Source organism: Rhinoderma darwinii, chromosome 4 (genome assembly GCF_050947455.1).
Source record: "Rhinoderma darwinii isolate aRhiDar2 chromosome 4, aRhiDar2.hap1, whole genome shotgun sequence".
Taxonomy (NCBI): domain Eukaryota; kingdom Metazoa; phylum Chordata; class Amphibia; order Anura; family Rhinodermatidae; genus Rhinoderma; species Rhinoderma darwinii.
Genome location: NC_134690.1, coordinates 355,857,874 through 355,929,962, shown reverse-complemented (window position 1 = coordinate 355,929,962; position 72,089 = coordinate 355,857,874). Strand labels below are relative to the sequence as shown.

At 41.7% G+C, this 72,089-nt stretch overlaps 1 long non-coding RNA gene across 1 annotated transcript; it reads right to left on the bottom strand.

Annotated features, from left to right (window-relative positions):
* Positions 1–16,740: 16,740 nt before the first annotated feature.
* Positions 16,741–48,367, bottom strand: LOC142761318 (uncharacterized). The gene is made up of 3 exons (XR_012883608.1): positions 48,272–48,367; positions 38,023–38,195; positions 16,741–18,117 (listed from the first exon to the last, which is right to left on the bottom strand). It is a non-coding gene; the product is annotated as an uncharacterized LOC142761318 (long non-coding RNA).
* Positions 48,368–72,089: the final 23,722 nt, after the last annotated feature.

The window sequence follows — 72,089 nt, the reverse complement described above, 5'->3', positions numbered from 1 at the left end:
ATGGGGTGCCGCGAGAACCGTACTGGGGTGCCGCGACACTCTGCTCGTCCACTGCAAAAAAAAAATATATATATTTTTTGCTACAAGCTCCGCCGCCGACGTTGTAGCAGACGTGACGCGTGCACGTGTTACGAGTACGGCCCACCGCTTCCCACTAGAAGCCTGATGGAGGGAAAGGAGCCATGCTGTGCAGGGTAAGTCTTTTTTTATCTTTAGTTTGTCACCAATTGTGTGAGAAATGGAGCATGGGGAATTACGGAAGTTGTAGTTCTCTCCTCTTATACCTCCTCCCTGTAATGTCCTCTGATATCAGATAATAACAGCCTGGACATGCTGGGAGTTGTAGTTCTCTGCTCTTATACCTCCTCCCTGTAATGTCCTCTGATATCACATAACAGTCTGGACAAGCTGGGAGTTGTAGTTCTCTCCGCTTATACCCCCTCCCTGTAATGTCCTCTTATATCCCTTAATAACAGCCTGGACATGCTGGGAGTTGTTTATCTTATACCTCCTCCTGTAAACTTTCTCTGATATCACATAACATCCTGGACATGCTGGGAGTTGTAGTTCTCTCCTCTTCTACCTCCTCCTCCTGTAAACTTTCTCTGATATCACATAACATCCTGGACATGCTGGGAGTTGTAGTTCTCCTCCTCTTATAACCCTTCCCTGTAATGTCCTCTTATATCCCTTAATAACAGCTTGGACATGCTGGGAGTTGTAGTTGTCTCCTCTTCTACCTCCTCCTCCTCCTGTAAACTTTCGCTGATATCACATAGCATCCTGTACATGCTGGAAGTTGTAGTTCTCTCCTCTTCTACCTCCTCCTCCTCCTGTAAACTTTCTCTGATATCACATAACATCCTGGACATGCTGGGAGTTGTAGTTCTCTCCTCTTCTACCTCCTCCTCCTGTAAACTTTCTCTGATATCACATAACATCCTGGACATGCTGGGAGTTGTAGTTCTCTCCTCATACCCCCTCTCTGTAATGTCCTCTTATATCCCTTAATAACAGCCTGGACATGCTAGGAGTTGTTGTTCTGAGGCTGATGGTGGCTTTACTGGAGGGGCTGATGGTCATTTTACTGGGGGGGGGGGCTGAGGCTGATGGCCACTTTACTGGGGTGGCTGAGGCTGATGGTCACTTTACTGGAGGGGGCTTATGGTCTCTTTACTGAGGGGCCATAATACAGGGAATGGGGGGCTGATGGGCATTACTGTGAGTGGGGGGCTGATGGTCATTTTACTGTGAGTGGGGGGCTGATGGTCATTTTACTGTGAGTGGGGGGGCTGATGGTCATTACTGTGAGTGGGGGGCTGATGGTCATTTTACTGTGAGTGGGGGGCTGATGGTCATTTTACTGTGAGTGGGGGGCTGATGGTCATTTTACTGTGATTGGGGGGCTGATGGTTATTTTACTGTGAGTGGGGGGCTGATGGTTATTTTACTGTGAGTTGGGGGCTGGTGGTCATTTTACTGTGACTTTTTTTTTTTTGCTGTGTTTTTTGCCCACATTTTTTTAAGCCGTTGAAGCGAATGCAAAAACCGCAGACAAAAAAAATCACATGTCCATGCATGTGCATAGTGAGTGTGCACATATGACACTCATGTGGAAGTGTATGTATGTAGTGAGCATGTGTCTGTCTATATTTAGTCATTATTCATATATGTATTGAGTGTGCATATGTAAGTTGTGACTACTTTTGCGTATGCTTATATGTAGCGGACTTGTGTATATGTACTAATTTTATGTTTGTGTTCTGTTTCTTTTACTAGGGCATTGTATAGTAATATTATTTGAGCATTGTGTTGAAATATTATATGCAGAATGGCAGAGGTTACCGTAACTCAATAATTGATAGTCGGAAATCAGATGTGTGAATGTCTACATTACACAGGCACATTACAATTCATCATTGTATGATGAATAAGGTGCTTTGTCATTTAGCTGCGGGACAGCATATAGAGTATATATAAAACGTTCTGCATAGTGTATGTACAAAGTCATGACAATAGTGTGATTTTGTGCAGTGTAGAATCTATATATATTAATTATCATAATTTATTGTCTTGTTTCCATTTTTTTTATGTTGACAATAATAACAATGAAATTCAAAATTAATATTCCGGAAATTAAATACAGTACAGTAAGTTTTTGAAAAATTTGGAATCCTACCACAAGTATCATAATTAACTTTAATAATTATAAATGTAAATGCGGACAAGCCACAAGGTTTTAATGGTGTGCCACATGCTTCTGCTAATTATTTTAGAGTTTGAACACATTCAGTGCCAGCTAATTATAAACCCCGCTATGGAAATCATCTGTTTATATTAGACTTATTGATCTCTAGTGCTTAAGCAATATGAAAAGGGAAATCTACAATGCTGGACCATCTGCTTTGTATTCTTAATTGTTTTCAAAGAATGAAATATTTAAAAAGTCAGCTACTGTATTCAAATTGTTTAGTTGCGAACTTTTCAAGTGGCAGGCAAATGTTTATTAAAAAAAAAGTATTATTATGTTCTATTCTTTTTCAGAGCGTCTCATTGAGCTGCAACATATTAATCTAAAAGGACCATAGAACTTCAAATATCTGACTTTTCACAAGATTTGCGTTTCCTTCACGCCAGAGCAGCTTAATAGGCTTTGCATTTACATTTTACCATTTACAGCTTTTAATTGCACATTTTCTTTTACCTGCTTAGCGCTTTCTACACCGTCAAATATATAACACCGTGTGACTATGTACTTATTATGTGACATAAAAATATAAACAGGAATGTGGAAAGACAAGCATTGGACCTTTTTCATTATCACTTCAGTTAGGCTTTCTTGTTTCTAGCTTGATTAAAAAGAATGTCAACCAAAAGTGATTCTGTAATGGTTTATTTTATATTAATAATTTTTTTTATTATCTTCATGTATTAAAAAATTATGATAAATATATATTTTTTCTAGCTGGGCACATAAAAGATTGTTTGAACCTGTTCCCCAATAGAATGTTCCCTAGAAGGTCAAACTGTTGGTACTCAAAATACTCACCAAACTGTGGGATAATCTTTCACAGGGTCAGCAGAGGGTGGTGTCCTCAAGGGAATTGAAATAGGGCTAAGGGAACCCCTGCTATTCACCCTTTAACCCCTATACAGGTATCTGGACTTCGCTGCAGGGGAACCCCAGGTCACTAGCCCTAGAGTAGTCTTCCTTGGTGATGGCCAACATTACAGGTGAAGTGCAACTCAAGTACAGAAGCGGGCTCAGGTGTAGAAAAAAGGTCAGGGCGGTAGGCAAGTTTAGTTCAGATTACTTAGCAGGAGGTCAGGGCAGATGGCAGGAAAAGATGGTCAAAGGATACAGGCAGAGGTCAAACACAGCAATTCTAACAAAGATATAACAGATAAAGGCTAGCTTGGGTGAACCAAAGTGCTCTGGCAAAGAGTACATGAAGATGAGGACCCTTCATAACCAGTGAAAGCTGGGTGGAATAATTTGGCGTACGCTGGCCCTTTTATGGAAAAGAGAGTCAACAGATGCACTAGGACCCAGATCAGAGCATGGGCGGTTGCCAGACACTGACCTGGGAGAAGAGGATCAGCCTGGCCAGGTGGGAGAAGATTCCGGGGGCAAGTAGCCATCTTTATCTTGACTTTTAACGCATTAAATACGCAGTATCAAGAAACTTTAACTTGACTTTTTCAATGACTTTTCAATGGCTTTTGTTCTGTGATATTATGCTGCAGCAAGTTATCAGAGTCAAGATAAACTTTACTACATCTGTAAGTATATGGCTGGGAGCAAAGAGCAGGCGGGGAGCGCAGGACATTACAGGGTACCTTCCATGACATATCAGATATTTTCATCAGTGGGGGTTTAGGTTGTGAGACCCCCACTGATCACTGAATGAAACGGAAGAAGCGCTTAGCTATGACATGTGAGAAGTTTATCAAAATGAAAGTGACATTTTAATATTTTCTGCCACTTCTCTATTTTGAGGAAAATTAGGGTTCCTGATGGTAACTTTTGTACTTTGGAGTATACCAGCAAACCTATCTCATTAGGTTTTAAGACCACTTTTGTCATTTGCTAACTATCAATGCTTATCTTCATGCTGTTATGCTGCCCGCTCCTCTTACCTCCTCCAGGCGTCGACGCTGCCGCTCAGTTCTCCACTGGGTCATAGCGCATATAAGAGCTGACCCTTGCATTCTAAGAGAGCTAGCGTGCTCCTTAATTCTATTTTTCCCAGACTTCCTCCTGCTCTGGAACACATTTCTAGAGCAATGTGGTTCCTTTGAGCTCCCTGTGTTCCAAAGTGTTCCCTGCTGTAGAGTGTTTGAATTCCTGTGTACCGACCTTAGCCTGTTTCTGACCATCCATGCCTGATCTTCATCTACCTTTACCGTGACAAATCTCTGCTGCCTGCCCTGACCTATAGCTAAATTTTCCTTGACAAACCTTCACACGTAGAAAGGTTCATGAAAGTGGTGAAGGTCAGATTTATTTAATTCAAGTACAGAATGACAATTGGGGTCTTCATCCTTCTTTGAGGATTTGGCTGCCTGCAATCAACTCAAGCTCACCGGCAGCCGAGCTGGCATCAGCACAAACCCAACTGGGCCCTACCTAAACACAACTGGTTCATCCTTTGGGATTGCAATCAGTCCATATGACTGACACTTTATTGCTACCCAGGCCAGCCACTGAGGGAGCTTGAGCCACACAGCGGGCTCCATTGCTATCGATCAGACAAATCCTGCCACACAGAAAAGGGCAATTAGTATTCAGCCCCTGACATTTTATGAAAAGTTGTCTGCTTGATGTGTTGTTTTTTTTTTATACATTTAAAATATATTTATATTGCAAACTCCTACATCTGCAAGGTATAAAAAACAACAACAATAAATTATACACTGTGGTTGCAAATATCTTACATGGGCACATCTTTTCGACATACTACCATGTAATATTTTTTTAATGGTATCATAGCAAGTCAAAGATAAAGTTTACTACCAATGTCTTTGCTCTAACCTTGATTAATAATGAATCTATTTCATATGGTCCATTTGTAAATCACTTTACTGAACTCTTCTGGGAATGCATTTATGCAAATACTGCAAAAGGAATATTAGACAAATGTAATGTAGTGGGACAGCCTTAACTACATCAATATCTCTATAAATCAATAATATTTCTTCTGCATAACACAATTATGTCACTTGGTATAGCGCTTCATAACTAGTTAATGCTATTAGAACATTCGTTTCTTAAGGAGGTCTGTAAATGAGAAATGTACATTGCAATTCTTGCATTTCACAGGTTCCAAAGAATTCTTTATATTTTCCAATTCATACAATGAAATGTGATATTTGGGCAATAGAAAAAAAACTAAATTTTCATTGGCAAAAAAGAAAATTAATTTGTGAAATTGTATTAAATAATGGTAATCATCACATTGATCTTTACAGACTGTAAGGGGGGATTCACACGAGCGTGATTTGGCAGCGTGTAGACCGCGTGGTTTTCGCGCGGCACGCAATGCCCTATAGAAGTCTATGGGGCAGTACACACAGTCCGTGTATTTTGCGCAGCGTTTGTTCGCTGCGCAAAATACGCGACAGGTTCAATAACTCTGCGTATTTCACGCATCACGCACCCATTGAAGTCAATGGGTGCGTGAAAACCAGGCAGTTCGCACGGAAGCTCTTCCGTGCGAACTGCGTGTTTGCGCAACAGCTGTCAAAAGGATGAATGGAAACAGAAAAGCACCACGTGCTTTTCTGTTTCCAAGCATCCAAACGGAGTGTCTTTGCGAGGAGCGAACCCCGAAAACCGAGGCAAACTTCACCGGGTTCGGCCAAACTCGTTTTGGCCGAACCCGGCAAAAAAATTTCCGGTCCGCGACGTTGGGAGAGATTCACTGTGCATGGTGCTGAAAGAGTTAAACTGTTTCAGCACCATGGACAGTGACTTGCGATCCCAAAATACATGAACCTGTAAAAAAAACCGAAGTTCTAACTTAACGATTACTCCTGTCTCCTTCCTGCAGTCCGACCTCCCGGGATGACACTTCAGTTCAAGTGACAGCTCCAGCCAATCACAGGCCAAGCACAGGCTGCAGCCAATCACAGGCTGCAGCGGTCACTTGGACTGCCGCGTCATCCAGGGAGGTGGGGCCCGATGTCAAGAGAGGCGCGTCACCAAGGACGCGTCACCAAGGCAACGGCCGGGAAGTTCTCGGTAAGTAGGAACTTTATCTTTTTTTTTACAGGTTTTTCGCTGTTGTGTTCGGCATTCACTGTCGAGGGTGCTGAAAGATTTAGCTCTTTCAGCACCTTGGACAGTGACGGGCGTCGACAAGCCTCATCTCTATGATGCCGGCTGCGCGAAAATCACGCAGCCGCGCATCAGACACGCATGACACACGCAGCTGTCAAATGGTTTTTGCGCTCGCAAAACGCCGCGTTGTTTGCGCGCGCAAAAACGCAACGCTCGTGTGAATCTGCCCTAAGGCTGAGTGCACACCTGGGTTTGCATTTCCGTTTTTCTTTTCCGTCATAGGAACAGAAAAACTAAAATAACGGCAGTGGCTAATCCATCACATGACGCACACCAATGGTGTCCGACGGACCCCATTGACTCCACCTTCGAGTAACCGTCATGGTGTCCACATATTATCGTAAATAACAGCACTACATGCTGCACTAATTTTTTTCTGCATTTTTGATAGAATCTGCAACTGAGGAGACCCCTAACAGAGCATCCAATGCCAGAAACATTTTGTGTGTGAAGTAGGCCTTATGTTGTTTGTTACATGTGTTTTTAGTGGCATTTTTTAATTGCCTGATAAAATGCCATAGCAAGAGCATGCTATGTTTTTATAAGAACACCACAAAAAAAATTAACAGACCAAAATGCTGTGTGTGTAAACATTTTCATATAGACATTTAACTAACACATGGCCACAGTGTTTTAGCCTCCCCCATAAATACGAGCAAAAAAAATAAAAACGCAAACCCCCCAAAGAAAAAAAAATGCCGTATGTCAAATAGGGTGGGTGCAAAAACGGCTGGAAAAAAGAAAACCCCCTCCCTTTATTTAAGAACAATAAAGGCCATCTCTCCCTGCGTGCCAGAGAGGCAAGTGTTGTGAGAATAGAAGACATTTTTAAAGGTGAGAATATAATAAAGCTTATTTTTTTTTTTATAGCTACGCAGCTTTAACAGGAAAACACTATTTCAATATAGTCTGTGACAACCCTATTATTAGGGGCATTCAAATTACTAGTAAATATATATCAACAAGTATGAATCAAAAATGTATTTGACTTATATGATGTCTTCTGGAAATATTCAACATTTACTCAAATGGAAGCGCCACCTCCAGATGTAAACACATAGGGGCAGATTTAATTACACTAGCTTTTCATAATCCAAACTTTTCTCGAGTTAAATGCGCCAAATCTATTACGAGGCAAAGACATCTTAATAAATTTTGCACATCTTTAGCTGTCCATGCGCCAATTTCTGGTGTCAATTATAGTAACTCTGTCGGTGTGTTGGTGGCCCTGCTCCTGCTGGCTAACTCCACTTTTCTAGCAACTTTGAAAAGTTTTAGTGCACATATGGTGCGGGAATAAGATTGCAACTTTTTAAGGTGCTTAATAAATTCCTTCATAATGTCTGCATTAGTTCCATACATAGATATGAATAGCAATTGATTAAACATGTGAGTATAAATCAAGGTATTAAATCAGAAGCAGTGTACTGGGAAACCCCTGTAAAGATTCCAGCAGTCGGACCCTCACAGATTAGACATTTCTGGCATATTCAATTGATTTGCCATGAATGGGAAATCCCCCTTTAAAGTGACAAGCTTCTGCACATTTTACTATGCTGTATAATAGGTGCCTTCATACTTACCTCATGGACATCATGAAGAAACTGTTGTAGACTTTAATAAATGCACTTTATGCCCTAAAATGACTGCACTTTTTATGTTGTAAAGGAAGCTTGGACGAAAAAGCTGAGGGTTCTGCAACTTGACTTCTCTCTGGCATCCATAGTCTCTAGGCGGAGGATTCAAGCACACATTGAGAAAGAGTCCCTAAGTCCGAGAAACGCTGGATACGTCAGCCTGGTGGAAGGGCTGGTCCTGTGTCAAAAGAGGATACAAAGAACTGATACTACGAAAGCGTGAGATAGAATTCTGCTTCTCACCAGAAGAAAAATATTGTATGTAGAGATAATCTCCTGGACAATCGTATTATTATTTTGTGCTATTGTTCACTGGTGTAATTGGGAACCAGTAGTCCCATAGTGGCTTTCAGTAGTCAATGTGCATTCCGTCTTTGTATTTTTTATTCATACATACCTATGCACTTGTCAAAAGCTCCAAGGTTCTTAGAGAAACCAGAATCTAAACTGTATTATATTTAGATACTGTATTGTATAGCTCCCATATTCTACTCTAAGGGTATGTGCACACGAGAAGTGCCTTTTACGTCTGAAAAGACAGACTGTTTTCAGGAGAAAACAGCTGCCTCGTTTCAGACGTAAATGCTCCTCCTCGCATTTTGCGAGGCTTCTCTGACAGCCGTAAATTTTGAGCTGTACTTCATTGAGTTCAATGAAGAACGGCTCAAATTACGTCTGAAAGAAGTGTCCTGCACTTCTTTTGACGACGCGTAAATGACAGGTCGTCTACACAGTACGTCGGCAAACCCATTCAAATGAATGGGCAGATATTTGCCGACGTATTGTAGCCGTATTTTCAGACGTAAAACGAGGCATAATACGCCTCGTTTACGTCTGAAAATAGGTCGTGTGAACCCAGCCTTATTCTAAAAGTTATTCAATAGAATGTGTGAAGCCTTCTCTGAAGCTTTTGGCCACAAGTGCCCCATCTAGCTATGTTATATACTGTACATGAAAATGTAATTGTATTCCACGTTTACTTTTCAATGTTATTTTTATTGCGCTTTAAAGAACACAAACATGTAATAAATGCAATTATAATATTCCCATTGCTTACAATAAAGCGGCCTTCCACAATTGTAAAGTCAAATACAGTATTTCATGTTACCATATGTTAGTCTTTCTTAAAACGAAGGCGAAATTATGCTTTTAACCTAAGAAATGTTTTAGAATAAATGCAACCATATTAAAAAGAAACACTCCTATGCAAAAACTCTGATATATAAAATAACTTTGATTCATCATTCATTTAATTTGTCTGATCCATTTGCAAATCATTTTCAGCAAGACATTATTTTAATAAATTTATGCAAATGTTGAAAAACGAAGTTGAGACAAATGTAATTCTAGTGACTAATATAAGTGCATCTCTATCTATAAATCAATCATATTCCTTCTAAATAACATAATTATATCACTACGACACCTCATGACAAGTTAATGTTATCAGATTGCCTTTATTGAGAACTAGCCTTTGAAAGCTAAATTGTTTGTGTGATAATGCTACAGTTGTGGTTGTAAGCATTCATGGAGAAAGTATAGTGTATATATTCAAATACATCCAAAATAATATATCTACAGTAACAATATCATTGCTTGATAATACATCATCAACACAAAATAGTTTCATTAATTGTATATGGTGTACATAGAGGGAAATAGACCTCCATTCTGGTTCTGGTTAACACTACCACATCCATAACCCCCCGGGACACTTTTTCCTTGTTTGCCTTCTTCCCCCATCTTCATTCCATCATCTTTGGGTTGGCTAGTTAGCTTAAAAACAATAATACAGGTACAACATTGGTATCACTAATGAAATTATAACACAGGATGTTGGTCTCCTGTCGATCGATAGCAGAAACAGTGATTGCAATTATGGCAATGTCCCGGAGCTCCATTTGTCTATGGTACAGATAATATACAATTGCATCTCACCACTAGATGCTGGTTTCTACCATATGGATCTCTTCGTCTCTTCAACTCAGTTTTCCTTGGATATGACACGAGCCCCCTTGCTCACTCTCCCACTGATCGGACACTACCAGAGCTGCTGTATGGACAAACCTCGATGGACCCGTCATGTCGTCTCCAACAACACCTATTCCCGTGTCTTGTAATCTCCTGGGAGTACAGTAGTCTTCGGACATACACCATTATCGATTCAACAGAGAAGAAACACACCACTGCATAGAACCTTATGGTACAAAAAGACGCACATTTTAAAGTGACCCTCCGGTCTCAGAACAAAATGATAAATTTGATGGGGTATATGGAGTAATATTACTTAGTGTGGTGTGCTGTGGATCCGCCATTTTAGGATCCCATCTGTGATGTCTCAAAATGGCCACAGCGCTCCTCAGACTGAGTCTAAGACAATCCCTCTGTTCACGGATACTGGCTGGTGACCGGCTCATGCAGCTTTATGTTACCACCGCATGTGTATAAAAATGGCCGGACCATTGTACAGAACAAACACTATTACACTTTGTGTCTCCCTTATGTCCTCATAGATTGTAAGCTCTTGCGAGCAGGGTCCTTACTCCCCAGGTTTGAATTGTAAATGAACTTTGTCACTATGTAATGTCTGATATTGTTTGTTTCATGTTCCCTCTAAATTGTAAAGTGCTGCGTAATATGTTGGCGCTATATAAATAAAGATTATTATTATTATTATTATTATTATTAACTGCTCACATGAGCAGCTCTGGCCAATACGAGAACAGTGGGAGTGTCTGAGACTTGTAGTCTAAGAAGCACTATTTTGGGATAGCACAGAGGGGACTACAGCACCACAGATCCACATACATTATTATATTTAAAACGTTGTCCCGGAACTGTAGGGTTGCTTTAATGGATACCTACAGGATGAAATAGCCTAAATATCTTGTAGGCATAACAGCATAGATAATCAATAAATAGCAGCATTCCATGAAATACTCGACCGATTTTGCCATTCCTCATTGGTCATTAGCACGGAATGTTAGTTGTTCAAGCTCCTATCCACCACACAGAGGAGCTGGGCACTGCTTGCATATGTCAAAGGTTTTCTGTAGTCCACGTGTGGGTATATCGGCCTTGCCACACCTGTCTTCTATTCTACTTATCTAATCAGACACCTTTTGCACTCAAGCAGATAATGACGCAGGCGGGAGCATGTTGTTATGGCAACACATTTTCGCTGCATCTTAATGTGCTTGCTGCTAAAGCAATAGAACAAGCAGTTTTTCTGTTGAGCTTAAAGAGGCTTTGTCACCAGATTATCAAATCCCTATCTCCTATTGCATGTGATCGGCACTGCAATGTAGATAACAGTAACATGTTTTTTTTATAAAAACTATCATTTTTGGCCAAGTTATGAGCAATTTTATATTTATGCATATGAGCCTTTCTAATGGACAACTGGTAGTGTTTTCTCTTATTTCCAACTGGGCGTGTATTGTGTTTGTAACATCTGGGCGTGTTTACTTGTTTTACTAGCTGGGCGTTGTGAATAGAAGTGTATGATGCTGACAAACACTTCTATTCACAACTATTTTGGTATACTAATTAAACTCCACCCACTTGTGTATTAAAGGTATTGTCTAGTCATAAGAAATTGATGGCCTATCCTCAAGATCGCGGCACACCCACCGATCAGCTGTTTTCAAGGGACAAGGAATTGGGGCGCACGTACAGTGAATCGTCGACACACTTGCATCGGCATTTCACATTTGCAGCTTTTTTCGTTCACGTAAATGGGAGAAGGCTGTAGTACTGTGAACCGCCGCTAAAAGTGTGTTGGTGATTCACAGTGCAAGCAGATAAGGAAAGAAGGGGCCGTGGTGCTCTTACGAGCATCGCGGCCTCTTTAAAATAGCTGATTGGCGGGGATGCCGGGAGTTGAACCCTCATTGATCCGATTTTGATGACCTATCCTGAGGATAGACCATTCATTTCCTATGACTGGACAACCCCTTTAAATACTGTTCAGAAGTCTAAAAAGGGTATTCCACTTTCTGAAAACTGATGACCACTCCACCGGATAAAAGGTGAGCATACTTACAGCAGTTCTGTGTGCACTGTTTATTACATGTTACAGGAGATTCTGCACAATGGAGCAATGTGTTCTTTAACCCTTTAAAGGGTTCTTTATAGCTGGCACCCTGAGGTATCGGCCAGGACCGGAGCTAGCCTCCGATCCGACCGATTAACCCCTCACATGCTGCGTCCAATAGAGATCGCAGCATGTGAGGAGTTTATAGCCACCGGCACCCCAGCAACGTGATCGCTGGGTTGCCCGTGGCTACTAAGGCGATCGGAGGTACTTACCTCCCGGTCTGCCAGTAACGAAATCCTCCTATGCCCCGTCGTCAGCGGGGCCCAGGAGGCTTCCGGTACCATCGGCAAGATGGTGCCGGCTCAGCTTCCGGCTCAGAAGCTGAGCCGGCGTCATCAGCAGTGGGTGTCCGCTGTATGTTACAGAGGACACCCCGATCTATCGGCAGGAACTGGAGCTAGCTCCGATTCCTGCCATTAACCCCTTCAATGCAGCGATTCAATGCAATCGCTGCATCAAAGTGGTTTGTATGAAATCGGCAGCCCTGCCATACGATGGCAAGGCTGGCGACTGTTACTATGGCAACAGGATGCCTAACAATGGCTTCCTATCTGCCATTACGTTAGCCGATTAGGCCCCGCCCGGAGGCAGAGCCTGATCGGCTTGCTGTCAGTGAACAACTGACAGTTCTAATACATTGCACTACATAGGTTGTGCAATGTATTAGAACATCAAAAAAACAGTTGGACCTTCAAGTCCCCTAGTGGGACTAAAGAAAAGTGTAAAAAAAAGTGTAAAAAGAGTAAAAATAAAAGTTGTAAAAAATACAATAAAAGTTTCAAATAATAACACAAAACACAATCGCCCTTTTTCCCTTATCAAGTCATTTATTATTGAAAAAAATAATAAAGCCATACATATTTGGTATCGCTGCGACCGTACCGACCTTAACTATAAAAATATTATGTTATTTATTCCGCACAGTGAACGCCGTAAAAACAAGAACTAAAAAATACTGACATAATTGCTATTTTTTGGTCACTTTGTCTTCCAAAAATTGAAATAAAAAGTGATCAAAAAGTCGCATGTACCTAAAAATGTTACCTATAAAAACTATAACACATCTCGCTAAAAACAAGCCCTCATACAGCTCCGTCGACTAAAAATGGAAAACCGTTACGGCTCTCACAACTTGGCGACTGAAAAAATCCATTCTCTTTACAAAAGTTATTTTATTGTGCAAAAAGTTGTAAAACATAAAAAAGTGCTATAAATTAGGTATTACCGGAATCGGACTGACTTGCAGAATAAAGCTAACATGTAATTTATAATAGAAAGTAAATGGAAGGGGACCTCCAGCTCACCTTAAGGCAGAAGAATTTCAAATGCCTGCTGCGCACGGATCCTCGCGTCGGCACACGTTGATGAAATTGTAGCAAAGAAGTAGTTGAGATCCAGCGCAAAAAATTGAGAATTGTTCAGAGATAGGTTAAAATGGAATCTTGTTCCAATTTTATTGGATAAATATGCGTAAAAACAGGGAGTCTCATTCCCACAGCGGGTAGGGTGGATGTAGATGGAAGAATATAGGTGTGTAGCCTACGCGTTTCAGACGATAGCCTCCTAAGTAAGACTCAAAACAAAACTACTACTAGCAAAATCCACGCTCCAAAAGCCAAATGGCGCTACCTCCATTCTGAACCCTACAGTGTGCCCAAACAGCAGTTTACTTCCACATATATGGCATCGCCATACCCGGAAGAACCCTTTTAACAATTTTTGGGGTGTGTGTCTCCAGTGGCACAAGCTGGGCGCCACATATTGGCATATCTATTGAAAAAACATTTTCACTCTGGCAGAAATTGGTGTGCACTCGATCACCTGTGGGGTTAATATGCTCACTACACCCCTAGGTGAATACCTTGTGAGGTGTAGTTTCCAAAATGGGGTCACTTCTGGGGGGTTTCCACTGTTTTGGTCCCACAGGGACTTTGCAAATGCGATATAGCGACCAGAAACCAATCCAGCAAAATCTGCACTCCAAAAGCCAAATGGCGTTCCTTCCCTTCTTAGCCCTACTCTGTGCCCAAACAGCAGCTTATGACCACATATGTGGTATTGCCATACACAGGATAGGTTGCTTTACAAGTGTTGGGGTGCTTTTTTTCATTTATTTGTTGAGAATATGAAACATTTTCAGCTAAAACTACGTCTTATTGAAGAAAAAGGATTTTTTTTATTTTCACTGCCCAATTCTAATAAAATCTATGAAACACCTGTGGGGTCAAAATGCTCACTACACCCCTAGATGAATTCCTCAAGGGGTGGAGTTTTGTGAATGGAGTCACTTTTGCGTAGTTTCCACTGTACTGGTACCTTAGGGGCTTTGCAAAAGTGACATGGTGTCAAGAAACCAATCCATCAAAATCTGTGCTCCAAAAGCCAAATGGCGCTCCTTCTCTTCTGATCCTTGCCGTATGCCCAAACAGCAGTTTATTACCACAAATGGGTTATTGCCGTACTCCAGAGAAGTTGCTTTACAAATGTTGGGGTTCTTTTATTCCTTTATTTGTTGAGAAAATGAAGAATTTTGAGCTAAAGCTACGTCTTATTGTAAAAAAAGGACTTTTTTTATATTCACTGCCCAATTCTAATAAAATCTATGAAACCCCTGTGGGTTCAAAATGCTCACTATACCCCTAAATGGATTCTTCAAGGGGTGTAGTTTCCTAAATGGAGTCACTTTTTTGGTGTTTTCACTGTTTTGGTCCCTTAGGGGCTTTGCAAATGTGACGTGTGTTCCGCAAACCATTCCTGCTAAATTTGAGCTCCAAAAGCCAAATGGCGCTCTTTCCCTTCTAAGCCCTGTCATGTGTCCAAACAGCCGTTTATGACCACATGCGGGGTATTGTTTTACAAAAGTAGTGGTGCATTTTCTCCTTTTAGTCCTTGTGGAAATTAGAAAAAACTAGCTAAACCTACATTTTCTTTGAAAGAATGTAGATTTTCATTTTCACGGCCTACTTCCAATAATTTCTGCAAAAAACCTGCGGGGTTAACATGCTCACTATACCCCTAGATAATTTCCTAAAGGGGTATAGTTTCCAAAATGGGGTCAATTTTGGGGGATTTCCACTCTTTTGGTGCCGCAAGAGCCTTTCAGACCCGACATGGAGCCTAAAATATTTTCTAATAAAAGGCCTGTGCTTCAGTCAATAAGTGCACTAGGGCCACATGTGGGGTATTTATAAAAAGTGCAGAATCTGGGTAATAGATATTGAGTTGCGTTTCTCTGGTAAAACTTTCTGTGTTACAAAAAAAATTGATGAAAAATGAATTTCTGCAAAAAAAAAAAGAAATTTGAAAATGTCATATCTACTTTGCCTTAATTCCTGTGAAACATCTAAGGGGTTAACAAACTTTCTAAATGCTGTTTTGAATACTTTGAGGGGTGAAGTTTTTAAAATGGGGTGACTTATCGAGGGTTTCTAATATATAAGGCCCTAAAATCCACTTCACAACTGAACTGGCCCCTGTAAAAATAGCCTTTTGAAATTTTCTTGAAAATGTGAGAAATTGCTGCTAAAGTTCTAAGCCTTGTGTTGTCATAGAAAAATAAAAGGATGTTCAAAAAATGATGCCAATCTAAAGTAGACATAGGGGTGATGTTAATTAGCAACAATTTTGTGTGGTATTACTATCTGTCTTACAAGCAGATACATGTAAATTTAGAAAAATGCAAATTTTTGCAATTTTTCGCTAAATTTTGGTGTTTTTCACAATTAAATACTTAATGTATCGAGCAAATTTTGGCAGTAACATAAAGTCCAATGTGTCAAGAGAAAACTTTCTCAGAATCGCTTGGATAGGTAAAAGCATTCCGGAGTTATTACAACATAAAGTGACACATGTCAGATTTGAAAAAATAGGCTGTGTCCTTAAGGCCAAAACAGGCTGTGTCCTTAAGGGGTTAAAGGGGTTGTCCACTTTCTGAAAACTGATGACCTATCCATCGGTCATCAGTATATGATCGATGTGTGTCCGACACCCAAACCCCGCACCGATCCTTCACTCCGGCTGCCTCCGGGCGCCGGACAATGTTGCCGGTAGCAGATGGCTCCTGTCAAGGAATAGCGGCTGTTCAGTGGTATTGCAGCTCTGCTCCTATTCAAGTGAATAGGAGCAGAGCTGCAGTTTCGCCGAACGGCCGCTATGCAGTGGTCGGAGCCATCTGCTTCCGGCTCAACTACTGCATCCCATTCCAAACATCTGGTGCACGGTGGCAGCTGGAGTTGCGGATCGGTGTGGGGTCCAGATGTCGGACACGCACCGATCATATACTGTTGACCGGTGGATAGGTCATCAGTTTTCCGAAAGTGGACAACCCCCTTAAAGAACACATTGCTCCATTGTGAAGAATCTCCTGTAACATGTAATAAACAGTGCACACAGAACTGCTGTAAGTATGCTCACCTTTTATAATAAAATACAAACTTAAAACAAGATACAGTAAATACGTAAAAAAATTTGGGATGTTCAGAAGTGACATCATAAGGCGAAGTTAATTAGCATAAAAGGTTAACTATTAAGGACATTTTTATATGTCACAAGCAAATAAAACAAAGTTAAGAGAGACATAAATTCTATGGAACATAAGCATACAGTAGAAATACAAGACAAGAAAATAAATAATGATAAGATTGGTATAAATAGAAAAAAACATCTTGACCAATGACGACAATAAATTAATACATAAATATACATGCTAGTGATGCGATCAAAGGGGGCACCCTCACCCTTTCCCTTTGAAATCCACCATCAGCGTTGATCACCGAATTCAAAGGTTTAACAGCGGAGATCAGAGATTTCTCTAAATCTCTGCAGTTATTGCGGGGCTTCTGCTGTGTATTACTGCCCTGCTCCTGATGTCACGGGCACACTTGCTGTGCCCGCGCAATTAGCAGGCCAAGTATGCTCATTCTAATACAGCAATGTCCAACCACTCATGACAAGCATCGTCAACTGGATAATAAAATTGGGTGTAGTTTGGGTTGGGTCAATTGACCCCATGACCTCCCCCTAAATCTGCCCTTGATCCAGAGCCCTGAATTGGGCTTTTTAACCCTTTCTAGAGTAAACAGAAGAAACTGTGCTGTAGCTTCTCTCACCTCCCTGTATAGTATTTAAAACTAGACAGATTGTTTGGGGACTGAGGAGATTTGTGAACATTCAAGGAGAGCCTGCAGTCAGAGAAAGAGGAACTCCAGGCTGCTGAAAGACGAGGACGATGTCATAATCTCCTAATAAGTTATATTACAAAGTTTCATATATTAACATGTACTACTGCTATCTGCAAAATAATGTTCTTATGATATGTACCTTTAAAATAGATCCTTCTCAAACCTGTAGCTACATTTTCCAGCGTATGTCCAGCTTATGGTGTAGAATCTCTAGCACTTCAGAACAATATATAAAAACTGTACGAACGATTCAAGAAAACAGTAGAAGGAAAAGCATTTTTCCATTGTCTAACGTGTTCTCTTATCTATGGTGTTATTATTTAGCATTAATGGTAGAGTATTCATACTTGGACATATGCCACTGTATTGAAGGCTCCTTGATAAATCAATTTTGAAGGATCAAAAGGTTCTTTTCGAATAATTTCCACTTGAACTGCAGTTCAAGGATAAATATTATTTCCCCCTGGAAATTCTAACTATTTTTTAATGATGTTATGTGATATTTTAACAATGTACCCAGTGCAACAGAGCTCTGGATTCTCTATTTAAATAGCTTTGATGGTATGTCATAACAAATTAGTTTTTAAATGTTGCCAATTTGGCAGACATAGCTGATTATTTCCCGCAATCACATTGCATATGTGCACAAGATTGTAATTAATGACCAGGGACACTGAACACACTTTAATAATGATCTTTTCACATTCAGGGGACTGTAAGTATTATTGGCATCTGTGCCTTGTGATGTTGAGGAAAGAGCAATGAATACTGATGGATTAATCGGTGCCATATAATCTGATCGTCCACTGGTTGTCTTTTGCAAATTGGCAGAATCACTGGGAGTTATTGATGAAGCAGCTGCGGAGAATATTAACAGAATGTTTATGTTTCTTTCAATGAAGCACTATGAAATCCTAATTAGTTTGAAATTGCTCTTTTGGCAAGAATACAAATATATGTACAATATCACTTTAACTTAATGGCAGAAAAATCAGCACTCCTTGAACTTTTTCAATTTTGCTAATTCTATTCTTTTACCTTCTGGATTGGAATAACTGCATATAGCTAATACAGATCATTGACTAGGGGACCTGATTACTAAATATTATTTATAAATCAATGAATACAATCTTTAATGGCATTGGCACCTATAGCTACAGGGCTCATGCACATTACCATATTACTGTTCCGTATAAACTCCAAATTTTGTCATATTATTCCTTACATATCAACAAGAAGGCGATGAATAGAGACACCTTATGGAGTGTTTGCAGCTACACACTGACTCCTTGCTATCTATCTGAGTTAACATAATAAGTTAAAGAGGACCTCTAAGGCTAAGTTCACACTACCGTTAATATACATTTACTTCTCTTCCGTCAGAGGAAGAGAGGATCAAAAGATTAAACGGAAAGCAACGGTTCCGTTATAATTGCCATTGATTTCAATGGTAATTCTTTTGTTTCAGTTGCATTCTGTTTGTCTCTGTTTGCCAGTTTTTTTTTCATGAAAACAAAAGTTCTACAGACTGTACTTAATATTTCCATCCACTCTTTGTCTGACGAAAGAGAGGTAAACGTATGCTAACGCTAGTGTGAACTTAGCCTTAGCTCTCCTGACATGTCTCTATTAGTAAATACTTGCATTCCCCATGAAATAAAAATTATGGAGCATCTTTTATTAGACCTCTGTGTTGTGTTGTTTCCATTTAAACCCTCTTAAAAAGGTATGAATAAATTGACAACTTGGTGTTACCATTCCCCTTTTTAACCGGTTAAGGACTAGGCTGTTTTATAGCTAAATGACCAGAGCAAATGTCACAATTTTTCTATGCGCTTCTTTAGATAACTATAACTCTGCAGGTGAATAAAGTTCATCTTTGAATTTTACACTCTTTTTAAAGGACAGATAGGGCTTTGTTTTAGTGGCATTTGTCAGTATACATCATTTTTATTTTTTTCTCTAAAGTGGGCAAAATTGGAAAAAAATACAAGAATTTAGCAATTGCGTCAGTTTATGATAGCATTTTTCACACATAGTATGGACCACGGACAAAATTCATCTCCTTTCACATTCTTCCACTTCACCTGTGCATGGGGATACCATATATGTGTGCTTTATTCACTGTGCGGGCATGTGCCAGCGCTTGGCATAAAAGGAGGCTTTTTGGCCCGTTCGGTCCAGGAATTCTGCACTTGATTATATAGCAGCATACTGTTTTCTGGGGGGCCTAATGCTGCTGAAACATTAGAAACACCCCATAAATGACTTCATTCACACAAGTAGACCCCACAAGGTTTCCTTCAAGAAGGCAGAAGACCCCCAGACGAAGGCAGTTGCGCCGAAACGCGCGTTGGGGCAGACACATCGCCGTGCTTCCATCTGGTTGATCAATGGGTATGTGCTTGATGTTCATACATTTTCTTGCATTTATTCACTAATGTATTATTCATACTTATGCATTTATGTACCCTGATCATTAGATCATACCTTTTGGTTGTCATTATTATACGTCAATTTCAGACGTTACCTTTCTTATATATTGTATGGCGGTTTGGTCTTTTTAACCTGTTGGTTTATGGATTCTTTTTATCATTTTGTATGTATATGTAATTTTGAATAAAATATTTTGCTCATTTTTCTAAATGTTCTTGTGTATTGGCATCTGTTCTCTTTTCGGTCATATATTATGCTTTGGATGCCCCATGGGTATACACCCCTGGATCTGGTTCATATTTAACATGCTTGCTGACAGCCGCATCTTTACTTTATTTTGAACCACTCTAGATCCATGCTGTGCTTTTTGGTCATATTAAGGTTTCCTTCAAGGAGTTTATCATATTTTTAGACAGTCCAATTTTCTTCTGAAAGTTTCTTGAATAAGATGGAACAAAATAAAATTTGATTTTTTTTAGCAAATGCGTCAGTTTATGCTAGCATTTTTCACACACAGTATAGACCACGGACAAAATTAATCTCATTTCACATTCTTCCACTTCTCCCGTGCATGGGGATACCAAATATGTGTGCTTTATTCACTGTGCGGGCGTGTGCCAGGGCTTGGCATAAAAGGAGGCTTTTTGGCCTTTTCGGTCCAGCAATTCTGCATTTCATTTTATAGCAGCATACGGTTTTCTGGGAGGCCTAATGCTGCTGAAAGATTAGAATCACCCCATAAATGACTTCATTCACACAAGTAGACCCCACAAGGTTTTCTTCAAGGGGATTATCATAAAGTTTCTTGAATAAGATGGAACAACATAAAATTAGCATTTTTTTTAGCAAATGCGTCAGTTTATGCTAGAATTTTTCACATATAGAATGGACCATGGACAAAATTAATCTCCTTTCACATTCTTCCACTTCTCCCGTGCATGGGGATACCAAATATGTGTGTCTTATTTATCACATAGAGATGTAGGAGGGCGGACGATAGAAGAAGCTTATTTCACAAATCGCCTTTTTTCAAAGCTGGTTTTACAAAACTCAACAGAGTTTCTATAACACTTCCAAAATATCTGCTCTTGAAGCAGAAATCCCAAAATATTAATCTTGGGGTATAATGGGAATTAATTTTTTGGGGGTTTTCTAAAATAAGAAATTGCAGGTTTATGTAAATGGAGCTCTCCAGCAGATGAACTTTAGAAAATATGCAAACATGACATCCACCCCCCCCCCCCCACACCCATTCCCTCCCTCACTCTTGGAGTAAAATCGGGGGAAAAATAAAAATGTAATGTAATTCAGAACAGTGTGGTATTTTTTAAAACATGGGTCAATGCACAGGCCTGGTTGTGAGGGACATGAGGGACAGAAATATCGGGAATCTTTGCGGTGCCCGTCTTTTCTGCAGACGCAGCACTTTTTCTGGGGGTTGCTTCTAGTTGGTGTTGGGGGAATGCGAGTGATGAAATGTCTTTCAGTCAGTCGCGTGACATCCTCAGACTGGGGGCATTCTCTGGTGTCCTGAATAGAGATGAGCGAACCGGGACAACCGAACCCGGTTTCGGTCCGAACTTCCGGTAAAGTTCGGTTCGCAGCGAATCCGAACTTCACCGGGTTCGGCCGAACCCGTTTTGACCGAACCCGGTCAAAAACATTATACAAATCGGCAGCCACTTATCTCTATCAATCACTGATAGAGAAAAGAGGCTGCTGATTAAAAATAAAATAAAAAGCATTTCATACGTACCCGGTCGTTGTCTTGTTGACGAGTCCCTCTTCTTCCTCCAGTCCGACCTTTTCTGACGCGGCAGCCTGTGATTGGCTGCAGAGGCCTCTGCAGCCTGTGATTGGCTGCAGAGGCCGCGGCAGCCTGTGATTGGCTGCAGCGCTCACAAGGCTGCATCGTCATCAAGGAATGTCGGGCCGGATGTCGAGAGGGACGCGTCACCAAGGCAACGGCCAGGAGACCGGACTGGAGGAAGCAGAAAGTTCTCGGTAAGTATGAACGTCTTTTTTTTTACAGGTACTGTGATCGGTAGTCACTGTCCAGGGTACTGAAACAGTTACTGCCGATCAGTTAACTCTTTCAGCACCCTGAACAGTGACTATTTAGTGTATGTGCACACACACTAATTACGTCCGTAAATGACGGACGTATTTCGGCCGCAAGTACCGGACCGAACACAGTGCAGGGAGCCGGGCTCCTAGCATCATACTTATGTACGATGCTGGGAGTCCCTGCCTCTCTGCAGGACAACTGTCCCGTACTGTAATCATGTTTTCAGTACGGGACAGTAGTTCCACGGAGAGGCAGGGACTCCTAGCATCGTATATAAATATGATGCTAGGAGCCCGGCTCCCTGCAGGGTGTTCGGTCCGGTACTTGCGGCCGAAATACGTCCGTCAATTACGGACGTAATTAGTGTGTGTGCACATACCCTTACTGACGTCGCCTAGCAACGCTGCCGTAATGACGGGTGCACACATGTAGCCACCCGTCATTACGGGGCCTCATGCACACGACCATAAAAACACCCGTTATCACGGGTCGTAATTACGACCCGAAATAGCGGGCCCATAGACTTCTGTTAGCCACGGGTACCTTCCCGTTTTCTCACGGGAAGGTGCCCGTGCCGTTAAAAAGATAGAACATGTTCTATTTTTTTATTTTACGGGCCGTGCTCGTAATTACGACTCGTAACTACGAGCACGGCCGGCCGGCCACGGGCAGCCGGCCGCTTTTGCGAACCGTGCTGTCATTATAATTATAGCAGCACGGCCCGTAAAATAGAAAAATAGAACATGTTCTATTTTTTTAACGGCACGGGCACCTTCCCGTGAGAATACGGAAAGGTACCCGTGGGTAACAGAAGTCTATGAGCCCGTTATTGCGGGTCGTAATTACGACCCGCAATAACGGGTGTTTTTACGGTCGTGTGCATGATGGGAGCACGGCTCGGAAAAACGAACGGCTGCCCGTGCTCATCTCCTGAAATAATCTGTGCTGCCTTAAACTCTGTGGACAGGTCAGGATCCTGTTTCTTTTAAATGCTGCTAGGGAACCCGCTCGATCCACTATATAAGGCTGCGCTACAGTGCAGCATTTAAAAGAAACAGGATCCTGACCTGTCCACAGAGTTTAAGGCAGCACAGAGTATTTCAGGAGATGAGCGTGCAGATTCAGTGCTGTTGTGAACTCTGCTCTTACCATTACGTAGCTCTCAGTCTGTTATCTCTCCTCCACTCCTGTCCTCAAGAACACCTTCACATGATTGGCAAGTCACCACGTAATGGTAAGAGCAGAGTTCACAGCAGCACAGAGTATTTCAGGAGATGAGCGTGCGGATCTTGTGCGTGGTGGTGACTTGCCAATCATGTGAACGTGTTATAGAGGACAGGAGTGGAGGAGATGTAACAGACTGAGCTACGTAATGGTAAGAACAGAGTTCACAGCAGCACAGAGTATTTCAGGAGAGGAGCGTGCAGATTCAGTGCTGCTGTGAACTCTGCTCTTACCATTACGTAGCTCAGTCTGTTACCTCTCCTCCACTCCTGTCCTCAATAACACCTTCACATGATTGGCAAGTCACCACCCCGCACAAGATCCGCACGCTCATCTCCTGAAATACTCTGTGCTGCTGTGAACTCTGCTCTTACCATTACGTGGTGACTTGCCAATCATGTGAAGGTGTTCTGGAGGACAGGAGTGGAGGAGAGGTAACAGACTGAGAGCTACGTAATGGTAAGAGCAGAGTTCGCAGCAGCACTGAATCTGCACGCTCATCTCCTGAAATACTCTGTGCTGCCTTAAACTCTATGGACAGGTCAGGATCCTGTTTCTTTTAAATGCTGCACTGTAGCGCAGCCTTATATAGTGGATCGAGCGGGTTCCCCAGCAGCATTTAAAAGAAACCGTGTTTGTGTATGTGTGTGTTTGTGTATATATGTGTGTTTGGGTATGTGACTGTCTGTTTTTGTTTTTATATGTGTGTGTGTATATATGGGTGTGTTTGTGTATATGTGTTTTGTGTATATGTTTGTGTATATATGGGTGTATTTGTGTATATGTTTGTGTGTAGATGTTTGTGTGTGTTTTTGTATATGTGTATATGTGTGTATATGGGTGTGTGTTTGTGTGTATATATGGGTGTGTTTGTGTATATGTGTTTGTGTATATGTGTGTTTGGGTATGTGTGTTTTTGTTTGTATATGTGTTTGTGTATGTGTGTATAACTGTGTGTGTGTTTGGATATGTGTGTTTTTGTTTGTATATGTGTGAGTTCGTGTATATGTGTGTGTTTGTCTGTTTATGTGTGTGTGTATATCTTGTTGTGTTTGTGTATATATGTGTGTGTCTGTGTATGGTTGTTTGTTTGTGTGTGCGTGTATATATGTGTGTAGGTGAGTAGAAGTATTGGTATTGTTCACATTGATAACTGTTTTTTTATGTTGTTGCAGATTTTGATGTACCGATTGGACTACATCTACGATTCGTTGGACTACTGCGTAGATCTGCGTTTTTTCAAATTTTAATAAAATGGTTAACGAGGGTTTTGTTGGGGATTTCTTATTTCAATAAAAAAGAATTGTCTTTGTGTTTTTTTTTCAAACTTTATTAGTGCCTAGATAATGGCAGTTGGCTGATTGACAGCGTCCATTATTAAGGCGGTACTTAGTGTTAGCCGGTGCAGAGGCTAGCACTAACCACCCATTATTACCCCGGTACCCACCACCACCAGGGGTGCCGGGAAGAGCTTGGTACGATCCAGTACCCGACCATCTGTTGTGATGGTCGGGTACTGGGGCGGCCGTAGGCTGGTATTATGAGGCTGGGAAGGGCCAAAATCAGTGGACCTTCCCACCCTTGTAATGCTAGGCTGCTGCTGCTGTGTTGTATCGGGCTGGTTATAAAAATGGGGGGGACCCCCACGTCGTTTTTTTTTTGGAATTTAACAAATTTAGCAATAGACGGGTCCCCCACATTTTTAATAACCAGCCATATACAAGGCCGCAGCAGTCTGGCATTACATGGGTGGGAAGGGCCACTGGTTTTGTCCATTCCCAGGCTAATAACACTGTTGTATGTGGCTGGTTATGATAAATTGGGTGGAACCCCATGTCTTTTTAAAAAAAAAAATGTAAATAAATAAATAATTTAAAAAAATGACGTGGGGTCCCCCCCACTTTTATAACCAGCCAGATACAACACAGCAGCAGCAGCCTAGCATTACAAGGGTGGGAAGGTCCACTGTTTTTGGCCCTTCCCAGCCTCATAATACCAGCCTGCGGCCGCCCCAGGGCCCGACCATCACAACAGATGGTCGGGTACTGGATCGTACCTGGCTCTTCCCGGCACCCCTGGTGGTTTTGGGTACCGGGGTAATAATGGTGGTTAGTGTTAGCCTCTGCACCGGCTAACACTAAGCCTCGCATTAGTAATGGATGTTGTCACTCAGACAGCGGCCATTACTAAAGTGGTAATAATAAAATTTGAAAAGAAAAAGACAAAGATATAGATAAAATATTTTATTGAAATAAAGCACCCCCAACCCAACCCTCATTAACCATTTTATTGTAGAAAAAAAACCGTCATCGAAGTAGTCCTCGAAACCGACGTAGTCCAAACACCAAACCTGTGGAAAAAAAAAATAATGAAATAAAACATGTCGTAGGCTTAGATTCAGTTTAATGTGTGATACTGACTGTTATACCATGTATAGAAGCCTGCCGTGAAGTTGACTTAGATACAGGGCGCCAGCAGACAGTATCATACATGGCCATACATACATATATACAAATATACATACATATATACAAACATACATACATATATACAAGCATGCACATATATACATGCAAATATACATACATGCAAACATACACACATATATACATGCAAACTATCATACATACATGCATACACACACACATGAAAACATACATACATACAAACAAACATGCAAAGATACATACATACATATATACAAGCATGCACAAATATACATGCAAACATAAATACATGCAAACATAATTACAAACATGCACATATATATATAAACATACATGCAAACATACATGCAAAAATAAAAACATGCAAACATACATACATGCACATCTATACATACATACATGACAACATACATACAAACATACATGACAACATACATACATGCAAACATACATACATGCAAACATACATACACACATGCAAACATATATACATGCAAATATACATACAAACATGCACATGTATACATACATGCCAACATACATGCAAACATACATGCACATATATACATACATACATGACAACATACATACATACATGCAAATATACATACATACACACACACATGCACATATATACATACATGCCAACATACATGCACATATATACATACATGACAACATACATACATACATACATACATGACAACATACATACATATATATATACACACATGCAAATATACATACAAACATGCATACATACATGCAAACATACATTCATGCAAACATACATGCAAACATACATACATACAAATATACATACACACATGCACATATATACATACATGACAACATACATACATACATGACAACATACATGCAAAAATACATACATGCAAACATACATACATACATGCAAATATACATACAAACATGCACATATATACATACATGCCAACATACATGCAAACATACATGCACAGATATACATACATACATACATGCCAACATACATACATGCCAAAAAATAATAATAATACGTTCATACTTACTTTCCTCCTGTCCGGCCTCCAGCGATGACGCTTCATCCATGTCGCCGCTGCAGCCTGTGATTGGCTGCAGAGGCGGTCACGTGGGATGAAGCGTCATCCTGACGTGCGTGACCGCCACTACAGCCTGTGATTGGCTGCAGCGGCGAAAGGGATGAAACGTCATCGCTGGAGGCCGGACAGGAGGAAAGTAAGTACGAACGTATAATTTTTATTTTTTTATTACATTTAAATGGTATTTTCCGCGCGCCGAGCATGTACTGTGAAGGTTGCTGAAAGAGTTAGTGCAGCCCATTAACTCTATCAGCACCCTGGACAGTAGCATGCTCGGCGCACGTAAGTGACAGGTTCGGTCAGAACTAGTTCGGTCCGAACCGAACTTTTTTGTGAAATTCGGCGAACTAGCCGAACCGAACTTTTGATAAGTTCGCTCATCTCTAGTCCTGAACGTCAAATATGAGGCCTTCAATAATTTTCTACTGGAAATCAAGGTATGTGTCTCTGCCTCTGTTTTTTTTATAGAGCACAAATGAATTGTGGATTGCCACATGTAACATGTAACAGATAAATGGCCACTTTTTTGTACCAGGTTTTTGTTTTGCGTTTTACTAAATAAAACCTTGTCACTTAAATCCACCTCCCTATGTACTTGTTATATTCGGACACGCTTACTGGTTTGTGCTTGTCCGATGTTGCCCCTCTTTCCCTCACTGCCACTGTTCCTGCGGTATGAATCCCTGTACTTGACCGCCAGCAATTCCTCAGATGTATAAGCACAGGAGTCCCCCTTTACCATGTGCTTCCCCACTAATTGCTGCGGAAAACCAATTTGGTTTTTGCGCATGGTACCACATGCCCCAGTCCTTGCAGCATGCAAATGCCTAAACAGGGGCACACTCAAATAAAAATTATCACAGTATAGGTGGTACCCCTTGTGAAGCAGAGGCTGCATTATCTCCCACATGATCTCACTGCTGGTGGAAAGATCAGGGGGGCATCCAGAAACATTTATTGTGCGGTCCCGCCCTTCATAAATCCTGAAGGCGGTGGTATATCCTGACCCGCTTTCACACAATTTGTAAAGCTTAACGCAATATCTTGCCCTTTTGGAAGGTAGATATTGGCTAAAGCTAAGTCTTCCATGGAAGTCTTCCATGGAAGTTGAGGAAGGATTCGTCCATTCTTACATTCTGCTCAGGGGTGTAAAGTTGCAGGAATAAATTATTGAGGGAATTTATTAGCGGTCTTATTTTGAACAACCGATCATGGTTTGCATCGGTACTTGGGGGGGCCAGTGCGTTGTCATTGAAGTGGAGGAACCTCATTATTGTCTCATAATGAGACCTGGGCATTACTGCAGAATACACTGGGGTGGTCTTGTTGACCAGTAAGACCTAATGGAGGGCTTTTTTGACAATACCCATATTTAGGGTGAGCCCCAAAAAAAATTTTCATTCCTGCAAATTGGTGGGCTTCCAATCTCTGGCATGGGTGGATGAAGGTTTCTGCCTTATATACTTAGCAGCATATAAATTAGTTTTGTGGACGATCATATTTAGGATGACGTCAGTAATAAATAAATGGAAGTAATCCATTTGGACAAAATTTGTATTGTTCACAGTTATGGCAGGAGTGGCAGTAAATCCGTGGATTCTAGGCCCAAAAGATGGAGCAGGTGCCCATACAAGAGCCTGAACTGGAGGGACCAGGCTGTCCAGTGCTACAGCGCTACTAGGCCCTGCACTTCCATGTTCTGCAGTTTCAACTACGTCAGGGATAACGGCCCCTGAAGAAGAACCTGAAGTGACGCTTTCATCGTCACTACCTAAAACAGGTTCCAACTCTGACGCCATCTCTGATGCGGTCTCAGACTCAGACCACAGCATGGCGTATGCCTCCTCAGCACTAAAAAACGTCCTCGCCATAACGTCACTAATACTAACTAAACAAACTTTTTTTTTTATAAACACACAAACTAACTGGTATATATATATATATATATATATATATATATATATATATATACACTACCGCTAACAAAAAAATAAACCGCTATTGCTATATGTATATTATATATACACTACCGTTCAAAAGTTTAGGGTCACTTAGAAATTCCTTATCTTTGCAAGAAAAGCACAGTTTTTTTCAATGAAGATAACATTAAATTAATCAGAAATATACTCTATACATTGTTAATGTGCTAAATGACTATTCTAGCTGCAAACGTCTTGTTTTTAATGCAATATCTACATAGGTGTATAGAGGCCCATTTCCAGCAACCATCACTCCAGTGTTCTAATGGTACATTGTGTTTGCTAACTGTGTTAGAAGGCTAATGGATGATTAGAAAACACTTGAAAACCCTTGTGCTATTATGTTCGCACCGCTGTAAACAGTTTTGCTGTTTAGAGGAGCTATACAACTAACCTTCCTTTGAGCTAGTTGAGAATCTGGAGCATTACATTTGTGGGTACGATTAAACTCTCAAAATGGCTAGAAAAACTGAGCTTTCATGTGAAACTCGACAGTCTATTCTTGTTCTTAGAAATGCAGGCTATTCCATGCGAGAAATTGCCAAGAAACTGAAGATTTCCTACAACGGTGTGTACTACTCCCTTCAGAGGACAGCACAAACAGGCTCTAACCAGAGTAGACAGAGAAGAGGGAGGCCCCGCTGCACAACTGAGCAACAAGACAAGTACATTAGAGTCTCTAGTTTGAGAAATAGACGCCTCACAGGTCCTCAACTGGCAGCTTAATTAAATAGTACCCGCAAAACGCCAGTGTCAACGTCTACAGTGAAGAGGCGACTCCGGGATGCTGGCCTTCAGGGCAGAGTGGCAAAGAAAAAGCCATATCTGAGACTGGCTAATAAAAGGAAAAGATTAATATGGGCAAAAGCACACAGACATTGGACAGAGGAAGATTGGAAAAAAGTGTTATGGACAGACGAATCGAAGTTTGAGGTGTTTGGATCACACAGAAGAACATTTGTAAGATGCATAACAATTGAAAGGATGCTGGAAGAGTGCATGACGCCATCTGTCAAGCATGGTGGAGGTAATGTCATGGTCTGGGGTTACTTTGGTGCTGGTAAAGTGGGAGATTTGTACAAGGTAAAAGGGATTTTGAATAAGGAAGGCTATCACTCCATTTTGCAATGCCATGCCATACCCTGTGGAGAGCGCTTGATTGGAGCCAATTTCATCCTACAACAGGACAATGACCCAAAGCACACCTCCAAATTATGCAAGAACTATTTAGGGAAGAAGCAGGCAGCTGGTATTCTATCTGTAATGGAGTGGCCAGTGCAGTCACCAGATCTCAACCCCATAGAGCTGTTGTGGGAGCAGCTTGACCGTATGGTACGCAAGAAGTGCCCATCAAGCCAATCCAACTTGTGGGAGGGGCTTCTGGAAGCATGGGGGTGAAATTTCTCCCGATTACCTCAGCAAATTAACAGCTAGAATGCCAAAGGTCTGCAATGCTGTAATTGCTGCAAATGGAGCATTCTTTGACGAAAGCAAAGTTTGAAGGAGAAAATTATTATTTGAAATAAAAATCATTATTTCTAACCTTGTCAATGTCTTGACTATATTTTCTAGTCATTTTGCAACTCATTTGATAAATATAAGTGTGAGTTTTCATGGAAAACACAAAATTGTCTGGGTGACCCCAAACTTTTGAACGGTAGTGTATATGTATATATATATATATATATATATATATATATATATATATATATATATATATATATATATATATATATATATGTGGATATATACAGTGAAGGAAATAAGTATTTGATCCCTTGCTGATTTTGTAAGTTTGCCCACTGTCAAAGACATGAACAGTCTAGAATTTTGAGGCTAGCTTAATTTTACCAGTGAGAGATAGATTATATATAAAAAAATATAAAAAATAACATTGTCAAAATTATATATATTTATTTGCATTGTGCACAGAGAAATAAGTATTTGATCCCTTTGGCAAACAAGACTTAATACTTGGTGGCAAAACCCTTGTTGGCAAGCACAGCAGTCAGACGTTTTTTGTAGTTGATGATGAGGTTTGCACACATGTTAGATGGAATTTTGGCCCACTCCTCTTTGCAGATCATCTGTAAATCATTAAGATTTCGAGGCTGTCTCTTGGCAACTTGGATCTTCAGCTCCCTCCATAAGTTTTCGATGGGATTAAGGTCTGGAGACTGGTTAGGCCACTCCATGACCTTAATATGCTTCTTTTTGAGCCACTCCTTTGTTGCCTTGGCTGTATGTTTCGGGTTATTGTCGTGCTGGAAGACCCAGCCACGAGCCATTTTTAATGTCCTGGTGGAGGGAAGGAGGTTCTCACTCAGGATTTGACGGTACATGGCTCCATCCATTCTCCCATTGATGCGGTGAAGTAGTCCTGTGCCCTTAGCAGAGAAACACCCCCAAAACATAATGTTTCCACCTCCATGCTTGACAGTGGGGATGGTGTTCTTTGGGTCATAGGCAACATTTCTCTTCTTCCTAACACGGTGAGTTGAGTTAATGCCAAAGAGCTCAATTTTAGTCTCACCTGACCACATCACCTTCTCCCAATCACTCTCAGAATCAACCAGATGTTCATTTGCAAACTTCAGACGGGCCTGTACATGTGCCTTCTGGAGCAGGGGGACCTTGCGGGCACTGCAGGATTTTAATCCATTACGGTGTAATGTGTTACCAATGGTTTTCTTGGTGACTGTGGTCCCAGCTGCCTTGAGATCATTAACAAGTTCCTCCCGTGTAGTTTTCGGCTGAGCTCTCACTTTCCTCAGGATTAAGGATACCCCACGAGGTGAGATTTTGCATGGAGCCCCAGATCGATGTCGATTGACAGTCATTTTGTATGTCTTCCATTTTTTTACTATTGCACCAACAGTTGTCTCCTTCTCACCCAGCGTCTTACTTATGGTTTTGTAGCCCATTCCAGCCTTGTGCAGGTCTATGATCTTGTCCCTGACATCCTTAGAAAGCTCTTTGGTCTTGCTCATGTTTTAGAGGTTAGAGTCAGACTGATTAATTGAGTCTGTGGACAGGAGTCTTATATACAGGTGACCATTTAAGACAGCTGTCTTTAATGCAGGCACCAAGTTGATTTGGAGAGTGTAACTGTTCTGGAGGAGGTTGAACTCTTAATGGTTGGTAGGGGATCAAATACTTATTTCTCTGCACAATGCAAATAAATATATATGATTTTGACTATGTGATTTTCTTTTTTTTTATTTTATATAATCTATCTCTCACTGGTAAAATTAACCTAGCCTAAAAATTCTAGACTATTCATGTCTTTGACAGTGGGCAAACTTACAAAATCAGCAAGGGATCAAATACTTATTTCCATCACTGTATATATATATATATATATATATATATATATATATATATATATATATAAAATTATATATTCCCTACCTGCCTATTCTAATATAATAAAAGATAGAAAGGTAGATAGATAGAAAAAAAGATAGATGGATAGATACTATGGATAGATAGAAATCTATCTATACAGAGAATGTATTGATGTGTAACACTGTATTTTTTTTGACAGTATTATTCTGGCAGCAATTCTCTCAAGTCTCTTCTTCTCCTCACACTGGAACAATGTGTGAGGAGAAGAAAAAAGGCAGGAGATTTGCTGCCAGAAATGTCAAAATAAAACAAATGTGAGAGGTTTTCACAGCGATCACATGTTCAGGGACCATCCGATTGGTCCCTGATACTCTGCCCAGTGCCCAGAGCTGTTGATAACAGCGTGGGCACAGCGCTGTGTGCAAGCGATTGCGTGCACACTGTATTTTACATAGAAGTGCATGTGGTCGCTGTGATTGGTTGTCACAGGGATCACATGTTCAGGGGCCAAAAGATTGGCCCCTGACACTCTGCCCAGTGCCCATGGCTGTTAGCAACACAGGGCACAGAACTGTGTGCACGGGATCGCGCGTGCACAGTCTCTGAAGTGCCGCCGTAATTAGTCTATACGGCGGACTTCAGAGTCCCTGACCGCTGGCCGTAAAAACACAGCCAGCGGTCGGGAACCTGTTAAAGGAGCATGTCCTTACATAGTCTGATACTGTATAACCAATGCTGACAGTGTCAGACTGTAGAGACAAAGCCTATTGACAAGTTAATGATAATGCCCAGTTGTCAAATTGTTAATACATTTCTCGGAGGAATACAGAGGAATGGCTCAAAGAAGAGTTCTAAGAAAAGGTGCTCCAGCTTTGTTTTTTCATGGGGGAATATAAGTATTTAATTAAAAAGGTCCTGTTCAAGTGTACCTTCAGTCCTATGTAAAACCAGTTCACAATTTTTTTTTCCTTTAGGGTATGGGCGCACTGTCCAGCCGCCGGGTGGCTGAGATGCAGCCTTGATTGCGAGTAAAACTGCTGTTTACCTGGAAAATAGTGTGCCCATTTAGGGTCTATTTATTTATGGCCACATGATTGTATATGTAAACAGCAGTTTCACTCACAATTAACAATCAATTTGAAAACTGCGCCGAACAGCATGTCGGCACACTATATAACCGAATTGCGGTCACATCTAATCTTTCTAGCGGCTGCAACATGAGCCCGTACCTTTTATAGGATAGACCTCAGTCTGGCTTAGTAATGAACAACGCCTTCTCTAGCAGAGCATTAAAATACTACTTTTATTATATCATGTGGGAGTTATGTCTAAGGTGCAGAAATCCGAATCCAACAGGTGCAAATAACCCACGGTTTTACACCAATATTTGTTATTTTGATTGAGTATCTATATATTCCTCTATTATTTTTATTATATATAACTTCACATACTTTCACCTCGAAGGAATTACAGATGGATGTGGGGAAACAGTAGTTTGGATCTATTCCGTCCTTCCCACATTATATCCTCTCCTATTTTTTTTATAATAAAGGTTATGGTTAAGGTCATGGTATGTATCACTTCTTTCTTTATTTTTTAATTATTTTCCATGGTGTACAGTCACGGTGACTAAAATAACCACTCAGATTAATTTTTTTTTAGGGGACACTATTTTAGTCACGGGACTTCCTGGCTCAGTTTTGGGGGTGCCTTATATGATCAGTGCCTGCATATTTTCCGCTGTTTTTGAGTGACTGATATGAACTTTGCACTGAGGAGCTAGTAGTGCCTGTGGTTGACCATTGCTTTGTCTCCAGGTTATTTATTGTACATGTGTTCTTACTGAAACCATTTATATTGTGTCAAGGCAACCTGGATGTTTTTGATAAATAACACCGAGCAAATTACACTGATTACATTTTCATTTATGATTTCCTATTTTTTGTGTCTTCATTTGCATATGCAAATAACTACAAATGATGTACATAAGGGGGCTAATTGTAAGATAACAGATTTATAAAGTTGATACCTGAATCCTTGCCAGTAGAAACATTTTTATTCCAATTTAAGTGTGAGACTGTGTTTTATTTAATGTTAAGTGGTTTCCATTATGTTATAATCAATATTAAAGAATGACTGCAATTATAAATATGATAATGCAATGGATTACGAGAATGTAATGTAAATAAATCAAGATGAAGTGATGAAGCTAGTGGCTATGGAAGTAATAATTGATTGGTCAATAACCATTACAAGAAAACTTTCATAGATTTATAAGGTAATTATAAAAATGTAATTACAGCACATCACTACTTCCTCTACTGAACAACTTTAAAATAATGTATGTGTGCTTATATTTCTACATATACTCCATATCTATCTATCTATCTATCTAAAAAAAAAAATATAGAACAAGAGAACGCAGCACTTCCTGGAGTGTTGCAAACTTTTCTCTGATTTTGTCTGACTTGAACCCTGGATCAAGGTCAGATATGCTGACACCCACATCATATTGAAATAACCAATATGCTGCTTTTATTTATTTTATCTATCATCTATATATCCATCCATCCGTCTGTCTGTCTGTCTATCTAGCCATTGTTCTTAAAGTTAGGTCTCAATGTATCCAATAGAAAAATCCACTTTAATTCGCATTTATGTAGCAATATATGTCTGTTACCACCACTATGAGGTGGTGGGACGTGTTCCAAAATAATAAATTTTAAATCCTTTTCATGACCTTGTTCTAAAAAGTGTTTCGCTACAGGCAAATCCTGTTTCTTTTTTCGAATGGAATATCGATGATTATTTAATCTGGTTTTAAAATCGCAGGTGGTTTCACCCACATATAATAAGTGACAAGGACACCATAGAGCGTAAATTACCCAATCTGAGTCACAGGTAAAATTATGCCTAATGTGGTATTGTCTATGTGTCAGAGGATGATTAAATGTATTACCCCTACACATGAGTGGACAATTAATACATTTGTAGCAAGGGAAATTTCCTGGTTTCAGTAATCTAAGTAAAGTTTGTTTACCACTGGTTGATGTCTTACCTGTTCTTGTGTTAACCAGTTTATCACGTAAACTGCGTGGTCGTCTATAAGACATCAGTCGCGGACTATTAAGTTCACCAATCCGATCATAACTGTTACTGATGATTGCCCAATGCTTATTCAAAATTCTTGAAATATCTCCACTAAAATCATTATAGGTGGAGATAAAAGGAATCTGTTTTTTACCTACGGTGACTCTCAACCATGTAAAACCACACCATCTGGTGAATCTAAAAATATGTGTCTAAAGAATTTTGGTCTGTTTAACAAAAGTAATTTTCAACCTCCGGTTACATCACACCCTATTGAGGCATTCACTGATTTTGTTAAAAAAGATCTACTGGATCTACGATCCCATACACAGGGTGACGCTTTGAGACATCCAAATATCACCACATCTGAATTATCTACACTTGATGAGTTAGTCCATATCCTTGACCTCACCATTAAACCCGTGGACTAAGGGTGTGCGGTCGTGGTTATGGACTCTAAATCTTATATTTCTGTGGCTTATAGACAACTAACGACACCGGGGTTTATAGATTATTAGGTCATGATCCCAGAAGGGATATTGAAACAAGGATCAAAGTGTGCTTGACCAGTGCTCTTGAGGATGACATTATAGATACTTCATTGCAATTTTTTCTGACTGTTGATTATCCCAAAACCCCCAGTTTGTATTTACTCCCTAAAATACACCAGTGCCTGGTGAATCCACCAAGTCGTCCGATTGTATCTGGGAGGGGCTCTTTATTTAGCAATATTTCTATATTTGTGGATAAAGTCCTTAGAGATTTTGTCCTGGAGACCAGATCATATATTAGAGATACCTCTTATTTTCTGCATAAATTAAAATTAATGACACCACCTCCGGGGTCACTGTTGGTATATTTTGACGTTGTGTCCCTTTATACCTCCATTGGACATAATGAGGGTATAGGGGCAGTCAGACAAAAACTCAAAAATTCACATTATGATGCCCAAAGTTGTGAGTTTATCATATCTCTACTTGATCTTATATTGACATCCAACTACTTTACCTTTGATGACAAATATTATATCCAGCTTAAAGGCATGGCGATGGGGTCCAATATGGCCCCTACCTATGCCAATATATATATATATGGACATGATTGAGGAGATGTTCGTCTATGTGTCCAACCACTTCACTCATGTTTTGGGGTGGTGGCGATACATAGACAACATCTTCCTCATCTGGACAGACACGGAGGATTATTTGAAGTCCTTTCATCAGTTTCTTAATGCAATTGATAGGAATATGCAGTTCACTATGTCCTTTTCAACAGATAATATCTAATTTCTTGATGTTAGTGTGAAGTTGGTTGATAACACATTGACTACAGGGTTGTACACTAAAGATACTGACCAGAATACACTCTTAAGATTCGAGAGTAGCCATCCTAAGAATATGTTACGATCGCTACCATACAGCCAGATGGTGAGAATTAAACCTATTGTGGACGACTCTATTGAACTAGATTCATCCCTTGATTTGATGATTGCTAATTTTTTACAGAAAGGTTACCCTAAACAGCTGTAGCTTACTCACAAGATTAAGATTGATAACACTCCTAGGAAAAAATTAGTAAAAACATCTAAACGTGTAGGTAAAAAATAGATTCCTTTTATTTCCACCTATAATGATTTTAGTGGAGATATTTCAAGAATTTTGAATAAGCATTGGGCAATCATCAGTAACAGTTATGATCGGATTGGTGAACTTAATAGTCCGCCACTGATGTCTTATAGACGACCACGCAGTTTACGTGATAAACTGGTTAACACAAGAACAGGTAAGACATCAACCAGTGGTAAACAAACTTTACTTAGATTACTGAAACCAGGAAATTTCCCTTTCTACAAATGTTTTAATTGTCCACTCATGTGTAGGGGTAATACATTTAATCATCCTCTTGCACATAGACAATACCACATTAGGCATCATTTTACTTGTGACTCAGATTGGGTAATTTACGCTCTATGGTGTCCTTGTCACTTATTATATGTGGGTGAAACCACCTGCGATTTTAAAACCAGATTAAATAATCATCGATATTCCATTAGAAAAAAGAAACAGGATTTGCCTGTAGCGAAACACATTTTAGAACAATGTCATACTGAAAAGGATTTAAAATTTATTATTTTGGAACACATCCCACCACCTCATAGTGGTGGTAACAGACATATATTGCTACATAAATTCGAATTAAAATGGATTTTTCTATTGGATACATTGAGACCTAAGGGTCTCAATGTTGAGTTTAATGTGGCTAGGGCTACCTTCTGATTTCGTCCTTTTAGACTGTATTCATTTCTCTAGCAATGTCGTCCTCTTTATATATATATTGTCTATATTTGCATAAATTTTGAATGAATTTCTTTTTTCTTTAGACTATAATGTGATTGCATGACCACCTCAGACCACCCCAGGCCATATAGGATCAATTTGACCTTTATGAAATAGAAGATGAAAGCTGTATTTCATTCATCATATCCTGTGACGAGTATTTAGGTATTTATTCTGACACTATATTGTTTATTGAATGCGATTGAGTTGCAGTAAAATTCTTTATATGGCCTTTTGTTCTATAAGCTGTTGTGGGTTTGATAGATTGTTGGTTCTAGTGGTTGACGGTAAACACGGGAGTGTGATATGGTTCCACTATGCTTGGCGCTGGTTATCATTGGTCACATGACTGTGACCTTGAATCCTCCCCCTCGTGTGAACTCCTTCTTTATGTCCACTTATAAACCATTACGATACTCACCTTAAAATAAAAATAAGTTTTTCCCTTGTTGCTAGATGGACAGGGATATATCAAATATGGTGCTCTTACATTGGTGTTTTAACCGGATCTTTACTGCTTCTCTCTTGTATATATATTGATATTCATAGGTTTGTTTACCTTTCTTTATGATACTGATCCGGGACATTTTTGAATATATCTATATTTAATACACCCGATTTCGGGTTTTGCTATATCATCATTCTATCTATCATGGGTCTAATTAGAGTAATCTAGCTTATACATTTATAAATTTACAGATCCTATATACTCTATAGAATATTATTTGTTACCTGTAACCCGGCAACGGTCTGTGAACGCTGCTTCCGGCTCTTGTCTGCCCAACGCATGCGCGTTGAATGATGGCGATATCTGTGTACTAGCGGTCTGTATCCTAGCAACTTGCCATATACGTCATTTCCTGTCTCCGTCAGTCGGACGCATGCACGTTTGATGCTGGCTGATGCTGAGAGCGGACGACATTAAGTGAATATTTAATATACAAATTAAACATCATGCTTCCGATTGGTGAGTGGTCATGCAGCCTTAATTTGCCACACAGCTTTTTGAATATTCAATTATCATATAATTATGTCTTTATTTTGCCTTTTTGTTACACTTATTATTTATTTATCTTTTCATTATGTCACTTATCAATTTTGTATCAATGTTTACATTTTTTGATATCTTAACAATGATTTTACACATAGCTATATGCTATATAGACTTTTAAATTATTTAAATTATTCTAATGAGATTGATTGCTTTGTATTTGGCACATGCTTTATAAACTATGACTTGTGTATGTACCACCATGCTTTAAAAAAGTCCTAATGTTGGACTGAAACGTCGCACTTTTTTATATCTTGGCTTGAATAAACCACACTTTTTTTTCACCTACTTCATTGGAGTGCTGCAAGATTTATTTATTTTTATATATTTATCTAAAATATATAGCAGCATGGAGGAGATTATACAGCAGTAATCAGAAGTGTAGCTGAGAATCTGGCACTGAGGTAAGACAGTAACTGTTGTGAGGAAGCTGCAGGTAGACCCACCACCACTTCCTGCAGTCCGTCTCCTTTGCTCTGTAAGTAGCAAGACAGATTTTGCCTGAAAACGGGGTGCACAGCAGATTACAGCAAGGGAAACACTTATTGGCAGTCACTTCACACAGAATTTGCATGGACAAAACAACTAAATTTTAACAGTAAGTAAATGACAAAGTTAATCTATCTATATCAGTTATACTTTTAGATTAGCATAAGTTGTTTGAAAAATTGGTGTCCATTTAAGGCTTTGTATCACTTTTCGGATTACTGGTAATATATATCAAGATGTTTTTTGTCATCTCTTCTGGCTGTTGGGCTTTTTATAGAACTCAAAATTTAGATGTATGATGGTTATAGAAACCTACAATAGTCTTAACAGTGATAATTGGGACAGCCCCCTTAAGGGAAATTTTCACAAACTTAGGTACCATAAGGATATTGTTAAAAGTAATCTTTGAAAAAGTAGTGAAGCAGCTGTGCTCATCACATACATATTCTTAGTTTCCTTTACTTTCTTTTAATGGTCAAGATAACTTATGTTTCTTTTGTACGTACATGAAAATATTCTCATCTTTTACCCACCTGTTTAACATGTCCAATTTTATAACCTGCTCTTGATTTGTCTCACCAAATAGTCTCCTCGGGGAGCCATGTGCAGTTCTCAGGGCGAGAGAGGTTGGTATAACTATATCTTAAGTTCACTTTCTAATTTGGTGGTCACAGTAATAGTTATCATATATCGTGGTACAACCCTCTTGGGCTTTATCACACAATGATCTATGGTACCTATAAATCTTTTTCACCAATTATAAGTTTTAAAATTTTTCTAAAGATGATATCAATATGCAGCTACACATGATCCTTTTGTAAAATGAAACTTACTTTCAAAAAGTCATGTACATTTATGACTGATGATTAAACACTTATATTCTAGCTCAATATCTATTTTATGAAATCATTTAATAAAATATGTTTCTAAAATTGAATTAAGGAATATTTTGTACAAAGAGTTTCCATATAGAAGTCCTCTTTAATTGGCGATTAGACAAATTTGATAGTTTGTAAAAATATGATATTTCAATTCTGTAAATAATGAAACAATAATAAAATAAAAGAATAGAAAAAAAACACTTTTGTTTGAATTAATAATAGAAGAGCAATGTACTCTTTTTTTTAAAGAAATATATACATGCATACACAGTGTAAAAGGCTATGTTCACATTAGGGGCTATAATCACAAATTCCCTCACCTTTAAAGGGAATCATAACGCTGTATGCAGTGCTATTCTTGCTGATCACAACAGGACCTCTACAGTCCCATTTTAAGTCAACCGGATTTGTGGAGGGCTAATGGTATCCATCGTACGACGGATCTGTCACTGCGTTGTGGTTTATATTATAAACTGAAGCCCAGGGCCGGCCTTAGGGGTATGCGACCTGTGCGAGTGCACAGGGCGCTGCACTCTCCAAGCATGTAGGGGGCGCCACTGGGCTCTGCCTCTGCTCTGTCTCCTGCTCTTAGTTACAGACACGGAGTAAACAAGAGCAGAGGAGAAAGCTCCGCCCACAGCCTGTCCTGCAAGAAACCTGTGATCCTGTCAGCAAGGAGAGATGGTAAATGGCGCTGTTTGTGTATGTTCCAGTGTGTGTGTGTGTGTGTGTATGTGTGTGTGTGTGTGTGTGTGTGTGTGTCTATATAGGTCTGCATGTGTTTATGTCTCTTTGTAATTGTGTGTGTTCAATATTAAAGAAGAACAGATAGAATTATATATGTGCTGCCCCAATATAGTCTGCTGCCCCCATATAGTCTGCTTTCCCCTATATAGTCTGCTGCCCTCTATATAGTCTGCTGCTCCAATATACACTGCTACCCCTATATACTCTTCTGCACCTTATATACTATGCTGCCCCTTATATAGTCTGCTGCACGCTATATAGTCTGTTGCCCCTTATATAGTCTGCTGCCCCTTATATAGTCTGCTGCCCCCTATATCCTTTGCTGCCTCTATATACTCTGCTGCCCCTTATATACTATGCTGCCCCTTATATAGTTTGCTGCTCCTATATACTCTGCTGCCCCTATATACTCTGCTGCCCCTATATACTCTTCTGTAACACTACTACATTATCTGTACTCAGAGTTATCACTGTGTTATCTGTGGTGTTACATAGGACTGCAGGTAACACTACTACATTATCTGTACTCAGAGAGTTATCACTGTGTGTTATCTGTGCTGTTACATAGGACTGCAGGTAACATCTACTACATTATTTGTACTCAGAGAGTTATCACTGTGTTATCTGTGGCATTATATGGGACTGCAGGTAACATTTACTACATTACCTGTTCTCAGGGAGTTATCACTATGTTATTTAAAGTGTTACATAGGACTGCATTTAAAATCTACTACATTATCTGTACTGTGTACAGTATATGTGTGCCTGTGTGGGTATATATAGCCAGTATCTGAATGTGTCTTTGTGCTTGTATATATGTATGCATTTGTATGTTTATATATTTACCTTTATGTATGTATATATTCCAGAATGTGTGTATATTTTTGCCTGTTTGTCTAAATATCTGCCTTTATGTATGTACAGTATATATGTTCCAATATGTGCGTGTCTATATATGTGTATAATTTTTGGTTTGTGGAAGACAGCAATAGAGAATCCCGCACAGGGCACCATCCAACCTAAGGCTGGCCCTACTGAAGCCACGATGCAGATGTAAACGGAGCCTCATTCACACATATTAAATAAATCAGAGTACTTTTGTGGAATGATGTTTCTTGTGTAGATGTTTATATGTAGTGTTACTCATTGTGATTTTTTTTTTTTTTAATGCAGCAAAAAAAAATATGTACATTTTACCAAAAAGACCAATAAAATGCACCAAAAAACTACTGTAGGCACATTTCCAGGACAAGTGTAAAGTTGTTCAATCAAATGTACACTCATGTCTAGGAAATAGAGAACTGTAACTTAGTCCTTGACTTAGATGTATTTTTCCTTCCCTCTTATCTCAGCATATCCTGAGATGTGTGGCGCAAGATGGACAGGTTTAAAAAACAAAAAAAACATGATTTTGTGATGCTCTGTCAAGAGATGTCTTTGCATATGTGTCGATGTATTGCCACTTAGTGGTCATTATTTGAATTGCAGTCTGTCAAAAGCTTTGCTAGCATTTTGCGATATTGTACTGATGTTTCATGAGAAATTGGAGTCCTTAACCAAATTCAAGCAAAGGTAAGGGTGGAAACATTTGCACTAGGAAAACCCCCATGAACAGTCATCTAGATAAGGTGCATTATGACTTCTTTTTGCCAGAACTTGGTAAATTTTCAACCGATAATCATCCTTTTGGGTCAACCCTAATAAGCAGTTGTTTGATTTTTCGCAATGTTTGATGAGATTCTACTTCAAAGTAATTGCTTTCGGATCTATGTCAGAATCAGCATCACCTCCAGCTATGTACAGGAGTTGCACAGACTCTAAAGCAGCAAAATGGTGGGAACTTTTTAATGAAGACTATTTAGAAAGTTGCTTAATTTTGCATTTAGGAATAAAATAAACAATAAACAATGAAAGAAATGGCCAGTGCAAAGTTGTCTATAGCCTTTAAGGCCCCATTCACACGACAGGGTCCGAGTGTCGGCCGATAAAATCGGTCGTTTTTGGCCGTTTTTCAAGGCCGGTTTGCATCCGTTTTGCATCCGTTTTTTCACGTGTCCGTTTTAAAATCGGATGAATTTCATTTAAATTTGTTGCCACACACAGCTCTCTGTAGATAATGCCAAACCGCCCCCTGTAGGTAAAGCCACCGAGCCCCCTGCAGGTAATGCCACCCAGCCCCCTGAAGGTAATGCCACCCAGCCCCCTGCAGGTAATGCCACCCAGCCCCCTGTAGGTAATGCCACCAAGCCCCCTGTAGGTAATGCCACCCAGCCCCCTGTAGGTAATGCCACCCTGCCCCCTGTAGGTAATGCCACCCTGACCCCTGTAGGTAATGCTACCCAGCTCCCTGTAGGTAATGCCACCAAGTCCCCTGTAGGTAATGCCACCAAGTCCCCTGAAGGTAATGCCACCCAGCTCCCTGTAGGTAATGCCACCCTGACCCCTGTAGGTAATGCCACCCAGCCCCCTGTAGGTAATGCCACCCAGCCCCCTGTAGGTAATGCCACCCAGCCCCCTGTAGGTAATGCCACCCTGCCCCCTGTAGGTAATGCCACCCAGCCCCCTGTAGGTGATGCCACCCTGCCCCCTGTAGGTGATGCCACCAAGTCCCCTGTAGGTCATGCCACCCAGCCCCCTGTAGGTAATGCCACCCTGCCCCCTGTAGGTGATGCCACCAAGTCCCCTGTAGGTAATGCCACCCAGCCCCCTGTAGGTAATGCCACCCAGCCCCCTGTAGGTAATGCCACCCTGCCCCCTGTAGGTAATGCCACCCTGCTCCCTGTAGGTAATGCCACCAAGTCCCCTGTAGGTAATGCCACACAGCCCCCTGTAGGTTGCACCCCCCCCCCCCCCTCTTCCAGGAGAAGTCACTGACTTCAATGTCCATATATGGACAGTTTAGTCACTGACTTCTCCTGGAGAGGAATCCCCGGCCACGGGGTCGGGGATTCCGCTTCAGAAGTAAGTGACGTCGCAGTGTCCATATATGGACAGTTTAGTCACTGACTTCTCCTGGAGAGGAATCCCCGGCCACGGGGTCGGGGATTCCGCTTCAGAAGTAAGTGACGTCGCAGTGTCCATATATGGACAGTGTAGTCATTCACTTCTCCTGTAGCGGAATCCCCGGCCATAGAGTCGGGGATTCCGCTTCAGAAGTGAGTGACGTCGCTGTGTCCATATATGGATAGTGTAGTCACTCACTTCTCCTGTAGCGGAATCCCCGGCCATAGAGTCGGGGATTCCGCTTCAGAAGTGAGTGACGTCGCTGTGTCCATATATGGACAGTGTAGTCACTCACTTCTCCTGTAGCGGAATCCCCGGCCATAGAGTCGGGGATTCCGCTTCAGAAGTGAGTGACGTCGCTGTGTCCATATATGGACAGTGTAGTCACTCACTTCTCCTGTAGCGGAATCCCCAATCCCCGGCCGGGGATTGGGGATTCCGACTCCTACAGGGAGCAAAAAAAGACCCTCCTCCTCCTCACATACACTCTGCACTGTGAGGAGGAGGAGGAGAGAGAGCGAGAGCGATGGAATACATGGCCATCACTCGGGACACATTCCGGTGATGGCCGTGTATTACCCGGCCCCATAGACTTCTATGGGAGTTGGGCGGCCAGGTAAACGGCCAAAAATCGGGCATGTCCCATTTTTTGATGGCCAGGTTTCCCGGGCCGTCAAAAAATCGGTCGTGTGAATAGCCCAATTAGGGGTCTATTTTTCCTACTGCAGCCGGGTGACGGACGATTTATGAACGGCCGTCACCCGGCCGGGAAACCCTGTCGTGTGAATAAGGGCTTACTCTTTCCCTCATACGTTCTTTCAGGGAGGGACTTCAGTAGCCAAGGATGTATTTCATATGTCCTTGCTACTAAAGGCTCTAGTTCAGGCTAGATCGCCAGACATTGGCAAAATGTATGTATGAACTCTGCATATCTTGTAATTTTATCTTTAGGATGTGTGTTGCATCTAACTCTCTGCTTGGGTCACACTTTTGAAAATATACACTTTCACACAAAATTGCATTATGATGTCTGGGTGTATAAGGCTCTGAGTAGTATTATGAGAATGTGCCAGGGGTCTACTTTCAGAAAATATATGCTTATGGAGATTTAGTTTAATTTTTCTATATTGTAATTTAGGTTTTATTTGTACGTCAGAAGTTTGAAAATTGTCCTGACTACCCGAAGTGCCCAAAAACCCTGGCAGTAAAATGGTTAAAAGCAGAGGCTTATAAAAAAACAAAACAATAAAATAAAAAAAACTCAGTTATGTTGATACCTCTTCTTGTGCATGTAGCAGAATCACAGCATATCATAAGATCATCTATGCAGCCTTTTAATTTGTCAATCTGGCTCTCACCTCCTGGTTTGGGTACTTCGGAAATCGTCCTCTTTTTGGATCATGAATAAAAAAGGCACTATTGCACTGATGTATGAAATATACGAAACAAGTCTTGAATATAAAAGAGCTATTTGCGGAATAAAAGCTTAGGGGTACGTTCACACAGGGCGGATACGCTGCATAAAAGTACACAGCGTATCCGCCCTGGACCAAATTGTGGTGCAGTTTTTCGGGCGGAATGTCCACTGCTGAAAACAGCACGTAAAAAAAAAAGCCTATACTTACCCGTAGACATGGCGACGTGTCTCTCTGAAATCCTGCAGCCCGGCCTCCTGGGATGACCCTTCATTCCATGTGACTGCAGCAGCCTGTGATTGACTGTAGGAGTCACATAGGATGAAATGACATCCTTGTAGGTCGGGCTGGACGCAGAAGCATAGAGATATGGGTAAGTATAATCTTTTTTATTTTTCTGAGTTGCACTGATTGAAAAGCATAAATTGCCACACTGCAGATTAACCCCTTCCCGACATCCGCCGTATATATTCGGTGCTGTCGGGAAGATGTTCCCGCAAACCGCAGTACAGTTACGTCGCAGTGATGGTGCAGGCTCATAAGCAGAACCGGCACCATCACCGCGGGGTGACAGCTGTATTATACAGCTGGCACCCTCCTGTAACTGCCAGAACCGGAGCTATTCTCCGATCTGGCTGATTAACCCCTCAGATGCTTCCCTCAATAGAGCGCAGTATCTGATGGGTTTTAACCCGACCGGCAACACAGCAACGCAATCGTTGGGTTGCTATGGAAATCGGAGGCCAAATAATGGCGTCCGAGTCTGCCTTGTACGGGAGCCGATGAGGAAATGCCTGCGGCGTGTCCTCATAGGCTTGCTGTCAGTGAATAACTGACAGCACTAATACACTGCTCTACCTATGTAGTGCAGTGTATTAGAGTAGCGATCGGGGCATCAGGCCCTCAAGTGCCCTAGTGGGACAAGTCAAAAAAGTAAAAAAATAAATAATAAAAATGTCGTAAAACAATAAAAACACACAAGTTTGGGCATGGCCAGACGCAGCGGATTTGCTCTGGAATTCCGCTGCGGACACTCCGCAGCAGAAATCCGCAGCGGACCCGTTTCTCCATTGCCTTCCACAGCTTTGTGGTTGGGTTCGATTGCACGTTGCGGACAATTCCGCTGTGGAGCATAGGCTGCGGTGCGGAATTTGGTGTCCGTAGCATACAATGGTTGTTGCGGACGTGTGGCGGACTGGTTGCGGACTCATTGCGGAATTTCTCCATTGACTTCAATGGAGATTCAAAATTCCGCAATGAAGTCCGCAGATGTAATGTAAATGTTATGTGTGCTGCGGAGCGTATTGTTTTTTTAACATCACATTTCTTCATTCTGGCTGGACCGATTTGTATTTCTAGGTCCACAAGTAAGGCATTACCATACCCAGGAGAACCCACTTATCAATTTATGGGGTAAGATTCTCCAGTGGCACAAGCTGAGCACAACATATTGTGCGTGAATAGGCATATCAGTGGAAAAATTTAAATTTTCACTTTGCATCATCCACTGCGTATTAATTTCTGAAAAATACCTGTGGGGTCTAAATGCTCACTACACCCCTTGATAAATGCCATTAGGGTGTCGTTTCTAAAATTGGGTCACTTTTTTTTGGTACATCAGGTGTTTTGCGAATGCAACAGGGTGTCCGCAAACCATTCCAGCAAAATCTACGCTCCAAAAGTCAAATACCAACTCCTTTTCTTCTGAACCCTCACATATATGTAAACAGCAGTTTCTAACCACATATGGGGCATTAACATACTTGGGAGAAATTGCTTTACAAATGTTGGGGGGCTTTTTCTTCTTTATTCCTTGTGAAAATGAAAAATGTTGATCTAAAACTACATCTTATTGAGCAAAAAACCTTTGAGATCAAAATTCTCACTACACCCCTAGATGATTCCTTAAGGGGTGTAGTTTCCCAAATGGAGTCCCTTTTGGGGTATTTCCACTAAACTAGTACTACAGGGGCTCAGCAAATGTGACATGGCGCCCAGAAACCATTCCAAAATCCAAATGGTCCTCCTTCCCTTCTGAGCCCTACCGTGTGTCCAAACAGCAGCTTATGACCACAGATGGGGTATTGTTTTACTCGAAAAAAATTGCTTTACAAATGTTGTGGTGCTTTTTCTCCTTTAGCCCTTGTGGAAATTAAAAAAAAAATGCTAAACCTACATTTTCTTTGAAAACATTTAGATTTTGATTTTCAAGGCCTACTTCCAATAATTTCTGCAAAACACCTGTGGCGTCAAAATGCTCACTATACTCCTAGATAATTTGATCACGGGGTGTAGTTTCCAAAATGGGGTTACTTGTGGGGGTTTCCACTGTTTTGTCCCCTCAGGGGCTTTGCAATGCAACATGGCCTCCGCAAGCCATTCCTGCTAAATTTGAGCTCTAAAAGCCAAATGGCGTTCTTTCCCTTCTAAGCCCTGCCGTTTCTCCAAACAGCCGTTTATAACCATATGTGGGGTACTGTTTTGCTCGGGAGCAATTGCTTTACTAATGTTGTTGTGCTTTTTCTCCTTTAGTCCTTTTCGAAATGAATAAAAATTAGCTAAACCTACATTTTATTTGAAAAAAATGTAGATTTTCATTTTCAGGGCCTACTTCCAATAATTTCTGCAACAAAAACTGTGGGGTCAAAATACTCACTATATCCCTAAATAAATTCCTTGAAGGGTGTAGTTTTCCGAATATGGTGACTTTTTGGGGATTTCCACTGTTTTGGCACCACAAGACTTCTTCAAACCTGACATGGTGCCTAAAATATATTCTAATAGAAAGGAGGCCCCAAAATCCATTAGGTGCAGGAGTCCTGTGCTTCAGACCATAAGCACACTAGGGCCACATGGGGGATATTTCCTAAAACTGCAGAATCTGGGAAATAAATATTGAGTTGCATTTCTCTGGTAAAACCTTCTGTGTTACAAAAAAATTGGATTAAATATAAATTTCTGCAAAAAAAACCCTCTATTTTGCTTTAATTCCTGCGAAATGTCTAAAAGGTTAAGAAACTTTCTAAATGCTGTTTTGAATACTTTGAGGGGTGCAATTGTTAAAATGGGGTGACTAATTGGGGAGTTTCTAATATATAAGGCCCTCAAAGCCACTTCACAACTGAACTGGCCCCTGAAAAAATAGCCTTTTGACATTTTCTTGAAAATGTGAGAAATTGCTGCTGAAGTTCTAAGCCTTGTAACGCCCTAGAAAAATAAAAGGATGTTCAAAAAATGATTCCAATCTAAAGTAGACATATGGGGGATGTTAATTAGCGACTATTTTGTTGGTATAACTGCCTGTCTTACAAGCAAATACATTTAAATTTAGAAAACTGCTAATTTTTGCAGTTTTTTTCCCCGGAAACTACTGCAAACACTTTAAAGCTCCTCACCTCTTTAGGATCTCAAGTATTCTGCTTTTTCACTTCTGTATGGCTCATTCGGCTTTTACAGCGAATTCAAACCGTGCCAGATCTGTGGACGCCTAAATAGAAATCTGCAAATATATACAGTACTATCAGAATTATTCGTCTTCGCACGGGTCTATTTAGTTTGCTGTTTGTGTGTGTTTTCAAACTTTGTTTGCTACTAGTATGGATTGTGCCGGTGCAACATGTTTTGCAACATGCGGACAATGTGCGGTTTAGTGAGGGGATTGTTTCTATGATGGGCATCTACTTCTGTAGTGCTGTCACCCATGAATAAAACTTGAAGATATAAAGGCGATGCTTAAAGATTGTCTTCGTTAAACAGTGGCAATAGAGATCCGAATGTATGGTAGTCTTGCCCCTGGACCTTGAACGTTGGTACGTATCCTGCCTCCAACACACATTTTCCAGATCCAAATTACGTCATCTGGCAGGCATTGTTGTAGACCCGGATATGTTTCAGTGACTCAGCAGAGTGCATGGTTGAACCATCGAGCAAAGTTGTGAGCTCTTCTGGTGGAACAGGTAAATCGGATATTCTGACCTTTCCGCCAGAGCAGCACATTCCCGGTCAGTCACCTTCGTACTTAAGTGCCCTTCAGTGTTCGTATTGTTTCTCCATTCGGCCAATCAGAAGCAACGGAGCTTGACAATATTGGGATTTTGAATTGTAATGGATAGCAGCATTACGCATATCAGCCCAGGTAGTAGCTTGTTGATTAGCATATCGCACCTGGTCGGCATGGAGATGGGCTTAGGTCTGCTGGGAAGTCTCTGCTCCTCATCTGTCTCTCTGAAACTGCAGTCGTGCATCAGTCTGCTGGGGAGTCTCTGCTGCTCGTCTGTCTCGCTGAGACTGCAGTTGTTCCTCTTCTGCTGGGGAGTTTCAGTAGCTTGTTGTTGGCTGCGGCGCATCTTGTCAGCCTGGAGACTGGCTTCGGTCTGCTGAGAAGTTTCAGCATCTCGGGCAGCAGCCATGCACTTTTTTGGAGGCATGACTGGTATGAAATAGTTTCAATTTATGAGAATGCTGAAATCCAGTATAGGTATAGTGTAGTATAGGTATAGGTCCTTTAACGGCAAGTAATATGTCGAGTAAAGAAAAATGGCTGGGTTCTTATGGAAACCTGTTCTAAAATTGTGTGTATGTGAGTGAGGCTAAGAATGAAGGACCTGCAATCTTATGTTGGCTTAGGCCTAATGCACATGGCTGCCCGGATTTTCGGGCTGTGCTCCCTTACAAAATATTTGAGCACGGCCCATAAAATGCAAAAGAACGGAATTGTTCTATACTCTTCAGAACATTTTTATGGCATGGACACCCATCCGTAGCGATACGGAAAGGTGTCCGCGGCCAATATAACTGAACGGAGAGTTTTTACGGTCGTGTGCATGGGGCCTAATACGGGTCATCTGATGTGATAGGGAGGAAGGTCCTTGATGTGGAAGCCACTGGTGCCATATTTTCTTTTTGTGAATATGTTGAGAACGGTAGGTCCTAGAGAGCTGAAACCTGGTCTAAAACCTTCGGAAGCGTCTGATTTACTTATGTACCCAATTTGGTGCACATTGGTCTAGTTCTTTGGCCGTGAATAAAGAACATACAACAGACACAAAAAGTACCAAGCGCTGCCCAGGTATAACGTGTCGGTCTGTCTGTTTCTGTGTTCATTCGATTTTCAAGGGTGCCCAGGAGGCCAATCCATGCCCTCATATTTTCTTGGTTTATGGGGAAATCACTAGTAGCCCTATATACCCCGGCAGTTACACTCTGTTTATTTCAATTTTAACTTCATTAATACCTAACAGCTAAACTGGTCTTGGCCATCTGTAATCTGATTGGTTGCTATGGGTAACCAATCCCCTGTACCTTCCCATCTAGGATTATCTTGTAAAGTGCACTACCTGCCACTGCCAGATAAAAACATCTCTACTATAAAAGCTATCAATGTCTGTTTGTCCTCCATAGGCATCCAATTCGCTTTTATAGTATTGGGTCGTGATGATGTGATAATGGCTGATAACAGAGAACAACAGCAAGGTCAGGACCTTTACGAAAACCTTCCTGAACACTCAATGTACCTATGTGCCAAATTTGGGGTCAAATAGTTCAGGTGTTTGGATGCCTATAGAGGACAAACAGACATTGACTTTTATAATATAGAATAGCAGAGTTCCCCGGCTTCACACCGGTCTATTTGTTTGTTGTTTGTATATGTGGTTAAAAACTTCATTTCGTACTGATATGAAGCCGACATATCCAATAAAGTCCAAGTGCAGGGTTCCTTTTTTGGGGCGTGACTGGTCTGAAAGAGGTTCAATTTATGAGAAAGCTGAAATCCACCGGCTTAGTTCTGTTGAGAGGTTTCAGCAGCTCGGGCAGCAGCCATGCTCTTTGCCACAGGAGTCTTTCATCTAAGTGCAGGGTTCCTTTTGGGAGGCATGACTGGTATGAAAGGGTTTTAATTCATGAGTAGAGATGAGCGAACTTTTCAAAAGTTCGGTTCGGCTAGTTCGCCGAATTTCACAAAAAAGTTCGATTCGGACCGAACTAGTTCGGACCGAACCTGTCACTTACGTGCGCCGAGCATGCTACTGTCTCGGGTGCTGATAGAGTTAATGGGCTGCACTAACTCTTTCAGCAACCTTGACAGTACATGCTCGGCGCGCGGAAAATACAATTTAAATGTAATAAAAAAATAAAAATTATACGTTCGTACTTACTTTCCTCCTGTCCGGCCTCCAGCGATGACGTTTCATCCCTTTCGCCGCTGCAGCCAATCACAGGCTGTAGTGGCGGTCACGCACGTCAGGATGACGCTTCATCCCACGTGACCGCCTCTGCAGCCAATCACAGGCTGCAGCGGCGACATGGATGAAACGTCATCGCTGGAGCCCGGACAGGAGGAAAGTAAGTATGAACGTATTATTTTTTTTTTTGGCATGTATGTATGTTGGCATGTATGTATGTATGTATGTTGTCATGTATGCATGTATATATGTGCATGTATGTTGGCATGTATGTATATATGTGTATGTATATTTGCATGTATATATTTGCATGTATGTTTGCATGTATGTTTGCATGTATGTATGTTTGCATGAATGTATGTTTGCATGTATGTATGTATGTATGTTTGCATGAATGTATGTTTGCATGAATGTATGTTTGTATGTATGTATGTATGTTTGCATGTATGTATGTTTGCATGAATGTATGTTTGCATGAATGTATGTTTGCATGAATGTATGTTTGCATGTATGTATGTTGTCATGTATGTATGCATGTATGTTGTCATGTATGTATGTATATATGTGCATGTATGTTTGTATGTATGTTTGCATGTGTGTATGTTTGCATGTATGTATGTATGTATGTTGGCATGTATGTATATATTTGCATGTATGTTTGCATTTTATGTATGTATGTATGTATGTCGTCATGTATGTATGTTGTCATGTATGTATATATGTGCATGTTTGTATGTATATTTGCATGTATATATTTGCATGTATGTATGTTTGCATTTATGTATGTTTGCATGAATGTATATTTGCATGTATGTATGTATGTTGTCATGTATGTATGTTGTCATGTATGTATACATGTTTGTATGTATGTATGTTTGCATGTATGTATGTTGTCATGTATGTTTGCATGTTTTTATTTTTGCATGTATGTTTATATATATGTGCATGTATGTAATTATGTTTGCATGTATTTATGTTTGCATGTATATTTGTGCATGCTTGTATATATGTATGTATCTTTGCATGTTTGTATGTATGGTTTCATGTGTATGCATGTATGTATGATAGTTTGCATGTATGTATGTTTGTTTGTATACATGTCTGTATGGCCATGTATGATACTGTCTGCTGGCGCCCTGTATCTAAGTCAACTTCACGGCAGGCTTCTATACATGGTATAACAGTCAGTATCACACATTAAACTGAATCTAAGCTTACAACATGTTTTATTTCATTTTTTCTTTTTTTTACAGGTTTGGTGTTTGGACTACGTCGGTTTCGAGGACTACTTCGATGACGGTTTTTTTTTTTCTACAATAAAATGGTTAATGAGGGTTGTGTTGGGGGTGCTTTATTTCAATAAAATATTTTATCTATATCTTTGTCTTTTTCTTTTCAAATTTTATTATTACCACTTTAGTAATGGCCGCTGTCTGAGTGACAACATCCATTACTAAGGCGAGGCTTAGCGTTAGCCGGTACAGAGGCTAACACTAACCACCATTATTACCCCGGTACCCACCACCACCAGGGGTGCCGGGAAGAGCCAGGTACGATCCAGTACCCGACCATCTGTTGTGATGGTCGGGCTCTGGGGCGGCCGCAGGCTGGTATTATGAGGCTGGGAAGGGCCAAAAACAGTGGACCTTCCCACCCTTGTAATGCTAGGCTGCTGCTGCTGTGTTGTATCTGGCTGGTTATAAAAGTGGGGGGGACCCCACGTCATTTTTTTTTTATTATTTATTTATTTTTAATTTTTTTTTAAAAAGACATGGGGTTCCACCCAATTTATCATAACCAGCCACATACAACACAGTGTTATTAGCCTGGGAATGGACAAAACCAGTGGCCCTTCCCACCCATGTAATGCCAGACTGCTGCGGCCTTGTATATGGCTGGTTATTAAAAATGTGGGGGACCCAACGTCTATTGTTAAATTTGTTAAATTCCCCCAAAAAAACGACGTGGGGTCCCCCCCATTTTTATAACCAGCCCGATACAACACAGCAGCAGCAGCCTAGCATTACAAGGGTGGGAAGGTCCACTGTTTTTGGCCCTTCCCAGCCTCATAATACCAGCCTACGGCCGCCCCAGTACCCGACCATCACAACAGATGGTCGGGTACTGGATCGTACCAAGCTCTTCCCGGCACCCCTGGTGGTGGTGGGTACCGGGGTAATAATGGGTGGTTAGTGCTAGCCTCTGCACCGGCTAACACTAAGTACCGCCTTAATAATGGACGCTGTCAATCAGCCAACTGCCATTATCTAGGCACTAATAAAGTTTAAAAAAAAACACAAAGACAATTCTTTTTTATTGAAATAAGAAATCCCCAACAAAACCCTCGTTAACCATTTTATTAAAATTTTAAAAAAACGTAGATCTACGCAGTAGTCCAACGAATCGAAGATGTAGTCCAATCGGTACATCAAAATCTGCAACAACATAAAAAAACAATTATCAATGTGAACAATAACAATACTTCTACTCACCTACACACATATATACACGCACACACACACAAACAACCATACACAAACACACACATATACACAAACACACACATATATAAACACACACACACAAACATCTACACACAAACATATATACAAATACACCCATATATATACACAAACACACCCATATATACACAAACACACACATAAACACACCCATATACACACATATACACAAACACACACATATACAAAAACACACACACACAAACATCTACACACAAACATATACACAAACACACATAAACACAAACACACATATAAAAACAAAAACAGACAAAGACACATACCCAAACACACACACTGTTTCTTTTAAATGCTGCTTGGGAACCCGCTCGATCCACTATATAAGGCTGCGCTATAGTGCAGCATTTAAAAGAAACAGGATCCTGACCTGTCCATAGAGTTTAAGGCAGCACAGAGTATTTCAGGAGATGAGCGTGCAGATTCAGTGCTGCTGTGAACTCTGCTCTTACCATTACGTAGCTCTCAGTCTGTTACCTCTCCTCCACTCCTGTCCTCAAGAACACCTTCACATGATTGGCAAGTCACCACGTAATGGTAAGAGTAGAGTTCACAGCTGCACAGAGTATTTCAGGAGATGAGCGTGCGGATCTTGTGCGGGGTGGTGACTTGCCAATCATGTGAAGGTGTTATTGAGGACAGGAGTGGAGGAGAGGTAACAGACTGAGAGCTACGTAATGGTAAGAGCAGAGTTCACAGCAGCACTGAATCTGCACGCTCATCTCCTGAAATACTCTGTGCTGCCTTAAACTCTGTGGACAGGTCAGGATCCTGTTTCTTTTAAATGCTGCACTGTAGCGCAGCCTTATATAGTGGATCGAGCGGGTTCCCTTGCAGCATTTAAAAGAAACAGGATCCTGACCTGTCCACAGAGTTTAAGGCAGCACAGAGTATTTCAGGAGAGGAGCACGGCCGGCCACAGGCAGCCGGTCGTTTTTCCAAGCCGTGCTCCCATTATGCACACGACCGTAAAAACACCTGTTATTGTGGGTCGTAATTACGACCCGCAATAACGGGCTCATAGACTTCTGTTACCCATGGGTACCTTCCCGTTTTCTCACGGGAAGGTGCCCGTGCCGTTAAAAAAATAGATCATGTTCTATTTTTCTATTTTACGGGCCGTGCTGCTATAAAATTTAGGGTATGTTCACACGACAGCGTCCGTAACGGCTGAAATTACGGGGATGTTTCCGTCTGAAAACATCCCCGTAATTTCAGCCGAAACGGCAAGTGCAGGCGCTTGAACGCGGCGTCCATTACGGACGTAATTGGCGCTGCTATTCATTGGAGTCAATGAATAACGGCTCCAATTACGGCCAAAGAAGTGACAGGTCACTTCTTTGACGCGCCGTCATTTGACAGCGGCGCCTAAATATACGCCTCGTGTGAACAGACAAACGTCTGCCCATTGCTTTCAATGGGCAGATGTTTGTCAGCGCTATCGAGGCGCTATTTTCGGGCATAATTCTGGGCAAAAAATCCCGAATTACATCCGTAATTAGTGCGTGTGAACATAGGGTATGTTCACACTCACTAATTACGGACGTAATTCGGGCGTTTTTGCCCCGAATTACGTCCAAAAATAGCGCCTCGATAGCGCTGACAAACATCTGCCCATTGAAAGCAATGGGCAGACGTTTGTCTGTTCACACGAGGCGTAATTTACGCGCCGCTGTCAAATGACGGCGCGTAAATAGACGCCCGCGTCAAAGAAGTGACCTGTCACTTCTTTGGCCGTAATTGGAGCCGTTATTCATTGACTCCAATGAATAGCAGCGCCAATTACGTCCGTAATGGACGCGGCGTTCAAGCGCCTGCATATGCCATAACGGCTGAAATTACGGGGATGTTTTCAGGCGGAAACATCCCCGTAATTTCAGCCGTAACGGACGCTGTCGTGTGAACATACCCTTATAATGACAGCACGGCTCGTAAAAGCGGCCGGCCGTGCTCGTAATTACGAGTCGTAATTACGAGCACAACCCGTAAAATAAAAAAATAGAACATGTTCTATCTTTTTAACGGCACGGGCACCTTCCCGTGAGAAAACGGGAAGGTACCCGTGGCTAACAGAAGTCTATGGGCCCGCTATTTCGGGTCGTAATTACGACCCTTAATAACGGGTGTTTTTACGGTCGTGTGCATGAGGCCCCGTAATGACGGGTGGCTACATGTGTGCACCCGTCATTACGGCAGCGTTGCTAGGCGACGTCAGTAAATAGTCACTCTTCAGGGTGCTGAAAGAGTTAACTGATCGGCAGTAACTGTTTCAGTACCCTGTACAGTGACTACCGATCACAATATAGAGTACCTGTAAAAAAAAAAAGACGTTCACACTTACCGGGAACTCCCTGCTTCCTCCAGTCCGGTCTCCTGGCCGTTGCCTTGGTGACGCGTCCCTCGCGACATCCGGCCCGACATTCCTTGATGACGATGCAGCCCATGTGAGCGCTGCAGCCAATCACGGGCTGCAGAGACCTCTGCAGCCAATCACAGGCTGCAGAGGCCTCTGCAGCCAATCACAGGCTGCCGCGTCAGAAAAGAAGGTCGGACTGGAGGAAGAAGAGAGACTCGTCCGCAAGACAACGACCAGGTACGTATGAAATGCTTTTTATTTTATTTTTAATCAGCAGCCTCTTTTCTCTATCAGTGATTGATAGAGACAAGTGGCTGCCGATTTGTATAATATTTTTGACCGGGTTCGGTCAAAACGGGTTCGGCCGAACCCGGTGAAGTTCGGATTCGCTGCGAACCGAACTTTTCCGGAAGTTCGGACCGAAACCGGGTTCGGTTGTCCCGGTTCGCTCATCTCTATTCATGAGAATGCTCAAATCCAGTATAGGTACAGTTCGTTTATAGCGAGTAACACATAGAGTAAAGAAAAATGGCTTGGTTGTTATGGAAACCTGGTCTAAAACTGTGTGTATGTGAGTGAGGCTAAGACTGAAGGACCTGTGAGCTTTTATTGGCGAATACGGGTCATGTGATATGGAGGAAAGTCCTTGATGTGAAAGCCAGTGGTGTCATATTTGCTTTTGTGAATATGTTGAGAACGGTAGGTCCAAACCTTCGGAAGCGCATGATTTTCTTATGTGCCAAATTTGGTGCAGATTAGTCCAGTCGTTTGGCTGTCAATAAAGAACATGCAACAGACAACAGAAATTAATATATATATATATATATATATATAGAGAGAGAGTGTTTGAGCCCATGGTACCCTTAATCCGCCCCTGATCCTGTATATATATGTAGCAGCTGTATCTTGCGCTGAGACCTGAATTCACATCTAAATTTAGGGCGCCGGGATGTCCATTTTAAGGTTACACTTACTGTTCTGTAACACGGTGATGGCATGAGTGTGCCTGCTTCATCACACCTGGGGGTGGTGCTTATAAAACAGCGTCGAACCCACCAAGTAGTGTTCAGTAGTGTTTAGGGGAAGTTGGCGTGACCTGAGCTCTGCGTACCAAAAGAAGGAGAAATGTTGCTGCAGGAGGTGAAGTCTTAAAAAGTGTCTATTTCAATAGGCAGACCGACTGAGAGGAGCTGGAACTGAGGAGCCTGTGTGGACTGGTAAGGATCGTAATTCGTACACAGCAACTTAGGGCTAGAGATGAGCGAACCGGGACAACCGAACCCGGTTTCGGTCCGAACTTCCGGAAAAGTTAGGTTCGCAGCGAATCCGAACTTCACCGGGTTCGGCCAAACCCGTTTTGACCGAACCCGGTCAAAAATATTATACAAATCGGCAGCCACTTGTCTCTATCAATCACTGATAGAAAAAAGAGGCTGCTGATTAAAAATAAAATAAAAAGCATTTCATACGTACCCGGTCGTTGTCTTGGTGACGAGTCCCTCTTCTTCCTCCTGTCCGACCTTCTTTTCTGACGCGGCAGCCTGTGATTGGCTGCAGAGGCCTCTGCAGCCTGTGATTGGCTGCAGAGGCCTCTGCAGCCTGTGATTGGCTGCAGCGGTCACATGGGCTGTATCGTCATCCAGGAATGTCGGGCCGGATGTCGAGAGGGACGCGTCACCAAGGCAACGGCCAGGAGACCGGACTGGAGGAAGCAGAAAGTTCTCGGTAAGTATGAACGTGTTTTTTTTTTACAGGTTACTCTATATTGTGATCGGTAGTCACTGTCCAGGGTGCTGAAACAGTTACTGCCGATCAGTTAACTCTTTCAGCACCCTGGACAGTGACTATTTACTGACGTCGCCTAGCAACGCTGCCGTAATGACGGGTGCACACATGTAGCCACCCGTCATTACGGGGCCTCATGCACACGACCGTAAAAACACCCGTTATTACGGGTCGTAATTACGACCCGAAATAGCGGGCCCATAGACTTCTGTTAGCCACGGGTACCTTCCCGTTTTCTCACGGGGAAGGTGCCCGTGCCGTTAAAAAGATAGAACATGTTCTATTTTTTTATTTTACGGGCCGTGCTCCTATACTTTATAATGGGAGCACGGCTCGGAAAAACGACCGGCTGCCCATGGCCGGCCGTGCTCATCTCCTGAAATACTCTGTGCTGCCTTAAACTCTGTGGACAGGTCAGGATCTGGGGAACCCGCTCGATCCACTATATAAGGTTGCGCTACAGTGCAGCATTTAAAAGAAACAGGATCCTGACCTGTCCACAGAGTTTAAGGCAGCACAGAGTATTTCAGGAGATGAGCGTGCAGATTCAGTGCTGCTGTGAACTCTGCTCTTACCGTTACGTAGCACTCAGTCTGTTACCTCTCCTCCACTACTGTCCTCAATAACACCTTCATGATTGGCAAGTCACCACGTAATGGTAAGAGCAGAGTTCACAGCAGCACAGAGTATTTCAGGAGATGAGCGTGCGGATCTTGTGCGGGGTGGTGACTTTCCAATCATGTGAAGGTGTTATTGAGGACAGGAGTGGAGGAGAGGTAACAGACTGAGCTACGTAATGGTAAGAGCAGAGTTCACAGCATCACAGAGTATTTTAGGAGATGGGCGTGCAGATCTTGTGCGGGGTGGTGACTTGCCAATCATGTGAAGGTGTTATTGAGGACAGGAGTGGAGGAGAGGTAACAGACTGAGAGCTACGTAATGGTAAGAGCAGAGTTCACAGCAGCACAGAATCTGCACGCTCCTCTCCTGAAATACTCTGTACTGCTGTGAACTCTGCTCTTACCATTACGTAGCTCAGTCTGTTACCTCTCCTCCACTCCTGTCCTCAATAACACCTTCACATGATTGGCAAGTCACCACCCCGCACAAGATCCGCACACTCAGCTCCTGAAATACTCTGTGCTTCTGTGAACTCTGCTCTTACCATTACGTGGTGACTTGCCAATCATGTGAAGGTGTTATTGAGGACAGGAGTGGAGGAGAGGTAACAGACTGAGAGCTACGTAATGGTAAGAGCAGAGTTCACAGCAGCACAGAATCTGCACGCTCCTGTCCTGAAATACTATGTGCTGCTGTGAACTCTGCTCTTACCATTACGTAGCTCAGTCTGTTACCTCTCCTCCACTCCTGTCCTCAATAACACCTTCACATGATTGGCAAGTCACCACCCCGCACAAGATCCGCACGCTCATCTCCTGAAATACTCTGTGCTGCTGTGAACTCTGCTCTTACCATTACGTGGTGACTTGCCAATCATGTGAAGGTGTTATTGAGGACAGGAGTGGAGGAGAGGTAACAGACTGAGAGCTACGTAATGGTAAGAGCAGAGTTCACAGCAGCACAGAATCTGCATGCTCCTCTCCTGAAATACTATGTGCTGCTGTGAACTCTGCTCTTACCATTACGTAGCTCAGTCTGTTACCTCTCCTCCACTCCTGTCCTCAATAACACCTTCACATGATTGGCAAGTCACCACCCCGCACAAGATCCGCACGCTCATCTCCTGAAATACTCTGTGCTGCTGTGAACTCTGCTCTTACCATTACGTGGTGACTTGCCAATCATGGGAAGGTGTTATTGAGGACTGGAGTGGAGGAGAGGTAACAGACTGAGTGCTATGTAATGGTAAGAGCAGAGTTCACAGCAGCACAGAATCTGCACGCTCCTCTCCTGAAATACTATGTGCTGCTGTGAACTCTGCTCTTACCATTACGTAGCTCAGTCTGTTACCTCTCCTCCACTCCTGTCCTCAATAACACCTTCACATGATTGGCAAGTCACCACCCCGCACAAGATCCGCACGCTCATCTCCTGAAATACTCTGTGCTGCTGTGAACTCTGCTCTTACCATTACGTGGTGACTTGCCAATCATGTGAAGGTGTTATTGAGGACAGGATTGGAGGAGAGATACAACTGAGCTACGTAATGGTAAGAGCAGAGTTCACAGCAGCACTGAATCTGCACGCTCATCTCCTGAAATACTCTGTGCTGCCTTAAACTCTATGGACAGGTCAGGATCCTGTTTCTTTTAAATGCTGCACTGTAGCACAGCCTTATATAGTGGATCGAGCGGGTTCCCCAGCAGCATTTAAAAGAAACAGGATCCTGACCTGTCCACAGAGTTTAAAGGGTTATTCCCAAGTTGATAAATGTAGCTATGAAGCTCCCCCATGTAAAAATAAGAAGTTTTCTAATTACCTGTCCGTCGCCCAGCGATGTCGTTTTCCTGCGATTCTTGATTGAAGTCCAGGTCGGTCCCTCTTTGTATCTTGCGCGTTGTCTAGGTTCCCGGCCACCGCTATTTACCTTTAGCGGTGGCCGCGCATGCGTAATGACATCCTCTCCTTCCTGAGGAGAGGATGTAATTTATCTTGTGAACGCGCATCTCGGCGCATCTCGGCGCATGCGCCGTAGATGCACGGCGAGACACCAGGCGAGACACCAGTCGCACGGTATGTATATATATATATATATATGTGTGTGTGTGTGTGTGTGTTTGTGTATGTGTGTGTTTGTGTATATATGTGTGTTTGGGTATGTGTCTTTGTCTGTTTTTGTTTTTATATGTGTGTTTGTGTATATGTGTGTGTGTGTTTATGTGTGTTTGTGTATATATTGGTGTGTTTGTGTATGGTTGTTTGTTTGTGTGTGCGTGTATATATGTGTGTAGGTGAGTAGAAGTATTGGTATTGTTCACATTGATAACTGTTTTTTTATGTTGTTGCAGATTTAGATGTACTGATTGGACTACGTCTTCGATTCGTTGGACTACTGCATAGATCTACGTTTTTTCAAATTTTAATAAAATGGTTAACGAGGGTTTTGTTGGGGATTTCTTATTTCAATAAACTTTATAAGTGCCTAGATAATGGCAGTTGGCTGATTGACAGCGTCCATTATTAAGGCGGTACTTAGTGTTAGCCGGTGCAGAGGCTAGCACTAACCACCCATTATTACCCCGGTACCCACCACCACCAGGGGTGCCAAGAAGAGCTTGGTACGATCCAGTACCCGACCATCTGTTGTGATGGTCGGGTACTGGGGCGGCCGTAGGCTGGTATTATGAGGCTGGGAAGGGCCAAGAACAGTGGACCTTCCCACCCTTGTAATGCTAGGCTGCCGCTGCTGTGTTGTATCAGGCTGGTTATAAAAATGGGGGGGACCCACACGTTGTTTTATTTTTTGAATTTAACAGATTTAACAATAGACGGGTCCCCCACATTTTTAATAACCAGCCATATACAAGGCGGCAGCAGTCTGGCATTACATGAGTGGGAAGGGCCACTGGTTTTGTCCATTCCCAGGCTAATAACACTGTGTTGTATGTGGCTGGTTATGATAAATTGGGTGGAACCCCATGTCTTTTTTTTTAAAAATAAAAAATTAATAAATAAATAATTTTAAAAAATGACGTGGGGTCCCCCCCACTTTTATAACCAGCCAGATACAACACAGCAGCAGCAGCAGCCTAGCATTACAAGGGTGGAAAGGTCCACTGTTTTTGGCCCTTCCCAGCCTCATAATACCAGCCTGCGGCCGCCCCAGAGCCCGGCCATCACAACAGATGGTCGGGAACTGGATCGTACCTGGCTCTTCCCGGCACCCCTGGTGGTAGTGGGTACCGGGGTAATAATGGTGGTTAGTGTTAGCCTCTGCACTGGCTAACACTAAGCCTCGCCTTAGTAATGGATGTTGTCACTCAGACAGCGGCCATTACTAAAGTGGTAGTAATAAAATTTGAAAAGAAAAGACAAAGATATAGATAAAATATTTTCTTGAAATAAAGCACCCCCAACACAACCCTCATTAACCATTTTATTGTAGAAAAATAACCCGTCATCTAAGTAGTCCTCGAAACCGACGTAGTCCAAACACCAAACCTGTAAAAAAATAAATTAAAAAAAATGAAATAAAACATGTCCTAGGCTTAGATTCAGTTTAATGTGTGATACTGACTGCTATACCATGTATAGAAGCCTGCCGCGAAGTTGACTTAGATACAGGGTGCCAGCAGACAGTATCATACATGGCCATACAGACATATATACAAACAAACATACATGCAAACATACATACATACATATATACAAACATACATACATACATACATATATACAAGCATGCATATATATACATGCAAATATACATACATGCAAACATACACACATATATACACACACACACATGAAAACATACATACATACATACATACATACAAACAAACATGCAAAGATACATACATACATACATATATACAAGCATCCACAAATATACATGCAAACATAAATACATGAATTCACTGAAGTGATATATGAGTAAAATATAACTTTATTTCATAACTCTCTAAAACCAGGGGTACAATCACCACTGTGAAAAGCCCCACCGTGTGTATTAAAAACGTATTAAACAATAACTACCAAGTCCTGATTCAGTTGTGAACCCTCTATGACTGAGTATATTATAAAGATATCAATCTGGAATCAGCATTTGAACATGGGTATAACAGCAGTTTTGACCCTAAAACACACTGGAGCCCGCGATAACCGCACCAGAAACTCCTAATGCTAAGGTATACAACAATGCCACTGTCCCCTATGCTAAGATTCCTAATATAACCCGACCCTACGCGTGTCTATACTTATCATCAGGGGTCTGTAGCTTGGTCACTCTGGCCAGGATGCCAGCGATATTACTTCAACAGCAGATATTCTGCTGTACACCACGGAAGCATGCTCGCATAGATATCAGCGGCATGCTTCACTACGGGACTCTGAGTTACTATAAACACCTAACTCCTCCACCTGTCTTCGGCAGCGCTCTCCGAACCAGCCAATCACACTCACCCCCCAAATTCGTGATGCCTGTCCATGTGACTCCCGGCTGTCAGCTGACATACACGGAAGCAACACCGACCGCATCAAAACGAACGCGCAGGCGCAGTGGAAGGCTGTAGGCGCATCGCTTATGCTGCACAAAAACTAACCATGATTGAGGAAGGAGTCTAACGATATTAAGAATTTGGATAAGTATTGCGGATCAGCTCATGACCGCAACTGGACTACCATTGATAAAGCACCTTCCCTGTAATACATATTGTATGAATGAATGAACGAACGAACGAACGAACGAACGAACGAACGAACGAACGAACGAACGAACGAACGAACGAACGATGTAATATCTACCACACTTCGGAATTTTTCGAAACACCTGCTGAAAAGGACCATGCCTGTTAGCCTAAATGGCAAAATGCAAATTGCTGTGTAAAGACCTGGCACAACGGCCATATATCTATCTGCCTTGAAAATCAAAAGGATAACAGACGATAAAAATGCATATTTAAATGAAACAGGCATAATTTGTCTGCTCGTTTAAACCTTCTGGTTGTACACACGCCAATCTATAAATCCATTGGGCTTCTTTACGCAGAATGAGGTTGTCCCAATCCCCTCCCCGCTTAGGAGGCCTTATTAGTTCAATTGCCTGAAATTTCAAACATTCTGCTCTGCCTTGATGTTTTGCATGTACATGTTTGGATATAGGAGTGTCTCTCGAATGAACAATATCTCCAACATGCTCTCTGATCCGGCGCCGAAACTGCTGCACCGTTTTGCCCACATAATTCAGTGGACATGGACATGTTATCAAGTAGACCACCCCTGCTGTTTTACAATTGACGAAATCTCGAATATCGTACTCCACCTTCGTGGCAACACTTTTGAATTTATTTCCTCTCTGAATGAAATCACAAGCTTTGCAACTGCCACATCTATGTGTGCCCGGTATCTGCCTGTCCAGCCATGTTCCTTTTTGTGTAATGGGGTCAAAACAGCTCTGCATGACCCTATCCCTAATGTTTTTACCTCTACGGAACGTGACTGAAGGCCATTGTGTGATCTGATCTACCAAGTCTGCATCAGCACTTAGAATACGCCAGTACCTTTTCAAAATTTGCATAATTTCACATTGTTTGGAGTCATAAGTGCCTATGAGTCTCGTGACTCTTTCCTCTTTACGTTTTCTAGGGACAAGAAGACTCTGCCTATCTGCATCCCTCACTCCCTCATAGGCCTTTCTGATTACCCCCATGGGGAAGCCTCTGTCCTTCAATCTATTTGTGAGGTCCTGCGCCTGTATCTCAAAATCGTCCATCGAGCTACAGTTCCGGCGTACTCTCATGAACTGGCCTCTGGGGATACCGCGTTTGAGGGGATAAGGGTGGCATCTGTTCCATTGGAGGAAGCTATTGGTTGCTGTTTCCTTACGGTATACTTTAGTACGTATTGTACCTTCCGTTGTTTTAATGATTTTAAGATCTAAAAAGACAGTTCCTGATTACTGATTTCACATGTGAACCTTAGCCCTAGATCGTTTATATTGAGGGCTGCTACAAAGCTATTGAATCCCTCCACTGTTGAATTCCAAAACAGCAACACGTCATCAATATATCTGATCCAGATCCCTATTGATGAAGTCCACTTGGCAAAACTATCCCCAAAAACAATTGTCTCTTCCCACCAACCAAGAAATAAATTTGCATAGGTGGGAGCAGTAGGACTCCCCATTGCTGTACCACGTTGCTGGTGAAAAATCCGGTCTTCAAAGATAAATACATTTTTTTCCAGCACAAAATGTAGTAATTGCAAAACGAGCTGGTTATGAGCCACAAATTGAGTACCTCTGGATCTAAGGAAATATTCTACTGCCTCACAACCAAGTCTATGTGGAATAGAAGAATACAAAGCCTCTACGTCTAGGCTGGTCAATAGTGTATTGTGTTCCAGTGTGATACCCTCAATTTGTTTCAAAACATCCATAGTATCACGTACATATGATGTGAGGCCCAGTACAAACGGACGCAACACCTGGTCTATATATGTGCTCATGTTCTGGGTTAGGTTATTGATGCCTGAAACAATAGGTCTGCCACGTAAGGGGGGATACCCTTTGTGGATTTAGGGCAGGCTATAGAAACATGCCATGATGGGAAATTGTGGAAACAAGAAAATAAATTCACTAGCAACATACAAACATACATACATGCACATATATACATACATACATGCCAACATACATACATGCAAACATACATACATACATACATACATGCATACATACATACATGCAAATATACATACAAACATGCACATATATACATACATGCCAACATACATGCAAACATACATGCACATATATACATACATACATACATGACAACATACATACATACATACATACATACATGACAACATACATACATGCCAACATACATATATGACAACATACATACATGCAAACAAACATGCACATATACACATACATACATGACAACATACATACATGCCAACATACATACATACATACATACATACATGCAAACATACATACATGCAAACATACATGCACATATACACATACATACATGACAACATACATACATGCCAACATACATACATGACAACATACATACATGCAAACATACATGCATATATACACATACATACATGACAACATACATACATGACAACATACATACATGACAACATACATACATACATACATACATACATACATGCCAACATACATACATGCCAACATACATACATGACAACATACATACATGCAAACATACATGCACATATACACATACATACATGCCAACATACATACATGCCAACATACATACATGCAAACATACATACATGCAAACATACATGCACGTATACACATACATACATGACAACATACATACATGACAACATACATACATACATACATGCAAACATACATACATAAATAAACTCACCTAAGACGTTCCCACAAAGATTTGAACGGTCCCGTCACTTTTCTTCTTACCGCTCATGTTGTGTAGTGTAGTGTAGTGTAGAGTGCGCTGCAGCCTGTGATTGGCTGCAGAGGCGGTCACGTGGGATGAAGCGTCATCCCTGGGGGCCGGTCTTCTGACATCATCCTGACGTGCGTGACCGCCACTACAGCCTGTGATTGGCTGCAGCGGCGACATGGATGAAACGTCATCGCTGGAGGCCAGACAGGAGGAAAGTAAGTATGAACGTATTTTTTTATTTTTTTTATTACATTAAAATTGTATTTTCCGCGCGCCGAGCATGTACTGTCAAGGTTGCTGAAAGAGTTAGTGCAGCCCATTAACTCTATCAGCATCCTGGACAGTACCATGCTCGGCGCACGGAAATTACAGGTTCGGTCCGAACTAGTTCGGTCCGAATCAAACTTTTTCGTGAAATTCGGCGAACTAGCCGAACCAAATTTTTGATAAGTTCGCTCATCTCTACTTAGAGCATTTTAAAAATGTCATCACGTAGCGGCCCACCTCTTTAAAGAGACACTGTCACCACATTATAAGTGCCCTATCTTCTACATAACGAGATCGGTGTTGTAATGTAGGTGACAGCAGTGCTTTTTATTTAGAAAAACTATCTTTTTTTACCACTTTATGAGCGATTTTTAGCTTTATGCTAATGAGTTTCTTAACGCCCAAGTGGGCGTGTTTTTACTTTAGACCAAGTGGGCATTGTACAGAGGAGTGTATGACGCTGACCAATCAGCATCATACACTTCTCTCCGTTGATTTACACAGCACTAGCGATATAGCTATATCGCTATGTGCAGCCACATAAACACACTATAACATTACTTTAGTGTCCTGATAATGAATATACATTACCTCCAGCCAGGACGTGATGTGTATTCAGAATCCTGTCACTTCTGTAGCGTCTCTGCAAGGCAAGGCAAGCATAATCTCGCGAGATTACGATGTAACCTGTCACTTCAAACGAGATTACGTTTGCCTTGCTGTAATCTCACAGAAAAGACTCAGAAGTGTCAGGATTCTAAATACACATCACATCCTGGCTAGAGGTAATGCATATTCATTGTCATGACACTGCAGTAATGTTAGTGTTTGTGTATGTGGCTGTATCGCTAGTGCAGTGTAAATGAATGAAGAGAAGTGCATGATGCTGATTGGTCAGCGTCATACACTCCTCTGTACAACGCCCGCTTGGGCATTAAGAAACAAATTAGCATAAAGCTAAAAATCGCTCATAAAGTGGTAAAAATAGATAGTTTTTCTAAATAAAAAGCACTGCTGTCACCTACATTATAGCGCCGATCTCCTTATGTAGGAGATAGGTCACTTATAATGTGGTGACAGAGCCTCTTTAAGTCTTGCAAATTGTAAAGAGTAGGCCTCCATGGATCATACTTGTTTTTCCAGCACATCCCACAGATGCTTGATCGATTGAGACCTGGGTTAAGACTAAGTTAACAACTTAAACTCATTGTCATGTTTTTGTAGCATTATCTTGCTGAAAAAGGCCACTGTCATTACAGAATACCAATATGTTTAGGTAGGTGGTACGTGTCAAAGTAACAACCACATGAATGACAGGTTTTACAGCAGAACATTGCCCAGGGCATTACACTGGCTTCGCTGGCTTCATTATTCCTTTCCTCCCAAAGTGCATCCTGGTGCCATTTCTTCCCTAGGTTAGTGACGCACACGCACATTATGTGAAAGAAAATGTGATTCATTAGACCAGACCACTTTCTTCCATTGCTCCATGGTTCAGTTCTGATGCTCATGTGCCCATTGTATGTGCTTTTAGCGGTGGACAGGGGACAGCATGAGAACTCTGACAGGTCTGCTCCTAACTAGCACACTGCGATGCACTGTGAGTTCTGACAACTTCCTAACAGCGAACAAGACCTTCTGTTTTGGACATGTTGTCTTCTAGCGATCACAAACTGACTTGTCAAATTCGCTCACATCCTTACGCTTGCACATTTTTAATATATTCTACCCTCTGACAGGTGCCATTATAGCAAGAAAATCAATGACTTTCACTTGTTACTGGTTTTGATGGTAATAAATGACAATTGAAATTAAATAATATAAGTGGCCACTAGAGGATGCTGTTATCCCAGTAATTTCAAATAGTGTAGAACTGAAATAGTGTCTAAATAAAAGAAACTCTAAAGTCAATGCTGATTGATTGCTAGCATCCTTACCGCTAACCACATGGCCGGGCTAGTGCATGGTTTCTACTGACAGTGTCAATATAAATAGGCTGCTAAATCACATAAGGCAGTTGAAGTAACCTCAGAATAGTTTATTTCTTGCAGTAAGGGGAAACTCCAAAACAAAATCTAACTAAACAACCTATAAAAAAAAAGCCTCACTGTATGCAACCTGCATGTTTCTTTCCTGCTGCTTAAAAGGGTTGTCTGATTTAAATAAGTTATTTGCATACACCCTACTAGAGAATTCTGAGTTAACAGAGGGGGTACCCTGTTCAGGATTCTCATCTTTTGATTAGACTAGGGAGCGATTACAAGGAGTGTCTCTTGCTCTGGAGGACCTGTCCTATCTTACACAGACAATCCATTGATTTGAATGGGCACTGTGTAATGCTTTATTTCCCATATGGTGGGGCCAATGGCGGATCCCCATGTCCGTTAAGGGCGGCTGTCTATGGCCTGAGGCTCCCGGGGGACCCATAGCTGCCCAAAGAAAAAAACCACATTGCGTTTCTTGCCAAAACATTCAACTAAACTGCTTTGTGTATGGGGAAGAGGGTCGGAAGGCCCTTACATAGGACTCAATTGTATCCGCATGCTTTGGACACAAATACAATTGACAGAGCTGGTGAAGGAAGAGAACCATTGGTTCCCTTCCCCACCATTCAGCGCTTTTTTGTGATTCAGATGGCGCAATGACACCATCGCGCTATCTGCATCGCTCTGCTGGATGACACCTGGTCAGAAGAGACCATACCTACATCGCTGGAGAAGAGTACAGCGTGGGAACGAGGACAGGTGAGTGTGGCGCTATCTGCAGGGGGAAATATGTGGCGCTGTCTGCAGGGGGCAGTGTGGCGCTATCAACAGAGGGTCGTGTGTCACTATCTATAGGGGGCTGTGTGTGGCACTATCTATAGGAGGTTCAGTGTGGCACTATCTATATGGGCTGTGTTTGGCACTATCTACAGGGGGCTGTGTGTGGAACTATCTACAGGGGGCTGTGTGCGGCACTATCTACAGGGGGGTGTGGCACTATCTACAGAGGGATGTGTGGCACTATCTTCAGGGGGCACTATGGGAGCACTATCTACAGGTGGCTCTATTGGGGCACTATCCACAGGGGACTCTATGGGGCATGATCTACAGGGGACTTTGGGGTCAATATCTACAGGGGGCTCTGAGGGGCACTATCTACAGGGTGCCCTATATAGGGCACTATCTACAGCGGGCACTGCGAGTGGTGCTTTCTACAGGTGGCACTGTGATTGGCGCTTTCTACAGGGGGCATTGTTAGCGCCACTTTCGACAGGGGGCACTGTGTGTGTGTGTGTGTGTGTGTGTGTGTGTGTGTGTGTGTGTGTGTGTGTGTGGTGCTTTACTTTACAGTGTTTGACACAATTGCATTCAGGGGAATAGTGTATGGTGCAATTATATTCAAGGCGCTGAGTATTGTACTATTATAATTAGCGTACTGCTCTATTCAGGGGCACAGTGTATGGTATTATTATCAGGGGCGCAGTTTATGGTGCTATTATATTTAGGGGCATATTGTGTATTATGAGAATTTTTTTCTTAGTTTATAGGTGCTTAAATGTTGGAAAAGAAGTTGTCATGAAGTCTGGACATCATCTGTGAGTCACTGAATTTATAGAGAATCTGTCACCTCTCCTGACATGTCTAGTATAGGAAATCCTTGTATTCCACAAAAAGTCTTTGTGCAGTCCAGGACTGATAGACAAATGGGTGTTATCATTCCCCTTGTTATTTTGTGATACTGTCAGCGATGGTTGGAGACTGTCAATATGTAGGGAAACAGCCCTTTGACAAGGGGAATTGTAACACCTATTTTTCAATTATAGCACCAGGTGCGGCAGGGAGACGGTGGTAGTGAAGGGGGGCCCAAGTTTGGGGAACAGCCCAGGGCTTATGGTCTTCTCAACTTGCCACTGGGAAAGGGAAGAAGGGAAAATGAGCACAGAGAATACAACTGATTTCTGGGAGTTCTAACAGAGGGACACTGCGTGGTCAGCTTATTGTCAAGTCCTTTAATGTTTAGTTCATATCACCTTTAAGGCCTCATGCACACGACCGTGTTTTTGCGGCCGCAATTCCCCCGAAAATCCACAGGAGAATTGCGGCCCCATTCTTCTCTATGGGGCCGTGCACACGACCGTAGTTTTTGCGGTCCGTGCACGGCCCGGGAGCCCGGACCGCAGAAAGAACGGGCATGTCTTATTACGGCCCGGTTCTGCGGTCCGGGCTCATTGAAAACAATGGCCGCGACCATGTGCATGTCCCACGATTTGCGGGCGGCCTGCGGCTGACAGTCCGCTGACAGTCCGCAGCCGGCCGACCCGAAAATCACGGCCGTGCACGCGGCTACGGTCGTGTGCATGAGGCCTAAATGAGGGTCTCATACACTACTTTTAGGTGCAATGAGCTAATTTGCTTCTTGCACCTAAGTATACTTTATGAGACCTCATTCATGCTGATTTGTTAATTGCAATACACTGTCCATAGATTTGCATGGGCTCTTACTATACCCCCCTCTCCCTCTACATTTCATAAAAAATATTGTGGCATGTCCCAGCACAGCCTAACATAGATTATTACACAATGGAACACTGAGGTACTACAACTCCCAGCATAACTTAATAATGGATAACTACACACTGGAACACTGAGGCATTACATTTCAGGCACAACCTAATAATGGACAAATACACAGTGAACACTAAAGTACTAACAGTCCCAGCACAGCCTAACATAGATTATTACACAATGGAACACTGAGGTACTACAACTCCCAGCATAACCTAACAATGGATAATTACACACTGGAACAATGCAGAAACATAAGTCCCAGTATAACTGAAAATGGATAATTACAAACTGGAACAATGAGCCATTTATGTCCTTGCATAACCTAATAAGGATAATTACAGAGTGAACACTCAGGTACCACAAGTGCAAAAGTAATCACACACTGGTACACTGAGGTAATACAAGTTCCAGCATAACCTAAAATGGACAATTACACACTGGAACACTGAGGTAATACAAATCCCCCAGCATAACCTAAAATGGATAATTATACACTGGAATATTGAGGTACAGATGTAGCCATCTTTTTATTGGCATTAAATACAGTGTCAAGAAACTTTAACTTGACTTATTCAGTGGCTTTTCAATGGCTTTTGTTATCAGAGTCAAGATGAACTTGGCTACATCTGTAACACAAGTCCCAGCATAACATAAAATGGATAATTTTACAGTGAACACTAATGCACTACAAGCCCCAGCATAACATAGAAATGGATAATTACACACAGGAACACCTAGGTAACACAAGTCCCATCTTAAAGGGGTATTTCCATCTTAGACATCTCTGGGATCCGCAACTATCACACGAACAAAGGTACCCCAATCTAGTGCCGCCAGGTGAGGTGGCGGCCATCGCCGCATCCGGGCTGGGAGTTAATAGAGAAGTAGCCAAGAGTTACGGAAACAGCATAGCACAGCAAGCTTGGCTGTTTGCATAATTTATGGCCTCACCATTGACTCTTCAACGGGAGGAGCTACAGGAGGAGGCTGCCTGACAAGGAGGGGGAGGAGCTACTGAAGTAGGCAGCCTGCCGTGGCTGATGTGTGTACCGGACTACTCATCTTGAACCATTATAGGTCATTTATTTAAAGAAAGACACTGGCCTACTGTTGCTAGTGCCAAATGGGCCGGTGGATTACAGGTCTGATGGCATTCCTAAATGGATTATTTTATGGGTACCAAACCGCCAATATGATAATCGGCCACTGTTTATTATAAAGGTACCTTCCCATAGAATCATTACTTCTAAGTGAAAATATGGTGCCTCACAAATTCATCATTTCAGTTCACACAGATTGCTTACAAATCCATAATACATACCTGTATTCATGCTATGTGCTGTCAGACAGAGTCCGTGCACGTGGCTTTTCTATGTGCTTTGTTCACATACCTCATCAGAGCCTTCAGAGAATTTTGCTACGTACTCTATAACTCCAACGCAA